The 72089-nt window shown below is 34.7% G+C and overlaps 1 long non-coding RNA gene across 1 annotated transcript; it reads right to left on the bottom strand.

The window, feature by feature from the left end:
- Nucleotides 1–29338: 29338 nt before the first annotated feature.
- On the bottom strand, nt 29339–46460 carry LOC127495385 (uncharacterized). Its single transcript, XR_007925112.1, has 2 exons — nt 45199–46460; nt 29339–29731 (listed from the first exon to the last, which is right to left on the bottom strand). It is a non-coding gene; the product is annotated as an uncharacterized LOC127495385 (long non-coding RNA).
- Nucleotides 46461–72089: the final 25629 nt, after the last annotated feature.

Below are 72089 nucleotides of genomic sequence, written 5' to 3' on the forward strand. Positions count from 1 at the left end.
CCAGAGATATGCTCAGTATGGCTTCATAACTTAGTTGTTGTGACATTACGATTAAACAGCATGCCTTATATTTTATTCTTCACTTCAGAACGGAATAATTCATATTTTGAATGCAATGTCACAGGATATGTTGTGTTATCTCTTCAATACACACATGAAATTAGTTATTTATTGTATTTACTGCAATGCAAACAGCACATATTGTATATTGCATATTGTCTTTATTGCACAACGGAATAATTTAGATCTGCAATGCAATAGCACTATGTTATCTCCTCTATGTACAGACGAAATGATTTTATTGCAATGCAACAGCGAGCAATGTTATGTGTTGTCTCTTTATTGCATAACGGAATAAGTTAGCCCTTGTATACAATGCAATGACAACGCGCAAACCTCATATGTATCCTTTTATGCATTGTAAAGAAACAGCACATATGTTTTCTCGTGTATGAAATGCTATGCACATATGTTATCTTTTCAATGCACACACTAAACCGTTTAGTTTTTGTATTCATTGCAGTGCAGCAGGACCATATGTGTTATCTTTTCTATTCGCATCGGGATAAGTTAGATATATGCACAACGGTTGAGTTAGTTCATTCATTGCAACAACAAGTATTTTGTTTTCTCTTAAAAGCATAAGGAATAAGTTAGTTCTTGTATATTAAATATATTAAATAGGAATAAGTTAGTTCTTGTTAGTATTCATTTATTGCAATGCAACAGTAATTGCGATTTGTTTTCTCGTCAGTGCACAAAGGAAAGAGTTAGTTCTTGTATGCAATGTAGTGCAACAAGCACGTGTCGTGTTATCTCTTCACTGCAAAACGGATTAAGTTGCTGCAATGGAATGCACGTTATGTGTTATCTCTTCACTGCAAAACGGAATAACTTACTGCAACACAACATGTGCATTGTAGCACGTTATGTGTTAAATCTCAAAGCATTATACGGATGAGTTGTTCATTCATTACAACACCCTATATGTAATGTGTTTTCTCTTCAATGCAGAAAGGAAAGAGTTATTTCTTGTATGCAACGCAGCGCAACAACCACCTGTTTTGTTATCTATTCACTGCAAAACGTATTGTTACTGCAGTGCATAAGGATGAGATAGTTCATTCATTGCAACATCATATATGTTATGTCTCTTCAATGCAATAAATAGGAATAAGTTAGTTTTTGTGTACAATGCAATGAAACAGTGCATAACTTACATGTTAGTTCTACTATATGCATTGCAGTGAAACAGCACGTTATATTAATTTCTTCAAAGCGCAATATAAGTTAATTATTGTATGCAGTGCAATGAAATAGATAGTTCTTGCTTTTATAGCAATGCAACAGCATATGTGATTTGTTTTCTCTTCAGTGCACAAAGGAAATAGTTAGTTCTTGTATGCAATGCAGTGCAACAAGGACCTGTCGGGTTATCTATTCACTGCAAAACGGAATAACTTGCTGCAATGCAATGCTAATATTATGTTTTTATCTCAATGCATAGTGGATGAGTTAGATCATTCATCGTAACACCACACGTTATGTTATCTCTTCAATGCATATACATTGCAAGAAACAGTGCACAACTTACATGATATTTCTTGTATGCATTGGAATGCAACAGCACATAGGTTATATTAATTTCTTCTATATACAACATAAGTTAACTATCTGTTTGCAATGCACTGAAAAAGTTCTTGTTTTAGTTCATGTTCAGATCATGCATTGCAATGCAACAGCATATGTGATTTGTTTTTATTTCAATGCACAAAGGAAAGAGTTAATTCTTGTATGCAGTGTAGTGCAACAAGCCCCTGCCATGTGTTATTTCTTCACAGCACAACGCATGAGTTAGTTTATTCATCGCAACACAACGTGTTTTGTTGTTTTATCACTTTAATAAATGAGGAGTAGGCCTATGTTTGTTCTTGTATGCAATGCAAGGAAACAGTGCACAACTTACATGTTGCAATGCAACAACACATGTTATATTAATTTCTTCTATTCACAGCGTAATAAGCTAAATATGCACTGAATGCACTGAAACAGTTCTTGTTCATGCATTGCAATGCAATAACATATGTGATTTGTTTTTATTTCAATGCACAAAGGAAAGAGTTAGTTCTTGTATGCAACGCAGTACAGATGAGTTAGTTCATTCATCGCAACACCGCTTTTGTTATGTGTTATCTCTTCAATGCATAAGGAATTAGTTTATGAAGTTAGTTAAGAAGTTAAGAAGTTATGTATACAATGCAACGAACCATAAGGAATAAGTTAGTTTTTGTATACAATTCAACGAAACAGTGCATAGCTTACATATTAGTTCCTGTATGCATTGCAATGCAACAGCAAATATATTAATTTCTTCTATTCACAGCGTAATAAGCTAACTATTGTATACAATGCAATGACACAGTGCATAACTTACATGTTAGTTCTTGTATATGCATTGCAATGCAACAGCACTTTATATTAATTACTTCAAAGCGCAACATAAGTTAATTATAGTATGCAATGCAATGAAACAGATAGTTCTAGTACGCACTGCAATGCAAAAGCACGTTATATTAATTTCTACAATGCACAACATAAGTTAATTATGTATCCAATGCAATGAAATAGATAGTTCTTGCATTTATTGCAATGCAACAGCATATGTGATTTGTTTTCTCTTCAGTGCACAAAGAAAAGTGTTCGTTCTTGTATGCAACGCAGTGCAACGAGCACCTGTCGTGTTATCTATTCAATGCAAAACGGTTCAAGTTACTGCAATGCACATGTTATGTGTTAAATCTCAATGCATTACGGATAAGTTAGTGCATTCACTGCAACACCGCATTTGATATGTGTTATCTCTTCAATGCATAAGGAATAAGTTATTTTTTGTATACAATGCCACGAAACAGTGCATAACTTACATGTTAGTTCCTGTATGCATTGCAATGCAACAGCACATATGTTATATTAATTTCTTATATTCACAGAGTAATAAGCGAACTATTGTATACAATGCACTGAAACAGTTCTTAATGTATTGCAATGTGATTTGTTTTGTCTTCAGTTCACAAAGGAAAGAGTTAGTTCTTGTATGCAAGTGCAGTGCAACAAGCCTCTGTCATGTGTTATCTCTTCATTGTTACTGCAATGCAATGCACGTTATGTGTTATCTCTTCAATGCATAACGCATGAGTTAGTTCATTCATCGCAACACAACGTGTTTTGTGTTATCTCTTCAATGCTTAAGGAATAGGCCTATGTTAGTTCATTAGTTCATATACATTGCAATGCAACAGCACATTTGTTATATTACTTTCTTCTATTCACAGCGTAATAAGCTAACTATTGTATACAATGCACTGAAACAGTTCTTGCATTGCAATGCAACAGCATATGTGATTTGTTTTCTCTTCAATGCAGAAAGGAAAGAGTTAGTTCTTGTATGCAACGGAGCGCAACAACCACCTGTTTTGTTATCTGTTCACTGCAAAACGTATTGTTACTGCAATGCACATGTTATGTGTTATATCTCAGTGCTTAAGGATGAGCGAGTTCATTCATCGCAACATCATATATGTTATATCTTATCTCTTCAATGCAATAGGAATAAGTTAGTTTTTGTATACAATGCAATAAAACAGTGCATAACTTACATGTTAGTTCTTCTATATGCATTGCAGTGAAACAGCACGTTATATTAATTTCTTCAAAGCGCAATTGAACTTAATTATTGTATGCAATGCAATGAAATAGATAGTTCTTGCTTTTATAGCAATGCAACAGCATATGTTGCATTGCTATTCCCCTGTTCTAACCCCTCTCTATTGTAGCTTATGATACTCTGAGCATTACCTAAGACTTGTATTGTGAGCACTTTTTGTGTCTATTTGCCTAGTCATGACGACTCGCTTGTTGTATTCCTCACTTGTAAGTCGCTTTGGATAAAAGCGTCTGCCAAATGAGTAAATGTAAATGTAAATGTAAATATGTGATTTCTTTTCTCTTCAGTGCCCAAAGGAAATAGTTCTTGTATGCAATGCAGTGCAAGGACCTGTCGTGTTATCTCTTCACTGCAAAACGGAATAACTTACTGCAGTGCATAATATTACATAACATAATATTATGTTTTTATCTCAATGCATAATGGATGAGTTAGATCCATTCATCGCAACACCACATATGTTATATGCTATCTCTTCTTTGTATACGGAATAAGTTAGTTCTTGCACACAATGCAATGAAACAGTGCATAACTTACATATTAATTCCTGTATGCATTGCAATGCAACAGCTCATATTTTATATTAATGTCTTCTATTCACAGCGTAATATGCTAACTATTGTATACAATACTCTGAAACAGTTCTTGATGCATTGCAATGCAACAGCAAATGTGATTTGTTTTTATTTCAATGCACAAAGGAAAGAGTTCTTTTATGCAACGAAGCTCAACAAGCATCTGTTTTGTTTATCTATTTACTGCAAGAAAGGAATAACTTACTGCAATGCAATGCACATGTTATGTGTTAATCTCAATGCATTGCGGATACGTTAGTTCATTCATCGCAACACCATGTATGTTATGTGTTATCTCTTCAATGCAATAGGAATAAGTTCATTTTAGTACACAATGCAAGGAAACAAGTGCATAACTTACATGTAAGTTCTTGTATGCAATGTACGTTATATTAATTTCTTCAAAGCGCAACATGAGTTAATTATTGTATGCAATGCAATGAAACAGATAGTTCCTGCATGCATTGCAATGCAACAGCATATGTGATTTGTTTTGTCTTCAGTGCACAAAGGAAAGAGTTAGTTCTTGTATGCAGTGCAGTGCAACAAGCTCCTGTCATGTGTTATCTCTTCACTGCACAACGCATGAGTTTGTTCATTCATCGCAGCACAATGTGTTTTGTTGTTTTATCAGTTTTAATGGATGAGGAATAGGCCTATGTTTGTTCTTGTATACAATGCAAGGAAACAGTGCACAACTTACATGTTGCAATGCAACAGCACATATGTTATATTAATTTCTTCTATTCACAGCGTAACAAGCTAACTACGGATACAATGCACTGAACAGTTCTTGATGCATTGCAATGCAACAGCATATGTGATTTGTTTTCTCTTCAATGCACAAAGGAAAGTGTTCGTTCTTGTATGCAACGCAGTGCAACAAGCACCTGTCGTGTTATCTCTTCACTTCAAAACGGTTTAAGTTACTGCAATGCAATGCACATGTTGTGTTAAATCTCAGTGCATTGCGGATGAGTTAGTTCATTCATCGCAACACCACTTTTGTTATGTTATCTCTTCAATGCATGAGGAATGAGTTAGTTTATGTATACAATGCAACGAAACAGTGCATAGCTTACATGTTAGTTCCTGTATGCATTGCAATGCAACAGCACTTTATATTAATTTCTTCAAAGCGCAACATGAGTTAATTATTGTATGCAGTGCAATGAAACAGATAGTTCTAGTACGCACTGCAATGCAAAAGCACGTTATATTAATTTCTACAATGCACAACATAAGTTAATTATGTATGCAGTGCAATGAAATAGTTCTTGCATTTATTGCAGTGCAACAGCATATGTGATTTGTTTTCTCTTCAATTCACAAAGAAAAGTGTTCGTTCTTGTATGCAACGCAGTGCAACGAGCACCTGTTGTGTTATCTATTCAATGCAAAACGGTTCAAGTTCCTGCAATGCACATGTTATGTGTTAAATCTCAATGCATTACGGATAAGTTAGTGCATTCATCGCAACACCGCATTTGATATGTGTTATCTCTTCAGTGCATATACATTGCCACGAAACGTTACGTTATTTCTTGTATGCATTGCAATGCAACAGCATATATGATTTTTCTCTTCAATGCACAAAGGAAAGTGTTTATTCTTGTATGCAACGCAGTGCAACGAGCACCTGTCGTGTTATCTCTACACTTCAAAACGGTTTAAGTTACTGCAAAGTTATGCGTTAAATCTCAATGCATTACGGATGAGTTAGTTCATTCATCGCAACACCACATTTGTTATGTGTTATCTCTTCAATGCATAAGGAAAAAGTTAGTTTTTGTATACAATGCAATGAAATAGTGCAAAAATTACGTTAGTTCTTGTTTATGCATTGCAGTGCAACAGCACGTTATATTAATATCTTCAAAGCACAATATAAGTTAATTATTGTATGCTATGCAATGAGATCGATAGTTCTTGCTTTTATAGCAATGCAACAGCATATGTGATTTGTTTTCTCTTCAGTGCACAAAGGAAAGCGTTAGTTATTGTATGCAATGCAGTGCAGCAAGGACCTGTCGTGTTATCTCTTCACTGCAAAACGGAATAACTTGCTGCAATGCAATGCTAATATTAAATTTTTATGTCATTGCATAATGGATGAGTGAGATCATTCATCGCATGTTTTATGTTATCTCTTCGTTGTATATAAGTTAGTTTTTGTATACAATGCCACGAAACAGTGCATAACTTACATGTAATTCCTGTATGCATTGCAGTGCAACAGCACATATTTTACATTAATTTCTTCTGTTCACAGCGTAATATGCTAACTATTATACAATAGTTAGCATATTACACTGAAACAGTTCTTGATGCATTGTGATGCAACAGCATATGTGATTTGTTTTCTCTTCAATGCACAAAGGAAAGAGTTAGTTCCTGTATGCAACGCAGCTCAACAAGCACCCGTTTTCTTCATCGCTTCACTGCAATACGGAATAACTTACTGCAATGCAGTGCAATGCACATTATGTTTTAATCCCAATGCATTACGGATGCGTTAGTTCATTCATCGCAACACCACACGTTATGTTATCTCTTCAATGTATATACAATGCAAGAAACAGTACACAACTTACATGATATTTCTTGTATGCACTGGAATGCAACAGCACATATGTTATATTAATTTCTTCTATATACAACATAAGTTAACTATCTATTTGCAAAGCACTGAAACAGTTCTTGTTTCAGTTCATGTTCAGTTCATGCATTGTAATGCAACATCATATGTGATTTGTTTTTATTTCAATGCACAAAGGAAAGAGTTATTTCTTGTATGCAACGCTGTGCAACAAGCGCCTGACGTGTTATCTCTTCACTGCAAAACGGTTTAAGTTTACTGTAATGCAATGCACGTTATGTGTTATATCTCAGTGCATAACGTATGAGATAGTTCATTCATCGCAACACCACTTTTGTTAATTTTTGTACACAATACAAGGAAACAGTGCATAACTTACATGTTAGTTCTTGTATGCAATGTACGTTACTTTAATTTCTTCAAAGCGCAACATGAGTTACTTATTGTATGCAATGCAATGAAACAGATAGTTCTTGCATGCATTACAATGCAAAAGCATATTTGATTTGCTTTGTCTTCAGTTCACAAAGGAAAGAGTTAGTTCTTGTATGCAGTGTAGTGCAACAAGCCCCTGTCATGTGTTATTTCTTCACTGTTTTGTTAGGTTGCGATGCCAAACTCTTTCCTTTGTGCACTGAAGACAAAACAAATCACATATGCTGTTTCATTGCATTGCATACAATAATTAACTCATGTTGCGCTTTGAAGAAATTAATATAACGTATATGTTATATTAATTCCTTCGATTCACAGAGTGATAAGCTAACTATTGTATACAATGTACTGAAACAGTTCTTATTTCAGTTCATGTTCAGTTCATGCATTGCAATGCAATAACATGTGATTTGTTTTTATTTCAATGCACAAAGGAAAGAGTTAGTTCTTGTATGCAGCGCAGTACGGATGAGTTAGTTTTTGTATACAATTCAACGAAACAGTGTCTAGCTTACATTTTAATTCCTGTATGCATTGCAATGCAACAGCAAATATGTTATATTAATTTCTTCTATTCACAGCGTAATAACCTAACTAGTATACAATGCAATGAAACAGTGCATAACTTACATGTTAGTTCTTGTATATGCATTGCAGTGCAACAGTTCTTAATGTATTGCAATGTGATTTGTTTTGTCTTCAGATCACAAAGGAAAGAGTTAGTGAAAGAGTTAGTTCTAGTATGCAGTGCAGTGCAACAATGCACGCTATGTGCTATCTCTTCAATGCATAACGCATGAGTTAGTTTATTCAACGTGTTTTGTGTTATCTATTTGTATAATTGTAATAATTGTATAATGCTTGAGGGATAGGCCTTATGTTAGTTCTTGTATACAATGCAAGGAAACAGTGCACAACTTACATGTTGCAATGCAACAGCACATATGTTATATTGATTTCTTCTATTCACAGCGTAATATGCTAACTATTGTATAAAATGCACTGAAACAGTTCTTGCATTGCAATGCATCAGCTTATGTGATGCACAACAAGCAACTGTTTTGTTATCTATTCGCTGCAAAACGTATTCTTACTGCAGTGCAATGCACATGTCATGTATTATATCAATGCATAAGGATGAGATAGTTCATTCATCGCAACACCTAAATGCACATAAATCGATAACAAATGATGTGTTATCTCTTCAATGCAACAGATAGTTAGTTTTTGTACACAATGCAAGGAAACAGTGCATCATTTACATGTTCGTTCTTGTATATGCATTGCAATGCAACAGCACGTTATATTAATTTCTTCAAAGGGCAACATAAGTTAATTATTTGTATGCAATGCAATGAAATACATAGTTCTTGCATTTTTTGCAATGCAACAGCATATGTGATTTGTTTTCTCCTCAGTGCACAAAGGAAAAAGTTAGTTCTTGTATGCAATGCAGTGCAACAAGCACCTGTCGTGTTATCTCTTCACTGCAAAACGGATTACGTGGCTGCAATGCAATGCACATGTTATGTGTTAAATCTCAGTACATAACGGATGAGTTAGTTCATTCATCACAACACCACATATGTAATGTGATAACTCTTTCAATGCATAAGGAATAATAAGTTTTTGTATACAATAAAAGAAACAGTGCATATCTTACATGTTAGTTCGTGTATGCGTTGCAATGCAACAGCACATATGTTATATTAATTTATTAATTAGTTCATTCATCGCAACGCCACATGTTATGTGTTACCACATTTTATGTGTGAAACATCGCATTCCTGATATGTGTTCTCTTATGCACTATAATGCTACAGCACATATATGTTACGTCTTTAAAGCACAAAGGAATAAGTTAGAACTTAAGCAATAGCGCTATGTTATCTCTTCATTGCACAGACGACATGAGTTTGTTATATTATAGCATGTGTGTTATGTTTTTTTCTATTCAGTGTACTACAATTTTTATGTCAGCAAATTGTATCTGTGTTATACTTGTTAACAATCACCAAATGTTTTCACAAGCAATGTTAGAGTCACAATATTGATTGAAATATAGGAAGTCAAATGTTACATTTGAACCCACATACGGGGGGCAATTGTAACAACACATGTAAAACCGTCATATAAATACCAATGACCACAATAAACTCCAAAGAATATAGATATAGTTAAAACTATTCAATATCCATTACATCCATATTATCCAGAATAATTAATTAACTCCCCTTGCTGTACCACCCCGTGACAAGCTACTTTGCTAGCTAGAAACAATAAAGCTAATGTTTGACAAAGATATAAAATGTTAGACAACAGAATGGTCATCAAAACAAGACAGATTTAATTTCATAGACATTAATGGTTAAGACAGTATGAGGGAAATACTGTACATGGAAAAAATTTAATTTTATACCTCAAAAATGAATTTTTTGTGGAAAAACTTTAGTAAGTCTGATTTAGAAGCTTGTCCTTTCGCATGCAGAGAGGGATCTCCACAGAGCACATGCAAAATGAGTTTCATGGTTCTGTCTCGTTTCTAAATGGTGTAATTTAAGATGTTACAATTGCCCCCTGTTACATTTGCCATCGGTCTCCTCCTACTCGATCTTGAACTTTTATATATAACTACTGTCTCCTTTTAATAGGAAAGCCATAAAGTTTTGCCTATTTGACCTAAATGGTATATTTCTAGCAAACTAGTCCTCAATAATGAACTTTCTCATACTCATTGACTCCATCCGATGTTAGATAATGAACACATATTTCTGGCCAAAGAGTACTCGATCTTCAAATTTCATATATAACTATTGACGACTTTTGATGATACGTCAGTCATAGAGTATTGCATGTTTGACTTAATGGGTATAATTCTGGCCCAAGATTATTCGAATCTGAACTTTTTATACATTTATACATTATACATTTTAAAAGTCAGCCAAAGAGTATTGCATACTTAAAAAGAGTATTGAATATTTGCCATCGAGTCCATCTTGAACGTTTTAAACATTGCTATTGACTCCTTCTGATGATGTCAGCCACAGAGTATTGCATATTTGACCTAATGGAAATATTTTTTGTTCAAAGAGTACTTGATCTCGACTTTTCAATACATTGTTGACTCCTTCTGATGTTACGTCACCCATACAGAAGCCCATATTAGACGTACTGAACATATTTTTGGCAAATTAGTCCTCGATCTTGAATTTTTCATACATACTCATTGACTACTTCAGATGTTACATCAGCCACACAGAAGTCCATATTTGACCAACACTCTTCTGGCCAAAGAGACCCTGAACAAGAACTTACTATACATAATCATAGACGTCTGATGTTAAATAAGCCATACAGAAGTCCATATTTGACCTACTGAACATATTTCTGGCCAAAAAATACTTGACATTTGACCGCTTGACCTTTCAAAACATACCCAATTGATTCTTTCGTTGTTACATCTGCCGTACAGAAGCCCATATTTGATCTACTGAACATATTTCTGGCAAAAGTGTCAATGTTCATGAAATTTCAAAACATAATCATTCAATCCTACTGATTTTACAACAGCCATACAGAAGTCCATATTTGACTAACTGAACATATTTCTTGCCAAAGAGTACTCATTCTTGAACTTTCTATATATACTCATTGCCTCTTTGTGATGTTACATCAGCCATTGAGAAGCCCATATTTTAATTAATGAACATTTCTGGCCAAAGAGTCCTCACTCTTGAACTTTTTATACATACTCATTGACTACTTCTGATGTTATATTTAGCCACACAGAAGTCCATATTTGACCTAATGAACATATTTCTAGCCAAAGAGTACTTGATTTTAAACTTTCTGTACACACTTATTGACTTCTTATGATGTTACATCAGACAAGACAGTAGTCCATATTGGACCTTCTGAACATATTTCTGGCAAAAGAGTCCTAAATTATGAACATTCAATACATACTGATTGTCTCCTGATTTCAGCTATACAATAGAGCATATTTCTGACCCAAGAATCACTGTTCATGAAATTTCAAAACATAATCCTTCATCCTGCTTATTTTACAACAGCCATACAGAAGTCCATATTTGACCAACCTAACATATTTCTGGCTAAATATTTCTATATTTTTCGATCTTGAACTTTCTATATATACTCATTGCCTCTTTCTGATGTGATATATTTGATAGTCCATATTTGACCTACTGATCATATTTCTGTCCCAAGAGTCCTCGATCATCATCTTTCTATCCATACTCATTGACTCGTTTTGATGTGACATCAGGCATACAGACGTCCAAGAGTCCTCGATCATGAACATTCTATGCATATTCATTGACTCCTTCTGCTGATAGGTCAGCTATAAAAAAGTGAATATGTGACATAATGAACATGCATCTGGCCAAAAAGTCCTTGATCTTGAACTTTCTATACATACTTATTGACTCCTTCTGATGTTACATCGGACAGAAAGTAGTCTAAATTTGACTTACTGAGCATATTTCTGGCTCAGGAGTCCTCGATCATGAACATTGAATACGTAGTCACTAATTCTGATGATATGTCAGCTATACAATAGCCCACATTTGAGCTACTGAACATATTTCTGGCCAAGAAGTACTCGATCTTAAACTTTCTATACATTCTCTTTACCTCTTTCTGATGTAACATCAGCCATACAGAAGTCCTTATTTGACTTACTAAACATATTTCTGGCAAAAGAGTGGCCAATCATGAACATTTAAAACAAAATAATTCACTATTTCTGATGTTAATAAAAAGTTTAATATCGAGTCCTCTTTCGCCAGAAATATGTCAGGAGGTCAAATATTGGACTTCTGTATGGTCATCAACCATACAGAAGTCCAATATTTGACCTCCTGAAATATTTCTGGCCAAAGAGGACTCGATATTGACATATTTATTTCTACTCATTTACTCCTGATGATGATACGTCAGCCATAGAGTAGTCCATAAGTGACCTAATTAACATATTTCTGGCCAAAGAGTAATTGATCTTGAACTTTCTATACATACTCATTAACTCCTTCTGGTGATAAGTCAGCCATACAGTAGTCCAAATTTGACCAAGTGAACATATTTCTGGCCCAAGAGTACTCAATCTTGTACTTTTTATACAAACTCATTGTCTCCTTCTGATGATACGTCAGCAATGCAGGTCCATATTTGACCTACTAAACATATTTTTGGCCAAAGAGTCCTGAAATAACATCAGAGAGAGGCAAAGAGTATGTTTAAAAAAATTCATGTTTAAGAACTCCTGGGATGAAAAATTTAAGTAAGTTTAATATGAAAGTATATAAAAGTTCAAGATCAAGTGCTCATGAGCAAGAACATTCTTACATATGCAGGTTCTTTAGGACCAATGTGGACTTTGGTCTGTCTGATGTAACATCTAAGCAGTCAATGAGTCTGTATTGAAAGTTCATGATCAAGGACTAAGATGCCAGAATAATGTTCAGCAGGTCTAATATGAACTTCTGTATGGGAGAAAACATTAGAAGGACTCAATAATAATGTATGAAAAGTTCAAAAGTTTAAAGTAGAAAGTTCAAGATCGAATACTCTTTGGCCAGAAATATGAACTTTAGGTCAAATATGCAATAATCTATGGCTGAAGTTTCATCAGAAGGAGTCAATGAGAATATATAAAAAGTTCATGATGGAGGACTAATTTGCCAGAAATATGTTCAGTAAGGTCTAATATGGATTTCTGGATGGCTGAAATAAAATCAGAAGGGTTCAAAGAATGTGTATAGAAAGTTCAAAATCGAATACTCTTGGGCCAGAAATATGTTCAGTAGATCAAATATAGACTTTGATATGGCTTATGTCATATCAGAAGGCGTCAATAAGTGAATTTAAAAAGTTCAAAATCGAGTACTCTTTGGCCAGCAATATGTTAAGTATGTCAAATATGCAATACTCTATGACGTATCATCAGAAAGAGACAATGAGTATGTTTAAAAAGTTCATGAGCAAGGACTAATTTGCCAGAGATATGTTTTGTATGTATGCTCATTATGGGTGAAGTAACCTCAGAGTGAGGCAAAGAGCATGTATACAAAATTCATGATCGAGGACTCTTGGGACGAAAAATCATTTTAAATTGGTCTAAAATGGACTTTTGTATGGCCGAAATAAAATCAGAAGCTGTCACTGAGTATGTATAGAAAGTTCAAGATCAAGCGCTCTAGGACCAGAAATATGTTCAGTAGGTCAAATATTGACTTCAGTCTGTCTGATGTAACAACAGGAGTCAATGAGTCTGTATAGAAATTTCATCAATGAAGACTTATTTGCCAGAAATTTGTTCAGTAGATCAAAATGGATTCATATATGGCTGACGTAACATCAGAGTGAATCAATAAATATGTATTGAAAGTTCAAGATTGAGGACTCCTCGGCCTAAAATATGTTGATTTGGTCAACTATGGACCACAGTATAATGTGATATCAGAAGGTGTCAGTAAGTAAATATAAAATGTTCAAGATCGAGTACTCTTTGGACAGAAATATGTCTCTTAGGTCAAATATGCAATTCTCTATAGCTGACGTATCATCAAAAGGAGTCAATGAGTATGTATAAAAAGTTCATTATCGAGGACTAATTTGCCAGAAATATGTTCAGTAGGTCAATAGTAATGTAAAAAAAGTTCAAGATCGAATAACATTTATATGTATCCATTAGTTCAAATATTCAATTCTCTATGGCTGACTTATCATCAGAAAGTGTCAATGAGTTAGTATAGAAAGTTCATGATCGAGGACTAATTTTGTCCTCGTGTTTGACCTACTAAAGATGTTTAGTAGGTCAAACACGAGCTCATGTATTACTAAACTAACATCAGAGTGAATCAATGAGTATGTATAGAAAGTTCAGGATCGAGTACTCTTTGGCCAGAAATATGTTCAGTTGGTCTAAAATGGACTTCTGTATGGGTGACGTAATATCAGGAGTCAATGATAATGAATAAAAAGTTCAGGGCTGAGCACTCTTTGGCCAGAAACATGTCCATGAGGTCAAATATGCAATATTCTATGGGTGAAGTATAATCAGGAGTCAATGAGTATGTAAAGAAAGTTCATGAGCAAGGACAAGTTTGCCAGAGATATGTTCTGTAGGTCAAACATAGGCTCATGTATGGGTGAAGTAACATCAGAGTGAGGCAAAAAGTATGTATGTACAAAAGACATGATCTCTTAGGACAAAAGTAGGTCTAATATGGACTTCTGTATGGCTGAAATAAGATCAGAAGGAGTCAATGAGTACAGAATGTTCAAGATTGAGGACTAATTTGCCAGAAATATATTCAGTATATCTAATATTGACATCTGTATGGCTGAAGTAACATTAGAAGGAGTCAATGACTATGTATAGAAAGTTCAAGATCAAGTGCTCTTGGGCCAGAAAAATGTTTATTAGGTCAGATATGGACTACTGTGTGGCTGATGTGATATCAGAGGGCGTCAATGAGTATAAAATTCAATATCGAATACTCTTGACCAGAAAATGTATGGTAGAAATAAAATCAGGATTCAATCAGAATTTGTATAAAGTTCAAGATCAAGTACTCTTGGTCCAGAATTCTTCATTATGTCAAATATGGACTACAGTCTGGCTGATGTAACATCAGAGAAAGTCAATGAGCATGTATAGAAAGTTCATGATCGGGTGCTAATTTGCCAGAAATAGGTCAAATATACGATAATCTATGGCTGAAGAAACATCAGAGTGAGGCATGTATAGAAAGTTCATGATTGAGGTCTCTTGGGAAAGAAAAAATTTAATCAGGTCTAATATGGACTTTTGCATGGCTGAAATAAAATCAGAAGCAGTCAATGAGTATATATGAAAGTTCAAGATCGAGTACTCACTCATTAGAACAAATATGGACTACTGTCTGTTTGATGTCAATGAGTCAGTATAGAAAGTTCATGATCGAGGACTAATTTGCCAGAAATGTTTTCAGCAGGTCAAACATGGGCTCATGTATGGCTGAAGTAACATCAGAGTGAGGCAAAGGGCAAGAGTATACAAAATTCATGATCGAGGTTTCTATATGGCTGAAATAAAATCAGGAGTCCGTGAGTTTGTATAGAAAGTTCAAGATAGAGTACTCTTAGGCCAGAAATATGTTCAGGCTGACGTAATATCAGATAAAGTCGATGAGTGTATATAGGAAGTTCATGATCGAGGACTAATTTGTCAGAAATATGACCAGTAGTTCTAATATTGACTTCTGTATGGGAGAATTAACATCAGAAGGAGTCAATAATAGTGTATGAAACATTCAATAGTTCAAAGTAGAAAGTTCAAGAGTGAATACTCTTTGGCCAGAAATATGTCCTTTAGGTCAAATATGCAATACTCTGTGGCTGACATAACATCAGAAGGAGTCAATAAGTATGTTTAAAAGGTTTATTATCAAGAACTAATTTGCAAGAAATGTGCTCTATAGGTCAGACATAGGCTCATGTATGGGTGAAGTAACATCAGAGTGAGTATGCGTACAAAATTCATGATCGAGGACTCTTGGGACAAAAAAACATTTTAAGGAGGTCTAATATGGATTTCTGTATGGCTGAAATAAAATCAGAAGGAGTCAATGAGTATGTTCAGAAAGTTCAAGATCGAGTACTCGGGCCAGAAATATGTTCAGTAGGTCAAATATAGACTTCTAGATGGCTGATGTGACATCAGAAAGCATCAATGAGTATATAAAAAACAGTGTTGAATACTCTTTTGGCCAGAAATATGTTCAGTCAGTCAAATATGGACTACTGTCTGGCTTATCTAACATCAGATGGAGTCAATAAGTATGTGTAGGAAGTTCATGATCGAGGACTAATTTGCCAGAAATAAGTTCAAGCGGTCAAACATGGACTTCTGTATAGCTTATTTAATATCAGAAGGTGTCAATGAGTATACATAAAAAGTTCAATATCCAATTGTCTTTGCCCAGAACGATGTTCAGTAGGTCTAATGTTGACTTCTGTGTCGGTGAAGCAACATCAGCAGGAGACAATAGTACTGTAAAAAAGTTCAAGATCGAATAAACATATGTGTAGAATGTTCAAGATTGAGTACTAATTTTCCAGAAATATATTCAGTATGTCTAATATGGACTTCTGTATGGGTGAAGTAACATCAGAAGCAGTAAATGGTAATGTATGAAAAGTTCAAGACTGAGTACTCTTGGGCCATATATATGACCTTTAGGTCAAATGTGCAATATACTATGGCTGACGTATCATCAGAAGCAGTCAATGAGCATGTATAGAAAGTTCACGATAGAGGACTATTTTCCTTAGACATATGTCCATTAGGTCAAATATGCAATACTCTATGGCTAAATCAATATTAGAGTGAGGCATGTATATAAAGTTCATGATCAAGTACTCTTTGGCCAGAAATTAGTTCCGTAGGTCAAATATAGACTACTGTCTGGCTGACGTAATATCAGACAAAGTCAATGAGTGTGTACAGAAACTTCATGATCGAGGACTAATTTGCCAGAAAAATGTTCAGTTGGTCTAATATGGACATATGTATGGCTGAAGTAACATTAGTAGGAGTCAAGGAGTATGTATTGAAAGTTCATGATAGAGGACTATTTTCCTTAGAAATATGTCCATTAGTTCAAATATGCAATACTCTATGGCTGAAGCAACATTAGAGTGAGGCATGTATATAAAGTTCATGATCAAGTACTCTTTGGCCAGAAATTAGTTCTATAGGTCAAATGTAGACTACTGTCTGGCTGACATAATATCAGAAAAAGTCAATGAGTGTGTATAGAAACTTCATGATCGAGGACTAATTTGCCAGAAAAATGTTCAGTTGGTCTAATATGGACATCTGTATGGCTGAAGTAACATTAGAAGGAGTCAATGAGTATGTATAGAAATTTCAAGATCAAGTGCTCTTGGGCCAGAAAAATCTTTATTAGGTCAGATATGGACTACTGTATGGCTGATGTTATATCAGTAGGGGTCAAAGAGTATACAATTCAATATCGAATACTCTTGGCCAGAAAATGTATGGCCAAAATAAAATCAGGATTCAATGAGAATGTATAGATAGTTCAAGATCAAGAACTCTTGGTCCAGAATTCTTCATTATGTCAAATATGGACTACAGTCTGGCTGATGTAACATAAGATAAAGTCAATGGGTATGTATAGAAAGTTCACGATCGGGTGCTAATTTGCTAGAAATATGTCCATTAGGGTCAAATATACAATAATCTATGGATGAAGAAACATCAGAGTGAGGCATGTATAGAAAGTTCATGTTCGAGGTCTCTTGGGACAGAAAAAATTTAATCAAGTCTAATATGGACTTTTGTATGGCTGAAATAAAATCAGAAGCAGTCAATGAGTTTATATGAAAGTTCAAGATCGAGTACTCTTGCTCATTAGGTCAAATATGGACTGCTGTCTGTTTGATGTCAGTGAGCCAGTATAGAAACTTCATGATCGAGGATTAATTTACCAGAAATGTTTTCAGCAGGTCAAACACGGGCTCATGTATGGCTGAAGTAACATCAGAGTGAGGCAAAGAGCAAGAGTATACAAAATTCATGATCGAGGACTCTGGAGACATTTTTTTTTTTTTTTTTTTTTTTTAGTAGGTCTAATATCGATTTCTGTACGGATGAAATAAAATCAGGAGTCCGTGAGTTTGTATAGAAAGTTCAAGATCGAGTACTCTTTTTTTTTTTTCCAGAAATATATTCAGTTAGGTCAAATATAGACTTCTAGATGGCTGATGTGACATCAGAAAGCATCAATGAGTATATAAAAAACAGTGTTGAATACTCTTTTGGCCAGAAATATGTTCAGTCAGTCAAATATGGACTACTGTCTGGCTTATCTAACATCAGATGGAGTCAATAAGTATGTGTAGGAAGTTCATGATCGAGGACTAATTTGCCAGAAATAAGTTCAAGAGGTCAAACATGGACTTCTGTATAGCTTATTTAATATCAGAAGGTGTCAATGAGTATACATAAAAAGTTCAATATCCAATTGTCTTTGCCCAGAACGATGTTCAGTAGGTCTAATGTTGACTTCTGTGTCGGTGAAGCAACATCAGCAGGAGACAATAGTACTGTAAAAAAGTTCAAGATCGAATAAACATATGTGTAGAATGTTCAAGATTGAGTACTAATTTTCCAGAAATATATTCAGTATGTCTAATATGGACTTCTGTATGGGTGAAGTAACATCAGAAGCAGTAAATGGTAATGTATGAAAAGTTCAAGACTGAGTACTCTTGGGCCATATATATGACCTTTAGGTCAAATGTGCAATATTCTATGGCTGACGTATCATCAGAAGCAGTCAATGAGTATGTATAGAAAGTTCACGATAGAGGACTATTTTCCTTAGACATATGTCCATTAGGTCAAATATGCAATACTCTATGGCTAAAGCAATATTAGAGTGAGGCATGTATATAAAGTTCATGATCAAGTACTCTTTGGCCAGAAATTAGTTCCGTAGGTCAAATATAGACTACTGTCTGGCTGACGTAATATCAGACAAAGTCAATGAGTGTGTATAGAAAGTTCATGATCGAAGACTAATTTCCCAGAAAAATGTTCAGTTGGTCTAATATGGACATATGTATGGCTGAAGTAACATTAGAAGGAGTCAATGAGTATGTATAGAACGTTCATGATAGAGGACTATTTTCCTTAGAAATATGTCCATTAGTTCAAATATGCAATACTCTATGGCTGAAGCAACATTAGAGTGAGGCATGTATATAAAGTTCATGATCAAGTACTCTTTGGCCAGAAATTAGTTCCATAGGTCAAATATAGACTACTGTCTGGCTGACGTAATATCAGAAAAAGTCAATGAGTGTGTATAGAAACTTCATGATCGAGGACTAATTTGCCAGAAAAATGTTCAGTTGGTCTAATATGGACATCTGTATGGCTGAAGTAACATTAGAAGGAGTCAATGAGTATGTATAGAAATTTCAAGATCAAGTGCTCTTGGGCCAGAAAAATCTTTATTAGGTCAGATATGGACTACTGTATGGCTGATGTGATATCAGTAGGGGTCAAAGAGTATACAATTCAATATCGAATACTCTTGGCCAGAAAATGTATGGCCAAAATAAAATCAGGATTCAATGAGAATGTATAGATAGTTCAAGATCAAGAACTCTTGGTCCAGAATTCTTCATTATGTCAAATATGGACTACAGTCTGGCTGATGTAACATAAGATAAAGTCAATGGGTATGTATAGAAAGTTCACGATCGGGTGCTAATTTGCTAGAAATATGTCCATTAGGGTCAAATATACAATAATCTATGGATGAAGAAACATCAGAGTGAGGCATGTATAGAAAGTTCATGTTCGAGGTCTCTTGGGACAGAAAAAATTTAATCAAGTCTAATATGGACTTTTGTATGGCTGAAATAAAATCAGAAGCAGTCAATGAGTTTATATGAAAGTTCAGGATCGAGTACTCTTGCTCATTAGGTCAAATATGGACTGCTGTCTGTTTGATGTCAGTGAGCCAGTATAGAAACTTCATGATCGAGGATTAATTTACCAGAAATGTTTTCAGCAGGTCAAACACGGGCTCATGTATGGCTGAAGTAACATCAGAGTGAGGCAAAGAGCAAGAGTATACAAAATTCATGATCGAGGACTCTGGAGACATTTTTTATTTTTTTTTATTTTTTTTAGTAGGTCTAATATCGATTTCTGTACGGATGAAATAAAATCAGGAGTCCGTGAGTTTGTATAGAAAGTTCAAGATCGAGTACTCTTTTTTTTTTTTCCAGAAATATATTCAGTTAGGTCAAAAATAGACTTCTAGATGGCTGATGTGACATCAGAAAGCATCAATGAGTATATAAAAAACAGTGTTGAATACTGTTTTGGCCAGAAATATGTTCAGTCAGTCAAATATGGACTACTGTCTGGCTTATCTAACATCAGATGGAGTCAATAAGTATGTGTAGGAAGTTCATGATCGAGGACTAATTTGCCAGAAATAAGTTCAAGAGGTCAAACATGGACTTCTGTATAGCTTATTTAATATCAGAAGGTGTCAATGAGTATACATAAAAAGTTCAATATCCAATTGTCTTTGCCCAGAACGATGTTCAGTAGGTCTAATGTTGACTTCTGTGTCGGTGAAGCAACATCAGCAGGAGACAATAGTACTGTAAAAAAGTTCAAGATCGAATAAACATATGTGTAGAATGTTCAAGATTGAGTACTAATTTTCCAGAAATATATTCAGTATGTCTAATATGGACTTCTGTATGGGTGAAGTAACATCAGAAGCAGTAAATGGTAATGTATGAAAAGTTCAAGACTGAGTACTCTTGGGCCATATATATGACCTTTAGGTCAAATGTGCAATATTCTATGGCTGACGTATCATCAGAAGCAGTCAATGAGTATGTATAGAAAGTTCACGATAGAGGACTATTTTCCTTAGACATATGTCCATTAGGTCAAATATGCAATACTCTATGGCTAAAGCAATATTAGAGTGAGGCATGTATATAAAGTTCATGATCAAGTACTCTTTGGCCAGAAATTAGTTCCGTAGGTCAAATATAGACTACTGTCTGGCTGACGTAATATCAGACAAAGTCAATGAGTGTGTATAGAAAGTTCATGATCGAAGACTAATTTGCCAGAAAAATGTTCAGTTGGTCTAATATGGACATATGTATGGCTGAAGTAACATTAGTAGGAGTCAAGGAGTATGTATTGAAAGTTCATGATAGGGGACTATTTTCCTTAGAAATATGTCCATTAGTTCAAATATGCAATACTCTATGGCTGAAGCAACATTAGAGTGAGGCATGTATATAAAGTTCATGATCAAGTACTCTTTGGCCAGAAATTAGTTCCATAGGTCAAATGTAGACTACTGTCTGGCTGACGTAATATCAGAAAAAGTCAATGAGTGTGTATAGAAACTTCATGATCGAGGACTAATTTGCCAGAAAAATGTTCAGTTGGTCTAATATGGACATCTGTATGGCTGAAGTAACATTAGAAGGAGTCAATGAGTATGTATAGAAATTTCAAGATCAAGTGCTCTTGGGCCAGAAAAATCTTTATTAGGTCAGATATGGACTACTGTATGGCTGATGTTATATCAGTAGGGGTCAAAGAGTATACAATTCAATATCGAATACTCTTGGCCAGAAAATGTATGGCCAAAATAAAATCAGGATTCAATGAGAATGTATAGATAGTTCAAGATCAAGAACTCTTGGTCCAGAATTCTTCATTATGTCAAATATGGACTACAGTCTGGCTGATGTAACATAAGATAAAGTCAATGGGTATGTATAGAAAGTTCACGATCGGGTGCTAATTTGCTAGAAATATGTCCATTAGGGTCAAATATACAATAATCTATGGATGAAGAAACATCAGAGTGAGGCATGTATAGAAAGTTCATGTTCGAGGTCTCTTGGGACAGAAAAAATTTAATCAAGTCTAATATGGACTTTTGTATGGCTGAAATAAAATCAGAAGCAGTCAATGAGTTTATATGAAAGTTCAAGATCGAGTACTCTTACTCATTAGGTCAAATATGGACTGCTGTCTGTTTGATGTCAGTGAGCCAGTATAGAAACTTCATGATCGAGGATTAATTTACCAGAAATGTTTTCAGCAGGTCAAACACGGGCTCATGTATGGCTGAAGTAACATCAGAGTGAGGCAAAGAGCAAGAGTATACAAAATTCATGATCGAGGACTCTGGAGACATTTTTTTTTTTTTTTTTTTTTTTTAGTAGGTCTAATATCGATTTCTGTACGGATGAAATAAAATCAGGAGTCCGTGAGTTTGTATAGAAAGTTCAAGATCGAGTACTCTTTTTTTTTTTTTCCAGAAATATATTCAGTTAGGTCAAATATAGACTTCTAGATGGCTGATGTGACATCAGACAGCATCAATGAGTATATAAAAAACAGTGTTGAATACTGTTTTGGCCAGAAATATGTTCAGTCAGTCAAATATGGACTACTGTCTGGCTTATCTAACATCAGATGGAGTCAATAAGTATGTGTAGGAAGTTCATGATCGAGGACTAATTTGCCAGAAATAAGTTCAAGAGGTCAAACATGGACTTCTGTATAGCTTATTTAATATCAGAAGGTGTCAATGAGTATACATAAAAAGTTCAATATCCAATTGTCTTTGCCCAGAACGATGTTCAGTAGGTCTAATGTTGACTTCTGTGTCGGTGAAGCAACATCAGCAGGAGACAATAGTACTGTAAAAAAGTTCAAGATCGAATAAACATATGTGTAGAATGTTCAAGATTGAGTACTAATTTTCCAGAAATATATTCAGTATGTCTAATATGGACTTCTGTATGGGTGAAGTAACATCAGAAGCAGTAAATGGTAATGTATGAAAAGTTCAAGACTGAGTACTCTTGGGCCATATATATGACCTTTAGGTCAAATGTGCAATATTCTATGGCTGACGTATCATCAGAAGCAGTCAATGAGCATGTATAGAAAGTTCATGATAGAGGACTATTTTCCTTAGACATATGTCCATTAGGTCAAATATGCAATACTCTATGGCTGAAGCAACATTAGAGTGAGGCATGTATATAAAGTTCATGATCAAGTACTCTTTGGCCAGAAATTAGTTCCGTAGCTCAAATATAGACTACTGTCTGGCTGACGTAATATCAGACAAAGTCAATGAGTGTGTACAGAAACTTCATGATCGAAGACTAATTTCCCAGAAAAATGTTCAGTTGGTCTAATATGGACATATGTATGGCTGAAGTAACATTAGAAGGAGTCAATGAGTATGTATAGAACGTTCATGATAGAGGACTATTTTCCTTAGAAATATGTCCATTAGTTCAAATATGCAATACTCTATGGCTGAAGCAACATTAGAGTGAGGCATGTATATAAAGTTCATGATCAAGTACTCTTTGGCCAGAAATTAGTTCCGTAGCTCAAATATAGACTACTGTCTGGCTGACGTAATATCAGAAAAAGTCAATGAGTGTGTATAGAAACTTCATGATCGAGGACTAATTTGCCAGAAAAATGTTCAGTTGGTCTAATATGGACATCTGTATGGCTGAAGTAACATTAGTAGGAGTCAATGAGTATGTATAGAAATTTCAAGATCAAGTGCTCTTGGGCCAGAAAAATCTTTATTAGGTCAGATATGGACTACTGTATGGCTGATGTGATATCAGTAGGGGTCAAAGAGTATACAATTCAATATCGAATACTCTTGGCCAGAAAATGTATGGCCAAAATAAAATCAGGATTCAATGAGAATGTATAGATAGTTCAAGATCAAGAACTCTTGGTCCAGAATTCTTCATTATGTCAAATATGGACTACAGTCTGGCTGATGTAACATAAGATAAAGTCAATGGGTATGTATAGAAAGTTCACGATCGGGTGCTAATTTGCTAGAAATATGTCCATTAGGGTCAAATATACAATAATCTATGGATGAAGAAACATCAGAGTGAGGCATGTATAGAAAGTTCATGTTCGAGGTCTCTTGGGACAGAAAAAATTTAATCAAGTCTAATATGGACTTTTGTATGGCTGAAATAAAATCAGAAGCAGTCAATGAGTTTATATGAAAGTTCAGGATCGAGTACTCTTGCTCATTAGGTCAAATATGGACTGCTGTCTGTTTGATGTCAGTGAGCCAGTATAGAAACTTCATGATCGAGGATTAATTTACCAGAAATGTTTTCAGCAGGTCAAACACGGGCTCATGTATGGCTGAAGTAACATCAGAGTGAGGCAAAGAGCAAGAGTATACAAAATTCATGATCGAGGACTCTGGAGACATTTTTTTTTTTTTTTTTTTTTTTTTAGTAGGTCTAATATCGATTTCTGTACGGATGAAATAAAATCAGGAGTCCGTGAGTTTGTATAGAAAGTTCAAGATCGAGTACTCTTTTTTTTTTTTCCAGAAATATATTCAGTTAGGTCAAATATAGACTTCTAGATGGCTGATGTGACATCAGACAGCATCAATGAGTATATAAAAAACAGTGTTGAATACTCTTTTGGCCAGAAATATGTTCAGTCAGTCAAATATGGACTACTGTCTGGCTTATCTAACATCTGATGGAGTCAATAAGTATGTGTAGGAAGTTCATGATCGAGGACTAATTTGCCAGAAATAAGTTCAAGAGGTCAAACATGGACTTCTGTATAGCTTATTTAATATCAGAAGGTGTCAATGAGTATACATAAAAAGTTCAATATCCAATTGTCTTTGCCCAGAACGATGTTCAGTAGGTCTAATGTTGACTTCTGTGTGGGTGAAGCAATATCAGTAGGAGTCAATAGTACTGTAAAAAAGTTCAAGATCGAATAAACATATGTGTAGAATGTTCAAGATTGAGTACTAATTTTCCAGAAATATATTCAGTATGTCTAATATGGACTTCTGTATGGGTGAAGTAACATCAGAAGCAGTAAATGGTAATGTATGAAAAGTTCAAGACTGAGTACTCTTGGGCCATATATATGACCTTTAGGTCAAATGTGCAATATTCTATGGCTGACGTATCATCAGAAGCAGTCAATGAGCATGTATAGAAAGTTCACGATAGAGGACTATTTTCCTTAGATATATGTCCATTAGGTCAAATATGCAATACTCTATGGCTAAAGCAATATTAGAGTGAGGCATGTATATAAAGTTCATGATCAAGTACTCTTTGGCCAGAAATTAGTTCCGTAGGTCAAATATAGACTACTGTCTGGCTGACGTAATATCAGACAAAGTCAATGAGTGTGTAAAGAAACTTCATGATCGAAGACTAATTTCCCAGAAAAATGTTCAGTTGGTCTAATATGGACATCTGTATGGCTGAAGTAACATTAGAAGGAGTCAATGAGTATGTATAGAAATTTCAAGATCAAGTGCTCTTGGGCCAGAAAAATCTTTATTAGGTCAGATATGGACTACTGTATGGCTGATGTGATATCAGTAGGGGTCAAAGAGTATACAATTCAATATCGAATACTCTTGGCCAGAAAATGTATGGCCGAAATAAAATCAGGATTCAATGAGAATGTATAGATAGTTCAAGATCAAGAACTCTTGGTCCAGAAATCTTCATTATGTCAAATATGGACTACAGTCTGGCTGATGTAACATAAGATAAAGTCAATGGGTATGTATAGAAAGTTCACGATCGGGTGCTAATTTGCCAGAAATATGTCCATTAGGTCAAATATTCAATAATCTATGAATGAAGAAACATCAGAGTGAGGCATGTATAGAAAGTTCATGTTCGAGGTCTCTTGGGACAGAAAAAATTTAATCAAGTCTAATATGGACTTTTGTATGGCTGAAATAAAATCAGAAGCAGTCAATGAGTTTATATGAAAGTTCAGGATCGAGTACTCTTGCTCATTAGGTCAAATATGGACTGCTGTCTGTTTGATGTCAGTGAGCCAGTATAGAAACTTCATGATCGAGGATTAATTTACCAGAAATGTTTTCAGCAGGTCAAACACGGGCTCATGTATGGCTGAAGTAACATCAGAGTGAGGCAAAGAGCAAGAGTATACAAAATTCATGATCGAGGACTCTGGAGACATTTTTATTTTTTATTTTTTTTTTTTAATAGGTCTAATATCGATTTCTGTACGGATGAAATAAAATCAGGAGTCCGTGAGTTTGTATAGAAAGTTCAAGATCGAGTACTCTTTTTTTTTTTCCAGAAATATATTCAGTTAGGTCAAATATAGACTTCTAGATGGCTGATGTGACATCAGACAGCATCAATGAGTATATAAAAAACAGTGTTGAATACTGTTTTGGCCAGAAATATGTTCAGTCAGTCAAATATGGACTACTGTCTGGCTTATCTAACATCAGATGGAGTCAATAAGTATGTGTAGGAAGTTCATGATCGAGTTCTAATTTGCCAGAAATAAGTTCAAGAGGTCAAACATGGACTTCTGTATAGCTTATTTAATATCAGAAGGTGTCAATGAGTATACATAAAAAGTTCAATATCCAATTGTCTTTGCCCAGAACGATGTTCAGTAGGTCTAATGTTGACTTCTGTGTCGGTGAAGCAACATCAGCAGGAGACAATAGTACTGTAAAAAAGTTCAAGATCGAATAAACATATGTGTAGAATGTTCAAGATTGAGTACTAATTTTCCAGAAATATATTCAGTATGTCTAATATGGACTTCTGTATGGGTGAAGTAACATCAGAAGCAGTAAATGGTAATGTATGAAAAGTTCAAGACTGAGTACTCTTGGGCCATATATATGACCTTTAGGTCAAATGTGCAATATTCTATGGCTGACGTATCATCAGAAGCAGTCAATGAGCATGTATAGAAAGTTCATGATAGAGGACTATTTTCCTTAGACATATGTCCATTAGGTCAAATATGCAATACTCTATGGCTAAAGCAATATTAGAGTGAGGCATGTATATAAAGTTCATGATCAAGTACTCTTTGGCCAGAAATTAGTTCCGTAGGTCAAATATAGACTACTGTCTGGCTGACGTAATATCAGACAAAGTCAATGAGTGTGTACAGAAACTTCATGATCGAAGACTAATTTCCCAGAAAAATGTTCAGTTGGTCTAATATGGACATATGTATGGCTGAAGTAACATTAGAAGGAGTCAATGAGTATGTATAGAAATTTCAAGATCAAGTGCTCTTGGGCCAGAAAAATCTTTATTAGGTCAGATATGGACTACTGTATGGCTGATGTGATATCAGTAGGGGTCAAAGAGTATACAATTCAATATCGAATACTCTTGGCCAGAAAATGTATGGCCAAAATAAAATCAGGATTCAATGAGAATGTATAGATAGTTCAAGATCAAGAACTCTTGGTCCAGAATTCTTCATTATGTCAAATATGGACTACAGTCTGGCTGATGTAACATAAGATAAAGTCAATGGGTATGTATAGAAAGTTCACGATCGGGTGCTAATTTGCTAGAAATATGTCCATTAGGGTCAAATATACAATAATCTATGAATGAAGAAACATCAGAGTGAGGCATGTATAGAAAGTTCATGTTCGAGGTCTCTTGGGACAGAAAAAATTTAATCAAGTCTAATATGGACTTTTGTATGGCTGAAATAAAATCAGAAGCAGTCAATGAGTTTATATGAAAGTTCAAGATCGAGTACTCTTACTCATTAGGTCAAATATGGACTGCTGTCTGTTTGATGTCAGTGAGTCAGTATAGCAACTTCATGATTGAGGATTACTTTACCAGAAATGTTTTCAGCAGGTCAAACACGGGCTCATGAATGGCTGAAGTAACATCAGAGTGAAGCAAAGAGCAAGAGTATACAAAATTCATGATCGAGGACTCTGGAGACAATTTTTTTTTTTTTTTTTTTTTTTTAGTAGGTCTAATATCGATTTCTGTATGGCTGAAATAAAATCAGGAGTCTGTGAGTTTGTATAGAAAGTTCAAGATCGAGTACTCTTTTTTTTTTTTCAAAAAATATGTTCAGTTAGGTCAAATATAGACTTCTAGATGGCTGATGTGACATCAGAAGGCATCAATGAGTATATAAAAAACAGTGTTGAATACTCTTTTGGCCAGAAATATGTTCAGTCAGTCAAATATGGACTACTGTCTGGCTTATCTAACATCAGATGGAGTCAATAAGTATGTGTAGGAAGTTCATGATCGAGGACTAATTTGCCAGAAATAAGTTCAAGAGGTCAAACATGGACTTCTGTATAGCTTATTTAATATCAGAAGGTGTCAATGAGTATACATAAAAAGTTCAATATCCAATTGTCTTTGCCCAGAACGATGCTCAGTAGGTCTAATGTTGACTTCTGTGTGGGTGAAGCAACATCAGTAGGAGTCAATAGTACTGTAAAAAAGTTCAAGATCGAATAAACATATGTGTAGAATGTTCAAGATTGAGTACTAATTTTCCAGAAATATATTCAGTATGTCTAATATGGACTTCTGTATTGGTGAAGTAACATCAGAAGCAGTAAATGGTAATGTATGAAAAGTTCAAGACTGAGTACTCTTGGGCCATACATATGACCTTTAGGTCAAATGTGCAATATTCTATAGCTGACGTATCATCAGAAGCAGTCAATGAGTATGTATAGAAAGTTCACGATAGAGGACTATTTTCCTTAGACATATGTCCATTAGGTCAAATATGCAATACTCTATGGCTAATCAATATTAGAGTGAGGCATGTATATAAAGTTCATGATCAAGTACTCTTTGGCCAGAAATTAGTTCCGTAGGTCAAATATAGACTACTGTCTGGCTGACGTAATATCAGACAAAGTCAATGAGTGTGTATTGTAAGTTCGTGATCGAAGACTAATTTCCCAGAAAAATGTTCAGTTGGTCTAATATGGACATCTGTATGGCTGAAGTAACATTAGAAGGAGTCAATGAGTATGTATAGAAACTTCATGATCGAGGACTAATTTGCCAGAAAAATGTTCAGTTGGTCTAATATGGACATCTGTATGGCTGAAGTAACATTAGAAGGAGTCAATGAGTATGTATAGAAATTTCAAGATCAAGTGCTCTTGGGCCAGAAAAATCTTTATTAGGTCAGATATGGACTACTGTATGGCTGATGTGATATCAGTAGGGGTCAAAGAGTATACAATTCAATATCGAATACTCTTGGCCAGAAAATGTATGGCCGAAATAAAATCAGGATTCAATGAGAATGTATAGATAGTTCAAGATCAAGAACTCTTGGTCCAGAATTCTTCATTATGTCAAATATGGACTACAGTCTGGCTGATGTAACATAAGATAAAGTCAATGGGTATGTATAGAAAGTTCACGATCGGGTGCTAATTTGCTAGAAATATGTCCATTAGGGTCAAATATACAATAATCTATGGATGAAGAAACATCAGAGTGAGGCATGTATAGAAAGTTCATGTTCGAGGTCTCTTGGGACAGAAAAAATTTAATCAAGTCTAATATGGACTTTTGTATGGCTGAAATAAAATCAGAAGCAGTCAATGAGTTTATATGAAAGTTCAAGATCGAGTACTCTTACTCATTAGGTCAAATATGGACTGCTGTCTGTTTGATGTCAGTGAGTCAGTATAGCAACTTCATGATTGAGGATTACTTTACCAGAAATGTTTTCAGCAGGTCAAACACGGGCTCATGTATGGCTGAAGTAACATCAGAGTGAAGCAAAGAGCAAGAGTATACAAAATTCATGATCGAGGACTCTGGAGACAATTTTTTTTTTTTTTTTTTTTTTTTTAGTAGGTCTAATATCGATTTCTTTATGGCTGAAATAAAATCAGGAGTCCGTGAGTTTGTATAGAAAGTTCAAGATCGAGTACTCTTTTTTTTTTTTCCAAAAATATGTTCAGTTAGGTCAAATATAGACTTCTAGATGGCTGATGTGACATCAGAAGGCATCAATGAGTATATAAAAAACAGTGTTGAATACTCTTTTGGCCAGAAATATGTTCAGTCAGTCAAATATGGACTACTGTCTGGCTTATCTAACATCAGATGGAGTCAATAAGTATGTGTAGGAAGTTCATGATCGAGGACTAATTTGCCAGAAATAAGTTCAAGAGGTCAAACATGGACTTCTGTATAGCTTATTTAATATCAGAAGGTGTCAATGAGTATACATAAAAAGTTCAATATCCAATTGTCTTTGCCCAGAACAATGCTCAGTAGGTCTAATGTTGACTTCTGTGTGGGTGAAGCAACATCAGTAGGAGTCAATAGTACTGTAAAAAAGTTCAAGATCGAATAAACATATGTGTAGAATGTTCAAGATTGAGTACTAATTTTCCAGAAATATATTCAGTATGTCTAATATGGACTTCTGTATGGGTGAAGTAACATCAGAAGCAGTAAATGGTAATGTATGAAAAGTTCAAGACTGAGTACTCTTGGGCCATATATATGACCTTTAGGTCAAATGTGCAATATTCTATGGCTGACGTATCATCAGAAGCAGTCAATGAGCATGTATAGAAAGTTCACGATAGAGGACTATTTTCCTTAGACATATGTCCATTAGGTCAAATATGCAATACTCTATGGCTGAAGCAACATTAGAGTGAGGCATGTATATAAAGTTCATGATCAAGTACTCTTTGGCCAGAAATTAGTTCCGTAGGTCAAATATAGACTACTGTCTGGCTGACGTAATATCAGACAAAGTCAATGAGTGTGTATTGTAAGTTCGTGATCGAAGACTAATTTCCCAGAAAAATGTTCAGTTGGTCTAATATGGACATCTGTATGGCTGAAGTAACATTAGAAGGAGTCAATGAGTATGTATAGAAATTTCAAGATCAAGTGCTCTTGGGCCAGAAAAATCTTTATTAGGTCAGATATGGACTACTGTATGGCTGATGTGATATCAGTAGGGGTCAAAGAGTATACAATTCAATATCGAATACTCTTGGCCAGAAAATGTATGGCCGAAATAAAATCAGGATTCAATGAGAATGTATAGATAGTTCAAGATCAAGAACTCTTGGTCCAGAAATCTTCATTATGTCAAATATGGACTACAGTCTGGCTGATGTAACATAAGATAAAGTCAATGGGTATGTATAGAAAGTTCACGATCGGGTGCTAATTTGCCAGAAATATGTCCATTAGGTCAAATATACAATAATCTATGAATGAAGAAACATCAGAGTGAGGCATGTATAGAAAGTTCATGTTCGAGGTCTCTTGGGACAGAACAAATTTAATCAAGTCTAATATGGACTTTTGTATGGCTGAAATAAAATCAGAAGCAGTCAATGAGTTTATATGAAAGTTCAAGATCGAGTACTCTTACTCATTAGGTCAAATATGGACTGCTGTCTGTTTGATGTCAGTGAGTCAGTATAGCAACTTCATGATTGAGGATTACTTTACCAGAAATGTTTTCAGCAGGTCAAACACGGGCTCATGTATGGCTGAAGTAACATCAGAGTAAAGCAAAGAGCAAGAGTATACAAAATTCATGATCGAGGACTCTGGAGACAATTTTTTTTTTTTTTTTTTTTTTTTTAGTAGGTCTAATATCGATTTCTGTATGGCTGAAATAAAATCAGGAGTCTGTGAGTTTGTATAGAAAGTTCAAGATCGAGTACTCTTTTTTTTTTTTCCAAAAATATGTTCAGTTAGGTCAAATATAGACTTCTAGATGGCTGATGTGACATCAGAAGGCATCAATGAGTATATAAAGAACAGTGTTGAATACTCTTTTGGCCAGAAATATGTTCAGTCAGTCAAATATGGACTACTGTCTGGCTTATCTAACATCAGATGGAGTCAATTAGTATGTGTAGGAAGTTCATGATCGAGGACTAATTTGCCAGAAATAAGTTCAAGAGGTCAAACATGGACTTCTGTATAGCTTATTTAATATCAGAAGGTGTCAATGAGTATACATAAAAAGTTCAATATCCAATTGTCTTTGCCCAGAACGATGCTCAGTAGGTCTAATGGTGAATTCTGTATGGGTGAAGCAACATCAGTAGGAGTCAATAGTACTGTAAAAAAGTTCAAGATTGAATAAACATATATCCATTAGTTCAAATATCCAATTCTCTATGGCTGACTTATCATCAGTCAGTGTCAATGAGTTTGTATAAACAGTTCATGATCGAGGACTAATTTGCCAGAAATATGTTCAGTAGGTCAAACATGGGCTCAAGTATGGCTGAAGTAACATCAGAGTGAAGCAATGAGTATGTAGTCAAGTCAAGTCACCTTTATTTATATAGCGCTTTTTACAATGTAGATTGTGTCAAAGCAGCTTTACATTGATAACTGGTACATTGTTTGGCTGCACAGCAGCTCTTAAAGAATAGTGTCAACGCAGGCAGATCAAAGCACTGTTGAATATCAAATGTCAAGTCAAGTGTCCCCAACTAAGCAAGCCAGAGGCGACAGCGGCAAGGGACCCAAACTCCATCAGGTGACATCAGGTGGCAGACAAGTGACAAATTGGTGTTAAAATGGAGAAAAAAACCTTGGGAGAAACCAGGCTTAGTCGGGGTGCCAGTTCTCCTCTGGCCAACAGTGCTTTGTTACAATGCTATCATAAGTCCAATAGGATCGCAACATTAAAAGTATTTATTTCAGTTCCATCCAATTGAGGATCGTATTCATCACGCCGGTATGGACGGTTGTTGAGGAACTGTGTCGTGGTTGTCGTGTCGATGAGGCCTTCACAGGGGATGATCTAGTTGACTCAATCTCTGCTGATACTTCAGGGCTGCGTTGTGGTCGTGTCAAGATGCAGGTCCTTGGTCTCACCTGGATACGGCCCGGATCCGGTTGACTACGGTGAACCTCGGGATAAACAGAAAGACTAATATTAGCGTAGATGCCATTCTTCTTCTGATGTAACGAGTACATCAGGTGTTATAGGAAGTGTTCCCGGTTCCGGCTGACCTAATTTATGCAGCCTAATAATCCTTTAACGGATTTGGAAATATAAATTGGTAATGTGTTATGTGTATGCCAGGTTAAAGAGATGCGTTTTTAGTCTAGATTTAAACTGACAGAGTGTGTCTGCTTCCCGAACAATGTATGTATATAGACAGTTCATGATTGAGGACTCTTGGGACAATTTTTTTTTAAGTAGGTTTAATATGGACTTCTGTATGGCTGAAATAAAATCAGAAGGAGTCAATGAGCATGTGTAGAATGTTCAAGATTGAGTACTAATTTGCCAGAAATATATTCAGTATGTCTAATATGGACTTCAGTATGGGTGAAGTAACATCAGAAGCAGTAAATGGTAATGTATGAAAAGTTCAAGATTAAGTACTCTTGGGCCATATATATGACCTTTAGGTCAAATGTGCAATATTCTATGGCTGACGTATCATCAGAAGCAGTCAATGAGTATGTATAGAAAGTTCATGATAGAGGACTATTTTCCTTAGACATATGTCCATTAGGTCAAATATGCAATACTCTATGGCTGAAGCAACATTAGAGTGAGGCATGTATATAAAGTTCAAGATCAAGTACTTTTTGGCCAGAAACTTGTTCCGTAGGTCAAATATGGACTACTGTCTGGGTGACGTAATATCAGACAAAGTCAATGAGTGTGTATAGAAAGTTCATGATCGAGGACAAATTTGCCCGAAATATGTTCAGTCGGTCAAATTTAGACTTCTAGATGGCTGATGTGACATCAGAAGGCATCAATGAGTATATAAAAATCAGTGTTGAATACTCTTTTTTGCCAGAAATATGTTCAGTCAGTCAAATATGGACTACTGTCTGGCTGAAATAAAATCAGAAGGAGTCAATGAGCATGTGTAGATTGTTCAAGATTGAGGACTAACTTGCCAGAAATATACTCAGTATGTCTAATATGGACTTCTGTATGGGTGAAGCAACATCAGAAGCAGTAAATGGTAATTTATGAAAAGTTCAAGATTGAGTTCTCTTGGGCCATATATATGACCTTTAGGTCAAATGTACAATATTCTATAGCTGAAGTAACATTAGAAGGAGTCAATGAGTATATATGAAATTTTAAGATCAAGTACTCTTACTCATTAGGTCAAATATGGACTGTCTGTTTGATGTCAGTGAGTCAGTATAGAAAGTTCATGAACGAGGATTCATTTGCCCGAAATATGTTCAGTAGGTCAAATTTAGAATTCTAGATGGCTGATGTGACATCAGAAGGCGTCAATGAGTATATATAACAAGTTCAATTTCCAGGTCTAATATGGATTTCTGTGTGGGTGAATTAACATCAAAAGGAGTCAAAAATAATGTATGAAACGTTCGAAAGTTCAAAGTAGAAAGATCAAGATCTAATACTCTTTGGCCAGAAATATGTCTTTTAAGTCAAATATGCAATACACTATACAATACAATGTGGCTTGTACGCAATACACAATACAATATGGCTTGCGTATCATCAGTAGCAGTCAATGAGTATGTTTAAAAAGTTTATAATGAATTACTAATTTGCAAGAAATGTGTTCTGTAGGTCAAACATAGGCTCATGTATGGGTGAAGTAACATCAGAGTGAGTATGTCTACAAAATTCATGATCGAGGATTCTTGGTACTGTAAACATTTTAAGTAGGTCTAATATGGACTTCTGTATGGCTGAAATCAAATCGGAAGGAGTCAATGAGTATGTATAGAAAGTTCAAGATCGAGTACTCTTGGGCCAGAAATATGTTCTTTAAGTCTAATATGGACTACTGCGTTGCTGATGTGACATAGGAAGGATTCAAAGAGTATATGTACAAGTTTCAATATTGAATACTGTTTGGCCAGAAATATGTTTAGTGTCAAATGATTACTGTCTGGCTTGATGTAAATGAGTCAATGAGTCTGGCCAGAGATATGCTCAGTATCGCTTCATTGCGCCACGAAATAACTTAGTTGTTGTGACATTACGATTAAACAGCATGCCTTATATTTTATTCTTCACTTCAGGACGGAATAATTCATAGTTTGAATGCAATGTCACAGGATATGTTGTGTTTTCTATTCAAAAAAACACATGAAATTTTATTGTATTTACTGCAATGCAAACAGCACATATTGTATGTGTTACGTCTTTATTGCACAGCGGAATCATTTTGATCTGCAAAGCAATAGCACTATGTTATCTCCTCTATGTAAAGACGAAATGAATTTATTGCAATGCAACAGCGAGCAATGTTATGTGTTGTCTCTTTATTGCACAACGGAATAATTTAGATCTTGTATACAATGCAATGACAACGCGCAAACCTCATATGTATCCTTTTATGCATTGCAAAGTAACAGCACATATGTTTTCTCGTGTATGAAATGCTATGCACATATGTTATCTTTTCAATGCACACACTAAACCGTTTAGTTTTTGTATTTATTGCAGTGCAACAGTACCACATGTGTTATCTTTTCTATTCGCATCGGGATAAGATAGATATATGCACAACGGATGAGTTAGTTCATTCATTGCAACATCACGTATTTTATGTTTTCTCTTAAAAGCATAAGGAAGAAGTTAGTTCTTGTTAGTATTCATTTATTGCAATGCAACAGTAATTGCGGTTTGTTTTCTCGTCAGTGCACAAAGGAAAGAGTTAGTTCTTGTATGCAATGTAGTGCAACAAGCACCTGTCGTGTTATCTCTTCACTGCAAAACGGATTAAGTTGCTGCAATGGAATGCACGTTATGTGTTATCTCTTCACTGCAAAACGGAATAACTTACTGCAACATAACATGTGCACTGTAGCACATGTTATGTGTTAAATCTCAAAGCATTATACGGATGAGTTTGTTCATTTATCACAACACCCTATATGTAATGTGTTATCTCTTCAATGCATAAGGAATAAGTTAGTTTTTGTATACAATGCAACGAAAATGTTATTGATGCATTGCAATGCAACAGCATTTGTGATTTGTTTTCTTTTCAGTGCACCAACGAAAGAGTTAGTTCTTGTATGCAACGCAGCGCAACAACCACCTGTTTTGTTATCTATTCACTGCAAAACGTATTGTTACTGCAATGCACGTTATGTGTTATATCTCAGTGCATAAGGATGAGCTAGTTCGTTCATCGCAACATCATATATGTTATGTCTTATCTCTTCAATACAATAGGAATAAGTTAGTTTTTGTATACAATGCAATGAAACAGTGCATAACTTACATGTTAGTTCTCCTATATGCATTGCAGTAAAACAGCACGTTATATTAATTTCTTCAAAGCGCAGTTTAAGTTAATTATTGTATGCAATGCAATGAAATAGATAGTTCTTGCTTTTATAGCAATGCAACAGCATATGTGATTTGTTTTCTCGTCAGTGCACAAAGGAAATAGTTCTTGTATGCAATGCAGTGCAACAAGGACCTGTCGTGTTATCTCTTCGCTGCAAAACGGAATAACTTACTGCAATGCAATGCTAATATTATGTTTTTATCTCAATGCATAATGGATGAGTTAGATCATTCATCGCAACACCACATATGTTACATGTTATCTCTTCTTTGTATACGGAATAAGTTAGTTCTTGTACACAATGCAATGAAACGGTGCATAACTTACATGTTAATTCCTGTATGCATTGCAATGCAACAGCACATATTTTATATTAATGTCTTCTATTCACAGCGTAATATGCTAACTATTGTATACAATACTCTGAAACAGTTCTTGATGCGTTGCAATGGATCAGCAAATGTGATTTGTTTTTATTTCAATGCACAAAGGAAAGAGTTAGTTCTTGTATGCAACGCAGTGAAACAAGAGTGTTATCTCTTCACTGCAGAACGGTTTAAGTTACTGCAATGCACGTTATGTGTTATATCTCAGTGCATAATGTATGACATAGTTCATTCATCGCAACACCATGTATGTTGCGTTATCTCTTCAATGCACAATGCAAGGAAACAGTGCATAACTTACATGTTAGTTCGTGTATGCAATGTACGTTATAATAATTACTTCAAAGCGCAACATGAGTTAATTATTGTATGCAATGCAATGAAACAGGTTGTTCTTGCATGCATTGCAATGCAACAGCATATGTGATTTGTTTTGTCTTCAGTTCACAAAGGAAAGAGTTAGCTCTTGTATGCAGTGCAGTGCAACAGGCCCCTGTCATGTGTTATCTCTTCACTGCACTGTTGAATTGCACGCTGTTCAGTATGTGATTTGTTTTCTCTTCAATGCACAAAGGAAAGTGTTCGTTGTTGTATGCAACGCAGTGCAACAAGCACCTGTCGTGTTATCTCCACTTCAAAACGGTTTAAGTCACTGCAATGCAATGCACATGTTATGTGTTAAATCTCAACGCATTACGGATGAGTTAGTTCATTCATCGCAACACCACTTTTGTTATGTGTTATCTCTTCAATGCATAAGGAATAAGTTAGTTGATGTATACAATTCAACGAAACAGTGCATAGCTTACGTGTTAGTTCCTGTATGCATTTCAATGCAACAGCACTTTATATTAATTTCTTCAAAGCGCAACATCAGTTAATTATAGTATGCAATGCAATGAAACAGATTGCTTTAGTATGCACTGCAATGCAAAAGCACGTTATATTAATTTCTACACTGCACAAGATAAGTTAATTATGTATGCAATGCAATGAAATAGATAGTTCTTGCATTTATTGCAGTGCAACAGCATATGTGATTTGTTTTCTCTTCAACTCACAAAGAAAAGTGTTCGTTCTTGTATGTAACGCAGTGCAAGGAGCACCTGTCGTGTTATCTATTCACTGCAAAACGGTTCAACGGTTCATCGCAACACCACTTTTGTTATGTGTTATCTCTTCAATGCATAAGGAATAAGTTAGTTGATGTATACAATTCAACGAAACAGTGCATAGCTTACGTGTTAGTTCCTGTATGCATTTCAATGCAACAGCACTTTATATTAATTTCTTCAAAGCGCAACATCAGTTAATTATAGTATGCAATGCAATGAAACAGATTGCTTTAGTATGCACTGCAATGCAAAAGCACGTTATATTAATTTCTACACTGCACAAGATAAGTTAATTATGTATGCAATGCAATGAAATAGATAGTTCTTGCATTTATTGCAGTGCAACAGCATATGTGATTTGTTTTCTCTTCAACTCACAAAGGAAAAGTGTTCGTTCTTGTATGTAACGCAGTGCAAGGAGCACCTGTCGTGTTATCTATTCACTGCAAAACGGTTCAAGTTACTGCAATGCACATGTTATGTGTTACTCTCAATGCATTACGGATGCGTTAGTTCATTCACCGCAACACCACACGTTATGTTATCTCTTCAATGCATATACAATGCAAGAAACAGTGCACAACTTACATGATATTTCTTGTATGCATTGGAATGCAACAGCAAATAGGTTATATTAATTTTTTCTATTCACAGCGTAATAAGCTAACTATTGTATACAATGCAATGAAACAGTGCATACCTTACATGTTAGTTCTTGTATATGCATGGCAATGCAACAGTTCTTAATGCATTGCGATGTGATTTGTTTTGTCTTCAGATCACAAAGGAAAGAGTTAGTTCTTGTATGCAGTGCAGTGCAACAAGCCTCTGTCATGTGTTATCTCTTCAATGCATAACGCATGATTTAGTTCATTCATCGCAACACAACTTTTTTGTGTTATCTCCTTAATGCTTGAGGGATAGGCCTATGTTAGTTCTTGTATACAATGCAAGGAAACAGTGCACAACTTACATGTTGCAATGCAACAGCACATATGTTATATTAATTTCTTCTATTCACAGCGTAATAAGCTAACTATTGTATAAAATGCACTGAAACAGTTCTTGTATTGCAATGCATTGTTGATGATTTGTTGTCTCTTCAATGCACAAAAGGAAAGAGGTACTTTTTATATGCATCGCAGCGCAACAAGCAACTGTTCTGTTATCTATTCGCTGCAAAACGTATTCTTAGTGCAATGCAATGCACGTGTCATGTATCAGTGCATAAGGATGAGATCGTTCATTCATCGCAACAACTAAATGCACATGTACGGAATAACGATAACAAATGCAATGTGATGTGTTATCTCTTCAAAGCAACAGATAGTTAGTTTTTGTACACAATGCAAGGAAACAATGCGTGACTTACATGTTCGTTCTTGTATATGCATTGCAATGCAACAGCACTTTAATTTCTTCAAAGGGCAACATAAGTTAATTATTGTATGCAATGCAATGAAACAGATAGTTCTTGCATTTTTTGCAATGCAACAGCATATGAGATTTGTTTTCTCCTCAGTGCACAAAGGAAAAAGTTAGTTCTTGTATGCAATGCAGGACAACAAGCACCTGTCGTGTTATCTCTTCACTGCAAAACGGATTAAGTTGCTGCAATGGAATGCACATGTTATGTGTTTTCTCTTCATTGCAAAACTGAATAACTTACTGCAATGCAATGCACATGTTATGTGTTAAATCTCAGTACATAACGGATGAGTTAGTTCATTCATCACAACACCACATATGTAATGTGATAACGCTTCAATGCATAAGGAATAATAAGTTTTTGTATACAATAAAAGAAACAGTGCATAACTTACCTGTTAGTTCGTGTATGCATTGCAATGCAACAGCACATATGTTATATTAATTTATTAATTAGTTCATTCATCGCAACACCACATGTTATGTGTTATCTCTTCAGTGCATGAGGAATAAGTTAGTTCTTGTATACGATGCAATGAAACAACGCATACCTTATATGTGTTCTCTTATGCACTATAATGCTACAGCACATAGATGTTACGCACATATATGTTACATACAGAAGTCTATATTAGACCTACTTAAGTTTTTTTCTTACCTAGCATCCTCGATCATGAACTTTCTGCGATCAAGAACTTTTTAAACATACTTATTGACTCATGATAATACGTCAGCCAAAGAGTATTGCATATTTGAATTAACAGACATATTTCTAGCCAAAGAGTAGGAGGGAGACCGGAAGAAATTGTAACAAATTTTGTTCATGTCGTCATTACTCAAAAACCTTTTGAAATATTTGGATACAATTTTTATGTCAGTAAATTGTATCTGTGTTATACTTGTTAACAGTCACCAAATGTTTTTACAAGCAATGTTAGAGTCACAATATTGATTGAAACATTGGAAATCAAATGTTACATTTGCCCCCACATACGGGGGGCAATTGTAACAACACATGTAAAACCGTCATATAAATACCAATGACCACAATAAACTCCAAAGAATATAGATATAGTTAAAACTATTCAATATCCAATTACATCCATATTATCCAGAACAATTTAACTCCCCTTGCTGTACCACCCCGTGACAAGCTACTTTGCTAGCTAGAAACAACAAAGCTAATGTTTGACAAAGATATAAAATGTTAGACAACAGAATGGTCATCAAAACAAGACAGATTTAATTTCATAGACATTAATGGTTAAGACAGTATGAGGGAAATATTGTAGATGGAAAAAATTTACTTTTACACCTCAAAAATGATTTTTTTTGTGGAAAAACTTTAGTAAGTATGATTTAGAAACTTGTCCTTTCGCATGCAGAGAGGGATCTCCACAGAGCACATGCAAAATGAGTTTCATGGTTCTGTCTCGTTTCTAAATGGTGTAACTTAAGATGTTACAATTGCCCCCTGTTACATTTGCCATCGGTCTCCTCCACTCGATCTTGAACTTTTATATATAACTACTGTCTCCTTTTGATGATACGAAAGCCATAGAGTTTTGCCTATTTGACCTAATGGGTATATATCTAGCAAACTAGTCCTCAATAATGAATTTTCTCATACTCATTGACTCCATCCGATGTTAGATAATGAACACATATTTCTGGCAAAAGAGCACTCGATCTTCAAATTTCATATATAACTATTGACGCCTTTTGATGATACGTCAGTCATAGAGTATTGCATGTTTGACTTAATGGGTATAATTCTGGCCCGAGATTATTTGAATCTGAACTTTTTATACATTTATACATTATACATTTTAAAAGTCAGCCAAAGAGTATTGCATACTTAAAAAGAGTATTGAATATTTGCCAACGAGTCCATCTTGAAACGTTTTATACATTGCTATTGACTCCTTCTGATGATGTCAGCCACAGAGTATTGCATATTTGACCTAATAGAAATATTTTTTGTTCAAGGAGTACTTGATCTCGACTTTTCTATGCATTGTTGACACCTTCTGATGTTACTTCACCATACAGAAGCCCATATTAGACGTACTGAACATATTTTTGGCAAATTAGTCCTCGATCTTGAACTTTTTATACATACTCATTGACTACTTCTGATGTTACATCAGCCACACAGAAGTCAATATTTGACCAACAGAACACTTTTCTGGCCAAAGAGAACTTACTATACATAATCATAGACTTCTGATGTTAAATAAGCCATACAGAAGTCCATATTTGACCTACTGAACATATTTCTGGCCAAAGAATTCTTGACCTTTGACATCTTGACCTTTCAAAACATACCCAACTGATTCTTTTGTTGTTACATCTGCCGTACAGAAGCCCATATTTGATCTACTGAACATATTTCTGGCAAAAGTGTCATTGATCATGAAATTTCAAAACATTCAATCATTCTGATTTTAAAAGAGCTATTCAGAAGTCCATATTTGACAAACTAAACATGTTTACAGCCAAAGAGTACTCGACTTTGAACTTTCTATACACACTTATTGACTCCTTCTGATGTTACATCCCACATATTTCTGGCTAAAGAGAATTCAATATTGAACTTTTTATATATACTCATCGACGCCTTCTGATGTTAGATCAGCCAGACAGTAGTCCATAATGGACCTACTGAACATAATTCTGGCCCAAGAGTCATTGTGCATGAAATTTCAAAACATAATCATTCAATCCTACTGATTTTACAACAGCTATACAGAAGTCCATATTTGACTAACAGAACATATTTCTGGCCAAAGAGTACTCGATCTTTAACTTTCTATATATACTCATTGCCTCTTTGTGATGTTACATCAGCTATATAGAAATCCATATTTGACCTACTGAACATATAGTATATACTCATAATTATACTCATATTCTGGCCAAGGAGTACTCGATCTTGAACTTTCTATATATACTCATTGCCTCTTTGTGATGTTACATCTGCCATTGAGAAGCCCATATTTTAATTAATGAATATTTCTGGCCAAAGAATCCTCACTCTTGAACTTTTTATACATACTCATTGACTACTTCTGAATGTTATATTTAACCATACAGAAGTCCATTTTTGACCTAATGAACATATTTCTAGCCAAAGAGTACTTGATTTTAAACTTTCTATACACACTTACTGACTTCCTATGATGTTACATCAGACAGACAGTAGTCCATATTGGACCTTCTGAACATATTTCTGGCAAAAGAGTCCTAAATTATGAACATTCAATACATACTGATTGTCTCCTGATTTCAGCTATACAATTAGTGCACATGTGACGTAATGAACATATTTCTGACCCAAGTATCATTGTTCATGAAATTTCAAAACAAAATCCTTCATCCTGCTTATTTTACAACAGCCATACAGAAGTCCATATTTGACCAACCAAACACATTTCTGGCTAAATATTTCTATATTTCTCGATCTTGAACTTTCTATATATACTCATTGCCTCTTTCTGATGTGATATCAGCTATATAGAAAGACCATATTTGACCTACAGATCATATTTCTGTCCCAAGAGTCCTCGATCATCGTCTTTCTATCCATACTCATTGACTCGTTTTGATGTGATGTCAGGCATACAGAAGTCCAAGAGTCCTCGATCATCAACATTCTATGCATATTCATTGACTCCTTCTGCTGATAGGTCAGCTATAAAAAGGTGCATATGTGACATAATGAACATGCATCTGGCCAAAAAGTACTTGATCTTGAACTTTCTATACAAACTTATTGACTCCTTCTGATGTTACATCGGACAGAAAGTAGTCTATATTTGACTTACTGAACATATTTCTGGCTCAAGAGTCCTCGATCATGAACATTCTATACGTAGTCACTGATTCTGATGACATGTCAGCTATACAATAGCCCATATTTAAGCTACTGAACATATTTCTGAAAAAGAAGTACTTGATCTTCAACTTTCTATACATTCTCTTTACCTCTTTCTGATGTCACATCAGCCATACAAGAAGTCTTTATTTGACTTATTGAACATATTTCTGGCAAAAGAGTGGCCAATCATGAACATTTAAAACATAATAATTCACTATTTCTCTTTTTACATCAACCATACAAAAGTCCAAAATTTGACCTCCTGACATATTTCTGGCCAAAGAGAACTCGATATTGAACTTTCTATTTCTACTCATTTACTCCTGACGATACGTCAGCCATAGAGTAGTCCATACGTGACCTAATTAACATATTTCTGGCCGAAGAGTAATTGATCTTGAACTTTCTATACATACTCTTTGCCTCTTTCTGATGTTACATCAGCCATACAGAAGTCGATATTTGACCTACTGAACATATTTCTGGCCCAAATGTCGTCGATCATGAACTTTCTATACATACTCATTAACTCCTTTTGGTGATAAGTCAGCCATACAGTAGTCCAAATTTGACCAAATGAACATATTTCTGGCTCAAGAGTACTCAGTCTTGTATTTTTTATACATACTCATTGACTCCTTCTGATGATACGTCAGCAATGCAGGTCCATATTTGACCTACTAAACATATTTTTGGCCAAAGAGTGCTGAAGTAACATCAGAGAGAGGCAAAGAATATGTTTAGAAAATTCATTTCTCTTGGGATATGGGATTTTTCTGATTTTTGGGATTTTTCTCTTGGGATGAAAAATTTAAGTGTTTAATATGAAAGTATATAATGTTCAAGATCAAGTGCTCATGAGCAAGAACATTCTTACATATTCAGGTTCTTTAGGACCAATGTGGACTATGGTCTGTCTGATGTAACATCTAAGGAGACAATGAGTCTGTATTGAAAGTTCATGATCAAGGACTAAGTTGCCAGAATTATGTTCCGCAAGTCTAATATGAACTTCTGTATGGGAGAAAACATCAGAAGGACTCAATAATAATGTATGAAAAGTTCAAAAGTTTAAAGTAGAAAGTTCAAGATCGAATGCTCTTTGGCCAGAAATTTAGGTCGAATATGCATTAATCTATGGCTAAAGTTTCATCAGAAGGAGTCAATGAGTTTATATAAAAAGTTCATGATGGAGGGCTAATTTGCCAGAAATATGTTCAGTAAGATCTAATATAGATTTCTGAATGGCTGAAATAAAATCAGAAGGGTTCAAAGAATGTGTATAGAAAGTTCAAGACCGAGTACTCTTGGGCCAGAAATATGTTCAGTAGATCAAATATAGACTTTGATATGGCTTATGTCACATCAGAAGGCGTCAATAAGTCTATTTAAAAAGTTCAAAATCGAGTACTCTTTGGCCAGCAATATGTTCAGTGTGTCAAATATGCAATACTCTATGACGTATCATCAGAAAGAGACAAATGAGTATGTTTAAAAAGTTCATGAGCAAGGACTAATTTGCAAGAGATATATTTTGTATGCCAAACATAGGCTCATTATGGGTGAAGTAACATCAGAGTGAGGCAAAGAGTATGTATACAAAATTCATGATCGAGGACTCTAGGGACAAAAAATCATTTTAAATTGGTTTAATATGGACTTTTGTATGGCCGAAATAAAATCAGAAGCTGTCAATGAGTATGTATAGAAAGTTCAAGATCAAGTGCTCTTGGGACAGAAAAATCTTTTTTACGTCAGATATGGACTACTGTATGGCTGATGTGATATCAGTGGGGGTCAAAGAATATACAATTCAATATCGAATATTCTTGGCCAGAAAATGTATGGCCGAAATAAAATCAGGATTCAATGAGAATGTGTAGATAGTTCAAGATCAAGAACTCTTGGTAAAGAAATCTTCATTATGTCAAATATGGAATACAGTCTGGATGATGTGATATCAGTAGGGGTCAAAGAGTATACAATTCAATATCAAATAATCTTGGCCAGAAAATCTATGGCCGAAATAAAATCAGGATTCAGTGAGAATGTATAGATAGTTCAAGATCAAGAACTCTTGGTCCAGAAATCTTCATTATGTCAAATATGGACTACAGTCTGGCTGATATAACATCAGAAGCAGTAAATGGTAATGACATATGTCCATTAGGTCATGTCTTTTTTTTTTTATTTTTTTTTTTTAGTAGGTCTAATATCGATTTCTGTATGGCTGAAATAAAAGTCCGTGAGTTTGTATAGAAAGTTCAAGATCGAGTACTCTTTTTTTTTTTTCCAAAAATATGTTCAGTTAGGTCAAATATAGACTTCTAGATGGCTGATGTGACATCAGAAGGCATCAATGAGTATATAAAAAACAGTGTTGAATACTCTTTTGGCCAGAAATATGTTCAGTCAGTCAAATATGGACTACTGTCTGGCTTATCTAACATCAGATGGAGTCAATAAGTATGTGTAGGAAGTTCATGATCGAGGACTAATTTGCCAGAAATAAGTTCAAGAGGTCAAACATGGACTTCTGTATAGCTTATTTAATATCAGAAGGTGTCAATGAGTATACATAAAAAGTTCAATATCCAATTGTCTTTGCCCAGAACGATGCTCAGTAGGTCTAATGTTGACTTCTGTGTGGGTGAAGCAACATCAGTAGGAGTCAATAGTACTGTAAAACAGTTCAAGATCGAATAAACATATGTGTAGAATGTTCAAGATTGAGTACTAATTTTCCAGAAATATATTCAGTATGTCTAATATGGACTTCTGTATGGGTGAAGTAACATCAGAAGCAGTAAATGGTAATGTATGAAAAGTTCAAGACGGAGTACTCTTGGGCCATATATATGACCTTTAGGTCAAATGTGCAATATTCTATGGCTGACGTATCATCAGAAGCAGTCAATGAGCATGTATAGAAAGTTCATGATAGAGGACTATTTTCCTTAGACATATGTCCATTAGGTCAAATATGCAATACTCTATGGCTGAAGCAACATTAGAGTGAGGCATGTATATAAAGTTCATGATCAAGTACTTTTTGGCCAGAAATTTGTTCCATAGGTCAAATATTGATTACTGTCTGGCTGACGTAATATCAGACAAAGTCAATGAGTGTGTATAGAAAGTTCATGATCGAAGACTAATTTCCCAGAAAAATGTTCAGTTGGTCTAATATGGACATCTGTATGGCTGAAGTAACATTAGAAGGAGTCAATGAGTATGTATAGAAATTTCAAGATCAAGTGCTCTTGGGCCAGAAAAATCTTTATTAGGTCAGATATGGACTACTGTATGGCTGATGTGATATCAGTAGGGGTCAAAGAGTATACAATTCAATATCGAATACTCTTGGCCAGAAAATGTATGGCCGAAATAAAATCAGGATTCAATGAGAATGTATAGATAGTTCAAGATCAAGAACTCTTGGTCCAGAAATCTTCATTATGTCAAATATGGACTACAGTCTGGCTGATGTAACATAAGATAAAGTCAATGGGTATGTATAGAAAGTTCACGATCGGGTGCTAATTTGCCAGAAATATGTCCATTAGGTCATTATATAAAGTTCATGATCAAGTACTCTTTGGCCAGAAATTAGTTCCGTAGGTCAAATATAGACTACTGTCTAGCTGACGTAATATCAGAAAAAGTCAATGAGTGTGTATAGAAACTTCATGATCGAGGACTAATTTGCCAGAAAAATGTTCAGTTGGTCTAATATGGACATCTGTATGGCTGAAGTAACATTAGAAGGAGACAATGAGTATGAAACATCAGAGTGAGGCATGTATAGAATGTTCATGTTTGAGGTCTCTTGGGACAGAAAAAATTTAATCGTCTAATATGGACTTTTGTATGGCTGTAATAACATCAGAAGCAATCAATGAGTTTATATGAAAGTTCAAGATCGAGTACTCTTACTCATTAGGTCAAATATGGACTGCTGTCTGTTTGATGTCAGTGAGTCAGTATAGAAACTTGATGATTGAGGATTACTTTACCAGAAATGTTTTCAGCAGGTCAAACACGGGCTCATGTATGGCTGAAGTAACATCAGAGTGAGGCAAAGAGCAAGAGTATACAAAATTCATGATTGAGGACTCTGGAGACAATTTTTTTTTTTTTTTTAGTAGGTCTAATATCGATTTCTGTATGGCTGAAATAAAATCAGGAATCTGTGAGTTTGTATGGAAAGTTCAAGATCGAGTACTTTTTGGCTAGAAATTTGTTCCGGAGGTCAGATATTGATTACTGTCTGGCTGACGTAATATCAGACAAAGTCAATGAGTGTGTATAGAAAGTTAATGATCGAAGACTAATTTCCCAGAAAATTTTCAGTTGGTCTAACATGGACATATGTATGGCTGAAGTAACATTAGAAGGAGTCAATGAGTATGTATAGAAAGTTCATGATAGAGGCCTATTTTCCTTAGAAATATGTCCATTAGTTCAAATATGCAATAATCAAGCCACATGAGAGTGAGGTATGTATATAAAGTTCATGATCAAGTACTATTTGGCCAGAAATTTGTTCCGTAGGTCAAATATGGACTACTCTCTGGCTGAAGTCACATCAGATAAAGTCATTGAGTGTGTATAGAAAGTTCATGATCGAGGACAAATTTGCCCGAAATATGTTCAGTAGATCAAATTTAGACTTCTAGATGGCTGATGTGCCATCAGAAGGCTTCAATGAGTATATAAAAATCAGTGTTGAATACTCTTTTGGCCAGAAATATGTTCAGTCAGTCAAATATGGACTACTGTCTGGCTTATCTAACATCAGATGGAGTCAAATAAGTATGTATAGGAAGTTCATGATCGATGACTAATTTGCCAGAAATATATTAGGTAGGTCTTTTATGGACTTCTGTGTGGCTGAAATAAAATCGGAAGGAGTCAATGAGTATGTATAGAGAGTACTTTTGGGCCAGAAATATATACTTTAAGTCTAATATGGACTACTTTGTTGCTGATGTGACATAGGAAGGTTTCAAAGAGTATATGTACAAGATTCAATATTGAATACTGTTTGGCCAGAAATATGTTTAGTGTCAAATGATTACTGTCTGGCTTGATGTAAATGAGTCAATAAGTCTGGCCAGAGATATGCTCAGTATGGCTTCATTGCGCTACGAAATAACTTGTTGTTGTGACATTACGATTAAACAGCAAGCCTCATATTTTATTCTTCACTTCAGAACGGAATAATTCATAATTTGAATGCAATGTCACAGTATATGTTGTGTTTTCTCTTCAATACACTCATGAAATTAGTTATTTATTGTATTTACTGCAATTCAAACAGCACATATTGTATGTGTTACGTCTTTATTGCACAACGGAATAATTTAGATCTTGTATACAATGCAATTACAACGCGCAAACTTCATATGTATCCTTTTATGCATTGCAAAGTAACAGCACATATGTTTTCTCGTGTATGAAATGCTATTCACATATGTTATCTTTTCAATGCACACACTAAACCGTTTAGTTTTTGTATTTATTGCAGTGCAACAGAACCATATTTGTTATCTTTTCTATTCGCATCGGGATAAGTTAGATATATGCACAACGGATGAGTTTCTTCAAAGCGCAACATGAGTTAATTATTGTATGCAACGCAATGAAACAGATAGTTCTTGCATGCATAGTTCTTGTATGCAACGGAGCGCAACAACCACCTGTTTTGTTATCTATTCACTGCAAAACGCATTGTTACTGCAATGCCCATTTTATGTGTTATATGTCAGTGCATAAGGATGAGCTAGATCATTCATCGCAACATCATATATGTTATGTCTTATCTCTTCAATGCATTAGGAATAAGTTAGTTTTTGTATACAATGCAATGAAACAGTGCATAACTTAGTTAGCTCTTCTATATGCATTGCAGTGAAACAGCACGTTATATTAATTTCTTCAAAGCGCAATTTAAATCAATTATTGTATGCAATGCAATGAAATAGATAGTTCTTGCTTTTATAGCAATGCAACAGCATATGTGATTTGTTTTCTCTTCAGTGCAGAAAGGAAATAGTTCTTGTATGCAATGCAGTGCAACAAGGTCCTGTTGTGTTATCTCTTCACTGCAAAACGGAAGAACTTACTGAAATGCAATGCTAATATTATGTTTTTATCTCAGTGCATAATGGATGAGTTAGATCATTCATCGCAACACCACATATGTTATATGTTATCTCTTCTTTGTTTACGGAATAAGTTAGTTCTTGTACACAATGCAATGAAACAGTGCTTAACTTACATGTTAATTCCTGTATGCATTGCAATGCAACAGCACATATTTTATATTAATGTCTTCTATTCACAGCGTAATATGCTAACTATTGTATACAATACACTGAAACAGTTCTTGATGCATTGCAATGCATCAGCATACGTGATTTGTTTTTATTTCCATGCACAAAGAGTTCTTGTATGCAACGCAGTGAAACAAGCGCCTGAGTGCTATCTCTTCACCGCAGAACGGTTTAAGTTACTGCAATGCAATGCACGTTATGTGTTATATCTCAGTGCAAAACGTATGAGATAGTTCATTCATCGCAACACCATGTATGTTGTGTTATCTCTTCAATGCAATAAGAATAAGTTCATTTTTTACACAATGCAAGGAAACAGTGCATAACTTACATGATAGTTTTTGTGTGCAATGTACGTTATATTATTTACTTCAAAGCGCAACATGAGTTAATTATTATTGTATGCAATGCAATGAAACAAATAGTTCTTGCATGCGTTGCAATGCAACAGCATATGTGATTTGTTTTGTCTTCAGTGCACAAAGGAAAGAGTTAGTTCTTGTATGCAGTGCAGTGCAACAAGCCCCTGTCATGTGTTATCTCTTCACTGCACAACGCATGAGTTAATTCATTCATCGCAACACAATGTGTTTTGTTGTTTTATCACTTTTAATGAATGAGGAATAGGCCTATGTTTGTTCTTGTATACAATGCAAGGAAACAGTGCACAACTTACACGTTGCAATGCAACAGCACATATGTTATATTAATTTCTTCTATTCACAGCGTAACAAGCTAACTACGGATTCAATGCACTGAATAGTTCTTGATGCATTGCAATTCAACAGCATATGTGATTTGTTTTCTCTTCAATGCACAAAGGAAAGTGTTCGTTCTTGTATGCAACGCAGCTCAACAAGCACCTGTTTTGTTTATCTCTTCACTGCAAAACGGAATAACTTCCTGCAATGCAATGCACATGTTATGTGTTAATCTCAATGCATTACGGATACGTTAGTTCATTCATCGCACCACACGTTATGTTATCTCTTCAATGCATATACAATGCAAGAAACAGTGCACAACTTACATGATATTTCTTGTATGCATTGGAATGCAACAGCAAATATGTTATATTAATTTCTTCTATTCACAGCGTAATAAGCTAACTATTGTATACAATGCAATGAAACAGTGCATACCTTACATGTTAGTTCTTGTATACGCATTGCAATGCAACAGTTCTTAATGTATTGCAATGTGATTTGTTTTGTCTTCAGATCACAAAGGAAATAGTTAGTTCTTGTATGCAGTGCAGTGCAAAAAGCCTCTGTCACGTGTTATCTCTTCAATGCATAACGCATGAGTTAGTTCATTCATCGCAACACAACTTTTTTGTGTTATCTCTTTAATGTTTGAGGGATATGCCTATGTTATTTCTTGTATATAATGCAAGGAAACAGTGCACAACTTACATGTTGCAGTGCAACAGGACATATGTTATATTAATTTCTTTTATTCACAGCGTAATATGCTAACTATTGTATAAAATGCACTGAAACAGTTCTTGCATTGCAATGCAACAGCTTATGTGATTTGTTGTCTTTTCAATGTACAAAGGAAAGAGGTACTTCTTATATGCATCGCAGCGCAACAAGCAACTGTTTTGTTATCTATTCGCTGCAAAACGTATTCTTACTGCAATGCAATGTACATGTCATGTATTATATCCGTGCATAAGGATGAGATAGTTCATTCTTCGCAACACCTAAATGCACATAAATCAATAACAAATGCAATGTGATGTGTTATCTCTTCAATGCAACAGATGGTTAGTTTTTGTACACAATGCAAGGAAACAGTGCATAATTTACATGTTCGTTCTTGTATATGCATTGCAATGCAACAGCAAATTAATATTAATTTCTTCAAAGGGCAACATAAGTTAATTATTGTATGCAATGCAATCAAAGGAAAGAGTTAGTTCTTGTATGCAACGCAGTACGGATGTGTTAGTTCATTCATCGCAACACCACTTTTGTTATGTGTTATCTCTTCAATGCATAAGGAATAAGGTAGTTTTTGTATACAATTCAACGAAATAGCTTACTTGTTAGTTCCTGTATGCATTGCAATGCAACAGCATATATGTTATAATAATTTCTTCTATTCACAGCGTAATAAGCTAATTATTGTATACATTGCAATGAAACAGTGCATAACTTACATGTTAGTTCTTGTATATGCATTGCAGTGCAACAGTTCTTAATGTATTGCAATGTGATTAGTTTTGTCTTCAGATCACAAAGGAAAAAGTTAGTTCTTGCATGCATTGCAATGCAACAGCACGTTATTAATTTCTACAATGCACAACATAAGTTAATTTTTGTATGCAATGCAATGAAATACATAGTTCTTGCATTTTTTGCAATGCAAAAGCATATGTGAGTTGTTTTCTCCTCAGTGCACAAAGGAAAAAGTTAGTTCTTGTATGCAATGCAGTCCAACAAGCACCTGTCGTGTTATCTCTTCACTGCAAAACGGATTAAGTTGCTGCAATGCAATACACATGTTATGTGTTAAATCTCAGTACATAACGGATGAGTTAGTTCATTCATCACAACACCACATATGTAATGTGATACCTCTTCAATGCATAAGGAATAATAAGTTTTTGTATACAAAAAAAGAAACAGTGCATAACTTATATGTTAGTTCGTGTATGCATTGCAATGAAACAGCACATTTGTTATATTAATTTATTAATTAGTTCATTCATCGCAATACCACACGTTATGTGTTTATCTTCAGTGCATAAGAAATGTTAGTTCTTGTATACAATGCAATGAAAAAACGCATTCCTTATATGTGTTTTCTTATGCACTATAATGCTAAAGCACATATATGTTACGTCTTTAAAAAACAAAGGAATAAGTTAGAACTTATGCAATACCGCTATGTTATTTCTTCATTGCACAAACGACATGAGTTTGTTATTATATTATAGCATGTGTGTTATGTTTTCTTTCTATTCAGTGAAATTAGAAAATATGTTGTGTTTCTCTTCGATGCAAAAACTAAATTCTTGTAAGCATTGCAATGCAACGGCATATATACCTCTTTAATCAGAAAAAGTATAATAAATACATTTCAGATGATGTTACATCTGCCATTGAGAAGCCCATTAAAATTAATGAACTTTTCTGGCCAAGGAGTCCTCACTCTTGAACTTTTTATACAGAAGTCTATATTAGACCTACTTACATTTTTTTCTGACCTAGCATCCTCGATCATAAACTTTCTGAGATCAGGAACTTTTTAAACATACTTATTGACTCATGATAATACGTCAGCCAAAGAGTATTGCATATTTAACTTATGGAAATATTTTTTTGTTCAAAGAGTACTTGATCTCGACTTTTCAATACATTGTTGACTCCTTCTGATGTTACTTCACCCATACAGAACCCCATATTAGACGTACTGAACATATTTTTGGCAAATTAGTCCTTGATCTTGAACTTTTTATACATACTCATTGACTCCTTCTGATGTTACTTCACCCATACAGAAGCCCATATTAGACGTACTGAACATATTTTTGGCAAATTAGTCCTCGATCTTGAACATTTTATACATACTCATTGACTCCTTCTGATGTTACATCAGCCACACAGAAGTCCATATTTGACCTACTGAACATATTTCTGGCCAAAGAGACCCTGAACAAGAACTTACTATACATAGTCATAGACTTCTGATGTTAAATAAGCCATACAGAAGTCCATATTTGACCTACTGAACATATTTCTGGCCAAAGAATACTTGACCTTTGATCTCTTGACCTTTCAAAACATACCCAATTGATTCTTTTGTTGTTACATCTGCCGTACAGAAGCCCATATTTGATCTACTGAACATATTTCTGGCAAAAGTGTCATTGATCATGAAATTTCAAAACATTCAATCATTCAATCCTACTGATTTTACAACAGCCACACAGAAGTCCATATTTGACTAACTGAACATATTTCTGGCCAAGGAGTCCTCACTCTTGAACTTTTTATATATACTCAGTGACTACTTCTGATGTTATATTTAGCCATACAGAAGTCCATGAACATATTTCTAGCCAAAGAGTACTTGATTTTAAACTTTCTATACACACTTATTGACTTCTTATGATGTTACATCAGACAGACAGTAGTCCATATTGGACCTTCTGAACATATTTCTTGCAAAAGAGTCGTAAATTATGAACATTCAATACATAATGATTCCTGATTTCAGCTATACAATAGTGCACATGTGACGTAATGAACATATTTTTGACCCAAGAATCATTGTTCGTGAAATTTCAAAACATAATCCTTCATCCTGCTTATTTTACAACAGCCATACAGAAGTCCATATTTGACCAACCGAACATATTTCTGGCTAAATATTTCTATTATTGCTCGATATTGAACTTTCTATATATACTCATTGCCTCTTTCTGATGTGATATCAGCTATATAGAAGTCCATATTTGACCTACTGATCATATTTCTGTCCCAAGAGTCCTCGATCATCGTCTTTCTGTCCATACTAATTGACTCCTCTGGTGATAAGTCAGCCATACAGTAGTCCAAATTTGACCAAGTGAACATATTTCTGGCCCAAGAATACTCAATCTTGTTCTTTTTATATAAACTCATTGACTCCTTCTGATGATACGTCAGCAATGCAGGTCCATATTTGACCTACTAAACATATTTTGGCCAAAGAGTCCAGAAGTAACATCAGAGAGGGTCAAAGAGTATGTTTAAAAAATTCATGTTTGAGAACTCTTGGGATGAAAAATTTAAGTAAGATTAATATGAAAGTATATAAAGTTCAAGATCAAGTGCTCATGAGCAAGAACATTCTTACATAGTCCAATGAGGTAACATCACTTTTCTGATGTAACATTAATGAGTCTGTATAGAAAGTTCATAATCAATGACTTGTTGCCAAGTTGCCAGAATTATGATCAGCAGGTCTAATATGAACATCTGTATGGGAGAAAACATTAGAAGGACTCAATAATAATGTACGAAAAGTTCAAAAGTTTAAAGTAGAAAGTCCTAGATCGAATACTCTTTGGCCAGAAATATGACTTTTAGGTCAAATATGCATTAATCTATGGCTGAAGTTTCATCAGAAGGAGTCAATGAGTTTATATAAAAATTTCATGATGGAAGACTAATTTGCCAGAAATATGTTCAGTAAGGTCTAATATGGATTTCTGAATGGCTGAAATAAAATCAGAAGGGTTCAAAGAATGTGTATAGAAAGTTCAAGATCGAGTACTCTTGGACCAGAAATATGTTCAGTAGATCAAATATAGACTTTGATATGGCTTATGTCACATCAGAGTCAATAAGTGTATTTAAAAAGTTCAAAATCGAGTACTCTTTGGCCAGAAATTTGTTCAGTAGGTCAAATATGGACTACTGTCTGGCTGAAGTAATATCAGATAAAGTCGATGAGTGTGTATAGAAAGTTCATGATCGAGGACTAATTTGCCAGAAGTACGTTCAGTTGGTCTAATATGGAAATCTGTATGGCTGAAGTAACATTAGAAGGAGTCAATGAGTATGTATAGAAAGTTCAAGATCAAGTGCTCTTGGGCCAGAAAAATGTTTTTTAGGTCAGATATGGACCACTGAATGGCTGATATCAAAGGGCGTCAATGAGTATAAAATTCAATTATCGAATGCTCTTGGCCAGAAAATGTATGGCAGAATAAAATCAGGATTCAATGAGAATTTGTAGAAAGTTCAAAATCAAGTACTCTTGGTCCAGAAATCTTCATTATGTCAAATATGGACTACAGTCTGGCTGATGTAACATCGGAGAAAGTCAATGAGTATGTATAGAAAGTTCATGATCGGTTGCTAATTTGCCAGAAATATGTCCATTAGGTCAAATATACAATATTAGAAAGTTGTATATGTATAGAAAGTTCATGATTGAGGTCTCTTGGGAAAGAAAAAATTTAATCAGGTCTAATATGGACTTTTGTATGGCTGAAATAAAATCAGAAGCAGTCAGTGAGTATATATGAAAGTTCAAGATCAAGTACTCTTACTCAGAACAAATATGGTCTACTGTCTGTTTGAGGTCAATAAGTCAGTATAGAAAGTTCATGATCGAGGACTAATTTGCCAGAAATATGGTCAAACATGGGCTCATGTATGGCTGATAAAATACTACAGTGTTGCAAACTCTTTTGGCCAGAAATATGTTCAGTCTGTCAAATATGGACTACTGTCTGGCTTATCTAACATCAGATGGAGTCAAATAAGTATGTATAGGAATGATCGATGACTAATTTGCCAGAAATATGTTAGGTAGGTCTAACATGGACTTCTGTGTGGGTGAATTAACATCAGAAGGAGTCAATAGTAATTATGAAACGTACAAAAGTTGAAAGTAGAAAGTTGAAGATTGAGTACTCTTTGGCCAGAATTATGTCCTTTAGGTCAAATATGCAATACTCTGTGGCTGACATATCATCAGGAGTCAATGAGTATGTTTAAAAAGTTCATGAGCAAGGACAAATTTACCAGAGATATGTTCTGGAGGTCAAACATAGGCTCATGTATGGGTGAAGTAACATCAGAGTGAGGCAAAAAGTAATCTATACAAAATACATGATCTCTTGGGACAAAAACAAATTTTAAGTACATCTAATATGGACTTCTGGGTGGCTGAAATAAATTCAGAAGGAGTCAATGAGTCAGTTTAGAAAGTTCAAGATTGAGGTCTAATTTGCCAGAAATATTTTCAGTAGGTCAAATATTGACTTCTGTCTGTCTGATTTAACAACAGAAGGAGTCAATAAGTCTGTAGAGAAATTTCATGGTTGAGGACTTATTTGCCAGAAATTTGTTCAGGAGGTTAAAATCTGTTCATATATAGCTGATGTAACATCAGAGTGGATTAATGAATATGTATTGAAAGTTCAAGATTGAGTACTCCTGAGACAGAAATATGTTAATTTTGTCAAATATGGACCACAGTATGGCTAATGTGATATCAGAAGGCACCAGTAAGTAAATCTAAAAAATTCAAGATCGAGTACTCTTTGGCCAGAAATATGTCCCTTAGGTCAAATATGCAGTATTCTTTAGCTGACTTATCATCAGATGGAGTCAATGAGTATGTATAAAAAGTTCATGATCGATGACTAATTTGCCAGAAATATGTTCAATAGGTCAAACATGGACTTCTGTATAGCTTATTTAATATCAGAAGGTGTCAATGAGAATACATAAAAAGTTCAAATATCCAATTGTCTTTGCCCAGAACTATGTTCAGTAGGTCTAATGTTGACTTACGTATGGGTGAAGCAACATCAGTAGGAGTCAATAGTACTCTAAAAAAGTTCAAGATCGAATAAACATATATCCATTAGTTCAAATATCCAATTCTCTATGGCTGACTTATCATCAGAAAGTGTCAATGAGTTTGTTTAAACAGTTCATGATCGAGGACTAATTTGCCAGAAATATGTTCAGGAGGTCAAACATGGGCTCAAGTATGACTGAAGTAACATCAGAGTGAGGCAATGAGTATGTATATAGAAAGTTCATGATTGAGGACTCTTGGGACAAATTTTTTTTAAGTAGGTTTGATATGGACTTCTGTATTGCTGAAATAAAATCAGGAGTCAATGAGCATGTGTAGAATGTTCAAGATTGAGGACTAATTTGCCAGAAATATATTCAGTATGTCTAATATTGACTTCTGTATGGGTGAAGTATCATCAGAAGCAGTAAATGGTAATGTATGAAATGTTCAAGATTGAGTACTCTTGGGCCATATATATGACCTCAAATGTGCAATATTCTATGGCTGACATATCATCAGAAGTTGTCATTATGTATAGAAAGTTCATGATGGAGGACTATTTTCCTTAGACATATGTCCATTAGGTCAAATATGCAATACTCTATGGCTGAAGCAACATTAGAATGAGGCATGTATAGAAAGTTCAAGATCAAGTACTTTTTGGCCAGAAATTTGTTCAGTAGGTCAAATATGGTCTACTGTCTGGCTGACGTAATATCAGACAAAGTCAATGAGTGTGTATAGAAAGTTCATGATTGAGGACTAATTTGCCAGAAAAATGTTCAGTTGGTCTAATATGGACATCTTGTATGGCTGAAGTACCATTAGAAGGAGTCAATGAGTATGTATAGAAATTTCATGATAGAGAACTATTTTCCTTAGAAATATGTTAATTAGTTCAAATATGCAATACTCTATGGCTGAAGCAACATTAGAATGAGGCATGTATAGAAAGTTCAAGATCAAGTACTTTTTGGCCAGAAATTTGTTCAGTAGGTCAAATATGGTCTACTGTCTGGCTGACGTAATATCAGACAAAGTCAATGAGTGTGTATAGAAAGTTCATGATTGAGGACTAAATTGCCAGAAAAATGTTCAGTTGGTCTAATATGGACATCTTGTATGGCTGAAGTACCATTAGAAGGAGTCAAGGAGTTTGTATAGAAATTTCAAGATCAGGAGGTCTTGGGCCAGAAAAATGTTTATTAGGTCAGATATGGACTACTGTATGGCTGATGTGATATCAGAAGGGGTCAATAAGTATAAAATTCAATATCGAATACTCTTTGCCAGAAAACGTATGGCCGAAATAAAACCAGGATTCAATGAAAACGTATAGAAAGTTCAAGATCAAGTATTCTTGGTCCAGAAATCTTCATTATGTCAAATATGGACTACAGTCTGGCTGATGTAACATAAGATAAAGTCAATGGGTATGTATAGAAAGTTTATGATCGGGTGCTAATTTGCCAGAAATATGTCCATTAGGTCAAATATACAATAATCTATGGCTGAAGAAACATCGGAGTGAGGCATGTATAGAAAGTTCATGATCGAGGTCTCTTTGGACAGAAAAAATTTAATCAAGTCTAATATGGACTTTTGTCTGGCTGAAATAAAATCAGAAGCAGTCAGTGAGTATATATCAAAGTTTAAGATCGAGTACTCTTACTCATTAGGTCAAATATGGACTGCTTTCTGTTTGATGTCAGTGAGTCAGTATAGAAAGATCATGATAGAGGATTTATTTGCCAGAAATATTTTCGGTAGGTGTTTGACCTGCCGAAAATATTTCTGGCAAATAAATCCTCGATCATGATCTTTCTATACTGACTTGGGCTTATGTATGGCTGACGTAACATCAGAGTGAGGCAAAGAGCAAGAGTATACAAAACTTATGATCGAGGACTCTGGGGACAATTTTTCTAATATCGATTCCTGAATGGCTGAAATAAAATCTGGAGTCCGTGAGTTTGTATAGAAAGTTCAAGAACGAGTACTCTTGGGCCAGAAATATGTTCAGAAGGTCAGACGTGGACTTTTGTATAGCTTATTTAAAATCAGAAGGTTTCAATGAGTATATATAGAAAGTTCAATATCCAATTCTCTATGCCCAGAAATATGTTCAATAGATCTAATGTTGACTTCTGTATGGGTGAAGTAACATCAGAGGCAGTAAATTGTAATGTATGAAACGTTCAAGATTGAGTACTCTTGGGCCATATATATGATCTTTAGGTCAAATGTACAATATTCTATGGCTGAAGTATCATCAGAAGCAGTCCATGAGGATGTATAGAAAGTTCATGATCGAGGATTATTTTCCTTTAGAAATAAGGAAATTAGAAATTAGGTCATATATGCAATACTTTATGGCTGAAGCAACATTAGAGTGAGGCATGTATATAAAGTTCATGATCAAGTACTCTTTGGCCAGAAATTTGTTCAGTAGGTCAAATATGAACTACTCTCTGGCTGATGTAATATCAGATAAAGTCAATGTGTGTGTATAGAAAGTTCATGATCGATGACTATTTTAAACATTTTAAGTAGGTCTAATATGGACTTCTGTATGGCTGAAGCCATGTATCGGAAGGAGTCAATGAGTATGTAGAGAAAGTTCAAGATCGGGTACTCTTGGGCCAGAAATATGTTCTTTAAGTCTAATATGGACTACTTACTGTGTTGCTGATGTGACATAGGAAGGCTTCAAAGAGTATATGTACAAGGTTCAATATTGAATACTGTTTGGCCAGAAATATATTTAGTGTCAAATGATTACTGTCTGGCTTGATGTAAATGAGTCAATGAGTCTGGCCAGAGATATGCTCAGTATGGCTTCATTGCGCCACGAAATAACTTAATTGTTGTGACATTACGATTCAACAGCATGCCTTATATTTTATTCTTCACTTCAGAACTGAATTATTCATAGTTTGAATGCAATGTCACAGGATATGTTGTGTTTTCTCTTCGTTACACACATGAAATTAGTTATTTATTGTATTTACTGCAATGCAAACAGCACATATTGTGTGTTACGTCTTTATTGCACAACGGAATAATTTAGATCTGCAATCCAATAGCACTATGTTATCTCCTCTATGTACAGACGAAATGAATTTATTGCAATGCAACAGCGAGCAATGTTATGTGTTGTCTCTTTATTGCATAACGGAATAAGTTAGCCCTTGTATACAATGCAATGACAACGCGCAAACCTCATATGTATCCTTTTATGCATTGTAAAGAAACAGCACATATGTTTTCTCGTGTATGAAATGCTATGCACATATGTTATCTTTTCAATGCACACACTAAACCGTTTAGTTTTTGTATTCATTGCAGTGCAGCAGGACCATATGTGTTATCTTTTCTATTCGCATCGGGATAAGTTAGATATATGCACAACGGTTGAGTTAGTTCATTCATTGCAACAACAAGTATTTTGTTTTCTCTTAAAAGCATAAGGAATAAGTTAGTTCTTGTATATTAAATATATTAAATAGGAATAAGTTAGTTCTTGTTAGTATTCATTTATTGCAATGCAACAGTAATTGCGATTTGTTTTCTCGTCAGTGCACAAAGGAAAGAGTTAGTTCTTGTATGCAATGTAGTGCAACAAGCACGTGTCGTGTTATCTCTTCACTGCAAAACGGATTAAGTTGCTGCAATGGAATGCACGTTATGTGTTATCTCTTCACTGCAAAACGGAATAACTTACTGCAACACAACATGTGCATTGTAGCACGTTATGTGTTAAATCTCAAAGCATTATACGGATGAGTTGTTCATTCATTACAACACCCTATATGTAATGTGTTTTCTCTTCAATGCAGAAAGGAAAGAGTTATTTCTTGTATGCAACGCAGCGCAACAACCACCTGTTTTGTTATCTATTCACTGCAAAACGTATTGTTATTGCAGTGCATAAGGATGAGATAGTTCATTCATTGCAACATCATATATGTTATGTCTCTTCAATGCAATAAATAGGAATAAGTTAGTTTTTGTGTACAATGCAATGAAACAGTGCATAACTTACATGTTAGTTCTACTATATGCATTGCAGTGAAACAGCACGTTATATTAATTTCTTCAAAGCGCAATATAAGTTAATTATTGTATGCAGTGCAATGAAATAGATAGTTCTTGCTTTTATAGCAATGCAACAGCATATGTGATTTGTTTTCTCTTCAGTGCACAAAGGAAATAGTTAGTTCTTGTATGCAATGCAGTGCAACAAGGACCTGTCGGGTTATCTATTCACTGCAAAACGGAATAACTTGCTGCAATGCAATGCTAATATTATGTTTTTATCTCAATGCATAGTGGATGAGTTAGATCATTCATCGTAACACCACACGTTATGTTATCTCTTCAATGCATATACATTGCAAGAAACAGTGCACAACTTACATGATATTTCTTGTATGCATTGGAATGCAACAGCACATAGGTTATATTAATTTCTTCTATATACAACATAAGTTAACTATCTGTTTGCAATGCACTGAAAAAGTTCTTGTTTTAGTTCATGTTCAGATCATGCATTGCAATGCAACAGCATATGTGATTTGTTTTTATTTCAATGCACAAAGGAAAGAGTTAATTCTTGTATGCAGTGTAGTGCAACAAGCCCCTGCCATGTGTTATTTCTTCACAGCACAACGCATGAGTTAGTTTATTCATCGCAACACAACGTGTTTTGTTGTTTTATCACTTTAATAAATGAGGAGTAGGCCTATGTTTGTTCTTGTATGCAATGCAAGGAAACAGTGCACAACTTACATGTTGCAATGCAACAACACATGTTATATTAATTTCTTCTATTCACAGCGTAATAAGCTAAATATTGTATACAATGCACTGAAACAGTTCTTGTTCATGCATTGCAATGCAATAACATATGTGATTTGTTTTTATTTCAATGCACAAAGGAAAGAGTTAGTTCTTGTATGCAACGCAGTACAGATGAGTTAGTTCATTCATCGCAACACCGCTTTTGTTATGTGTTATCTCTTCAATGCATAAGGAATTAGTTTATGAAGTTAGTTAAGAAGTTAAGAAGTTATGTATACAATGCAACGAACCATAAGGAATAAGTTAGTTTTTGTATACAATTCAACGAAACAGTGCATAGCTTACATATTAGTTCCTGTATGCATTGCAATGCAACAGCAAATATATTAATTTCTTCTATTCACAGCGTAATAAGCTAACTATTGTATACAATGCAATGACACAGTGCATAACTTACATGTTAGTTCTTGTATATGCATTGCAATGCAACAGCACTTTATATTAATTACTTCAAAGCGCAACATAAGTTAATTATAGTATGCAATGCAATGAAACAGATAGTTCTAGTACGCACTGCAATGCAAAAGCACGTTATATTAATTTCTACAATGCACAACATAAGTTAATTATGTATCCAATGCAATGAAATAGATAGTTCTTGCATTTATTGCAATGCAACAGCATATGTGATTTGTTTTCTCTTCAGTGCACAAAGAAAAGTGTTCGTTCTTGTATGCAACGCAGTGCAACGAGCACCTGTCGTGTTATCTATTCAATGCAAAACGGTTCAAGTTACTGCAATGCACATGTTATGTGTTAAATCTCAATGCATTACGGATAAGTTAGTGCATTCACTGCAACACCGCATTTGATATGTGTTATCTCTTCAATGCATAAGGAATAAGTTATTTTTTGTATACAATGCCACGAAACAGTGCATAACTTACATGTTAGTTCCTGTATGCATTGCAATGCAACAGCACATATGTTATATTAATTTCTTATATTCACAGAGTAATAAGCGAACTATTGTATACAATGCACTGAAACAGTTCTTAATGTATTGCAATGTGATTTGTTTTGTCTTCAGTTCACAAAGGAAAGAGTTAGTTCTTGTATGCAAGTGCAGTGCAACAAGCCTCTGTCATGTGTTATCTCTTCATTGTTACTGCAATGCAATGCACGTTATGTGTTATCTCTTCAATGCATAACGCATGAGTTAGTTCATTCATCGCAACACAACGTGTTTTGTGTTATCTCTTCAATGCTTAAGGAATAGGCCTATGTTAGTTCATTAGTTCATATACATTGCAATGCAACAGCACATTTGTTATATTACTTTCTTCTATTCACAGCGTAATAAGCTAACTATTGTATACAATGCACTGAAACAGTTCTTGCATTGCAATGCAACAGCATATGTGATTTGTTTTCTCTTCAATGCAGAAAGGAAAGAGTTAGTTCTTGTATGCAACGGAGCGCAACAACCACCTGTTTTGTTATCTGTTCACTGCAAAACGTATTGTTACTGCAATGCACATGTTATGTGTTATATCTCAGTGCTTAAGGATGAGCGAGTTCATTCATCGCAACATCATATATGTTATATCTTATCTCTTCAATGCAATAGGAATAAGTTAGTTTTTGTATACAATGCAATAAAACAGTGCATAACTTACATGTTAGTTCTTCTATATGCATTGCAGTGAGCACGTTATATTAATTTCTTCAAAGTGCAGTTTAAGTTAATTATTGTATGCAATGCATTGAAATAGATAGTTCTTGCTTTTATAGCAATGCAACAGCATATGTGATTTGTTTTCTCTTCAATGCATTGAAGCATATGAAAGCATTGTATGCAAGTGAGTTTTCGTATACAATGCCACGAAACAGTGCATAACTTACATATGTTTTCTCTTAAACGCACAAAGGAAAGAGTTAGTTCTTGTATGCAACGCAGCGCACCTGTTTTGTTATCTAGTCACTGCAAAAGGTGTTGTTACTGCAATGCAATGCACATGTTATGTGTTAAATCTTAATGCACTACTGATGAGTTAGTCCATTCATCGCAACACCACATTTGTTGTGTGTTATTTCTTTAATGCATATAAGGGAATAAGTTAGTTTTTGTATACAATGCCACGAAACAGTGCATAACTTACATGTTAGTTCCTGTTTGCATTGCAATGCAAAGCACATATAGTTCTTGCTTTTATCGCAATGCAACACCATATGTGATTTGTTTGCACAAGTTCTTGTATGCAACGCAGTGCAACAAGCACCTGTCGTGTTATCTCTTCACTTCAAAACGGTTAAATTACTGCAATGCAATGCACATGTTGTTTAAAATGCACTACGGATGAGTTAGTCCATTTATCGCAACACCATATATGTTATGTGTTATCTCTTCAATGCAATAGGAATAAGTTAATTTTTGTACACAATGCAAGGAAACAGTGCATAACTTACATGTTAGTTCTTGTATGCAATGTACATTATATTAATTTCTTCAAAGCACAACATAAGTTAATTATTGTATGCAATGCAATGAAATAGATAATTCTTGCATTTATTGCAATATGTGATTTGTTTTGTCTTCAGTGCACAAAGGAAAGAGTTAGTTCTTGTATGCAGCGCAGTGCAGCAAGCCCCCTGTCATGTGTTATCTCTTCACTGCTCAACGCATGAGTTTGTTTATTCATCGCAACACTAGTTTTGTGATGTGTTATCTCTTCAATGTATAAGGAATAAGTGAGTTTTTGTATACAATGCAACGAAACAGTGCATAACATGTTAGTTCCTGTATGCATTGCTATGCAACAGCAAATATGTTATATTTATTTCTTCTATGCACAGCGTAATAAGCTAACTATGTATACAATGCATTGAAACAGTTATTGATGCATTGCAATGCAACAGCATATGTGATTTGATTTGTTTTCTCTTCAATGCACCAAGGAAAGAGTTAGTTCTTGTATGCAACGCAGGGCAACAAGCACCTGTTTTGTTATCTATTTACTGCATGACGGAATAATTTACTGCAATGCAAAGCATATGTTGTTAATCTCAATGCAAAACGGATGCGTTAGTTTATTTATGCAACACCACACGTTATGTGTTATTTCTTCAATGCATATACAATGCAAGAAACAGTGCACAACTGTTACATGTTAGTTCCTGTATGCATTGCAATGCAACAGCACATATGTCATATTAATTTCTTCTATTCACAGAGTAACTATAATAATTAAGTTAACTATTGTATATAATGCACTGAAACAGTTCTTGTTGCATTGCAATGCAATATATGATTTGTTTTCTCTTCAATGCACAAAGGAAAGAGTTAGTTCTTGTATGCAACGCAGCGCAACAGGCACCTTTTTTGTTATCTATTCACTGCAAAACGTATTGTTACTGCAATGCACATGTTATGTGTTATATCTCAGTGCATAAGGATAAGATAGTTCATTCATCGCAACATCATTTATGTTATGTGTTATCTCCAATGCAATTGGAATAAGTAAATTTTTGTACACAATGCAACGAAACAGTGCATAACTTACATGTTAATTCTTCTATATGCATTGCAATGCAACAGCACGTTATATTAATTTCTTCAAAGCGCAATATAAGTTAATTATTATACGCAATGCACTGAAATAGATAGTTCTTGCATTCATTAGTTATTGTATGCAATGTACATTATATTAATTTCTTCAAAATACAACATAAGTTAATTATTATATGCAATGCACTGAAATAGAGAGTTATTGTGTGCACTGCACTGCAAAAGCACGTCATATTAATTTCTACGATCCACAACATAAGTTAATTATTGTATGCAATGCAATGAAATAGTTAGTTCTTGCATTTATTGCAAAGCAAAAACATATGTGATTTGTTTTCTCTTCAATGAACAAATGAAAGAGTTAGTTGTTGTATGCAATGCAGTGCAACAAAGCACCTGTCGTGTTATCTCTTCACTGCAAAACGATTTAAGTCACTGCAATGGAATGCACGTTATGTGTTATCTGCACTGCACAACTGTTTAAGTTACTGCAATTCAATGTATATGTTATGTGTTATCTCTTCAATGCATAGCGGATGAGTTAATTCATTTATCGCAAAACGATGTGTTTTTTTGCTATCTCTTCAATGCAGGAGGAATACGATAGTTCTTGTATACAATGCAAGGTAACAGTGCATATCTTACACGTTGCGATGCAGCAGCACATATGTTGTATTAATGTCTTCTATTCACAGTGTAATAAGTAAACTATTCTATGTTCTGCACTGAAACAGTTCTTGAGTGCATTGCAGTGCAACAGCATATATGATTTGTTTTCTCTTCAGTGCACAAAGGAAAGAGTTAGTTCTTGTATGCAACGCAGCGCATCAAGCACCTGTTTTGTTTTTTTCTATGCACAACATAAGTTAACTATTGTTTGCAATGCACTGAACAGTTCTTGCATTGCAAAGCAACAGCATATATGTTTTGTTTTCTCTTCAATGCACAAAGGAAAGTGTTCGTTCTTGTATGCAACGCAGCGCACCTGTTTTGTTATCTAGTCACTGCAAAAGGTATTGTTACTGCAATGCAATGCACATGTTATGTGTTAAATCTCAATGCACTACGGATGAGTTAGTCCATTCATCGCAACACCACATTTGGCATGTATCTCTTCAATGCATATAAGGAATAAGTTAGTTTTTGTATACAATGCCACAAAACAGTGCATAACTTACATGTCAGTTCCTGTATGCATTGCAATGCAACAGCACGTTATATTAATTTCTTCAAAGCGCAATATAAGTTAATTATTGTATGCAATGCAATGAAATAGATAGTTCTTGCATTTATTGCAGTGTAACAGCACGTGATTTGTTTTGTCTTCAGTGTACAAAGGAAAGCGTTAGTTCTTGTATGCAGTGCAGTGCAAAATGCCCCTGTCATATGTTATCTCTTCACTGCACAAAGGTTTAAGTTACTGCAATGAAATGCACATGTTATGTGTTGTTCAATGCATAATACATGCGTTATTTCATTCTTTGCAACACCACACGTTGTTATCTCTTCAATGCATATACAATGCAAGAAACAGTGCACAACTTACATGATATTTCTTGTATGCATTGAAATGCAACAGCACATATGTTATATTAATTTCTTCTATTCACAGCGAATAAGATAACTATTGTAAACAATGCACTGAAACAGTTCTTGTAATGCAACAGCATATGTGATTTGTTTTCTCTCTTCAATGCACAAAGGAAAGTGTTCGTTCTTGTATGCAACGCAGTGCAATATGCGCCTGTCGTGTTATCTCTTCACTTCAAAACGGTTTAAGTTACTGCAATGCACATGTTATGTGGTAAATCTCAATATACTACGGATGAGTTAGTCCATTCATCGCAACACCACATTTGTCATGTGTTATCTCTTCAATGCATGTAAGGAATAAGTTAGTTTTTGTACACAATGCCACAAAACAGTGCATAACTTACATGTTAGTTCTTCACGTTATATTAATTTCTTCAAAGCGCAATATAAGTTAATTATTGTATGCAATGCAATGAAATAGATAGTTCTTGCATTTATTGCAATGCAACAGCATATGTGATTTGTTTTCTCCTCAGTGCACAAAGGAAAGAGTTAGTTTTTGTATGCAACGCAGCGCAACAAGCACCTGTTTTGTTATCTATTCACTGAAAAACGTATTGTTAAGGATGAGATAGTTCATTAATCGCAACATGATATGTGTTATCTCTTCAATGCAAAAGGAATAAGTTAGTTTTTGTATATAATGCAATGAAACAGTGCATAAGTTACATATTAGTTTTTGTATATGCATTGCAATGCAACAGCACATTATACTATTTTCTTCAAAGCGCAACATAAGTTAATTATTGTATGCAATGCAATGAAATAGATAGTTCTTGCATTTATTGCAATGCATAGCATATGTGATTTGTTTTGTCTTCAGTGCACAAAGGAAAGAGTTAGTTCTTGTATGCAGTGCAGTGCAACAAGCCCCTGTCATATGTGTTATCTCTTCACTGCGCAACGGTTTAAGTTACTGCAATGCAATGCACATGTTATGTGTTATTTCTTCAATGCATAACACATGCGTTAGTTCATTCATCGCAATACAACGTGTTTTGTTGTTTTATCTCTTTAATGGATGAGGAATAGGCCTATGTTAGTTCTTGTATACAATGCAAGGAAACAGTGCACAACTTATATGTTGCAATGCAACAGCACCATATGTTATATTAATTTCTTCTATTCACAGCGAATAAGCTAAATATTGTAAACAATGCACTGAAACAGTTCTTGTAATGCAACAGCATATGTGATTTGTTTTCTCTCTTCAATGCACAAAGGAAAGTGTTCGTTCTTGTATGTAACACAGTGCAATAAGCACCTGTCGTGTTATCTCTTCACTTCAAAACGGTTTAAGTTACTGCAATGCACATGTTATGTGTTAAATCTCAATGTACTACGGATGAGTTAGTCCATTCATCGCAACACCACATTTGTCATGTGTTATCTCTTCAATGCATGTTTTTGTACACAATGCCACAAAACAGTGCATTACTTACATGTTAGTTCTTCTACATGCATTGCAATGCAACAGCACGTTATATAAATATCTTCAAAGCGCAATATAAGTTAATTATTGTATGCAATGCAATGAAATAGATAGTTCTTGCATTCATTGCAATGCAACAGCACGTTATTTTAATTTCTACAATGCACAACACAAGTTAATTATTGTATGCAGTGCAATGAAAAGGATAGTTCTTGCATTTATTGCAATGCAACAGCATATGTGATTTGTTTTCTCCTCAGTGCACAGAGTTAGTTTTTGTATGCAACGCAGCGCAACAAGCACCTGTTTTGTTATTTATTCACTGAAAAACGTATTGTTAAGGATGAGATAGTTCATTAATCGCAACATGATATGTGTTATTTCTTCAATGCAAAAGGAATAAGTTAGTTTTTGTATACAATGCAATGAAACAGTGCATAAGTTACATATTAGTTCTTGTATATGCATTGCAATGCAACAGCACATTATACTATTTTCTTCAAAGCGCAACATAAGTTAATTATTTTATGCAATGCAATGAAATAGATAGTTCTTGCATTTATTGCAATGCAACAGCATATGGGATTTGTTTTGTCTTCAGTGCACAAAGGAAAGAGTTAGTTCTTGTATGCAGTGCAGTGCAACAAGCCCCTGTCATGTGTTATCTCTTCACTGCACAACGGTTTAAGTTACTGCAATGCAATGCACATGTTTATGTGTTATTTCTTCAATGCATAACGCATGAGTTAGTTCATTCATCGCAATACAACGTGTTTTGTTGTTTTATCTCTTTAATGGATGAGGAATAGGCCTATGTTAGTTCTTGTATACAATGCAAAGAAACGGTGCACAACTTGTTGTTGCAATGCAACAGCACATATGTTATATTAATTTCTTCTATTCACAGCGAATAAGCTAACTATTGTATACAATGCACTGGATCTGTTATTGATGCATTGCAATGCAACAGCATATGTGATTTGTTTTCTCTTCAGTGCACAATGGAAAGAGTTAGTTCTTGTATGCAATGCAGTGCAACAAGGACCTGTCGCGTTATCTCTGCCCTGCAAAACGGAATAACCTACTGCAGTGCAATGCACATGTTATGTTTTAATCTCAATGCCTTACGAATGCGTTAGTTCATTCTTTGCATTTTTGGTTATCTCTTCAATGCATTATACAATGCAAGAAACAGTGCACAACTTACATGATATTTCTAGTATGCATTGAAATGCAACAGCATATATGTTATATTAATTTCTTCTATTCACAGCTTTATAAGCTAACTATTGTATACAATGCACTGGATCTGTTATTGATGCATTGCAATGCAACAGCATATGTGATTTGTTTTCTCTTCAATGCACAATGGAAAGTGCTCGTTCTTGTATGCAACGCAGTGCAACGAGCACCTGTCGTGTTATCCCTTCACTGCAAAACGGTTCAAGTTACTGCAATGCACATGTTATGTGTTAAATGTCAATGCATTACGGATAAGTTAATTCATTCATCGCAACACCGCATTTGATATGTGTTATCTCTTCAATGCATATACAATGCCACGAAACAGTGCATGTTATAACAACTTACATGTTATTTCTTGTATGCATTGCAATGCAACAGCACATATGTTATATTAATTTCTTCTCTGCATAACATAATAAGTTAACTATTGCTTGCAATGCACTGAAACAGTTCTTGATGCATTGCAATACAACAGCGTTGTGTGATTTGTTTTCTCTTCGATGCACAACGGAAAGAGTTCTTGTATGCAACGCATCGCAACAAGCACCTGTTTTGTTTTTCTTCTATGCACAACATAAGTTAACTATTGTTTTGCAATGCACTGAAACAATTCTTGCATTGCAAAGCAACAGCATATATGATTTGTTTTCAATGCCACAAAGCAAAATGTTCGTTCTTGTATGCAACGCAGGGCTACAAGCACCTGTCGTGTTATCTCTTCACTGCAAAACGGTTTAATGCAATGCACATGTTATGCGTTAAATCTCAATGCATTACGGATGAGTTAGTTCATTCATCGCAACACCACATTTATTATGCTATCTCTTCAATGCATAAGGAGTAAGTTAGTTTTTGTATACAATGCCACTAAACAGTGCATAACTTACATGTTAGTTCCTGTATGCATTGCAATGCAACAGCACATATGTAATATTAATTTCTTCTATTCACAGAGTAATAAGCTAACTATTGTATAGAACGCACTGAAACAGTTCTTGCATTGCAAAGGAACAGCATATGTGATTTGTTTTCAATGCACAAAGGAAAGAGTTAGTTCTTGTATGCAACGCAGCGCAACAAGCACCTGTTATGCACGTTATTTGTTATATCTCAGTATGATGTGTTATCTCTTCAATGCAATAGGAATTAGTTTTTGTATATACAGTGCAATGAAACAGTGCATAACTTACATGTTAGTTCTTGTATATGCATTGCAATGCAACAGCACGTTATATTAATTTTTTCAAAACGCAACATAAGTTAATTATTGTATGCAGTGCAATGTAATAGATAGTTCTTGCATTTATTACAATGCAACAGCATATGTGATTTGTTTTCTCCTCAGTGCACAAAGGAAAGTGTTAGTTCTTGTATGCAATGCAGTACAACAAGCACCTATCGTGTTATCTCTTCACTGCAAAACGGATTAAGTTGCTGCAATAGAATTCACATGTTATGTGTTATCTCTTCACTGCAAAACGGAATAACTTACTGCAATGCAATACACATGTTATGTGTTAAATCTCAGTGCATAACGGATGACTTAGTTCATTCATCACAACACCACATATGTAATGTGTTATTTCTTCAATGCATAAGGAATAATACATTTTTGTATATAATAAAAGGAAACCGTGCATAACTTGCATGTTAGTTCGTGTATGCATTGCAATGCAACAGCACATATGTTATATTAATTTATTAATTAGTTCATTCACCGCAACACCACATGTTATGTGTTATCTCATAAGGAATAAGTTAGTTCTTGTATACAATGCAATGAAACAACGCATACCTTATATGTGTTCTCTGATGCACTATAATGCTACAGCACATATATTTTACGTCTTTAAAGCACAAAGGAATAAGTTAGAACTTATGCAATACCGCTATGTTATCTCTTCATTGCACAGACGACATGAGTTTGTTATTATCTTATAGCATGTGTGTTATGTTTTTTTTTCTATTCAGTGTACTGCAATGACATTAGAAAATATGTTATGTGTTTCTCTTCAATGCAAAAAACTAAATTCTTGTAAGCATTGCAATGCAACGGCACATATACCTCTCTAATAAGAAAAAATATAATAAATACATTTCAGCCATACAGAAGTCTATATTAGACCTACTTCAATTTTTTTCTGACCTAGCATCCTCGATCATGAACTTTCTGTGATCAAGAACTTTTTAAACATACTTATTGACTCATGATAATACGTCAGCCAAAGAGTATTGCATATTTGACTTAACAGACATATTTCTAGCCAAAGAGTAGGAGAGAGACCGGAAGCAATTTTAACAAATTTTGGTCATCATTACTCAAAAACCTTTTGAAATATTTGGATACAATTTTTATGTCAGTAAATTGTATCTGTGTTATACTTGTTAACAGTCTCCAAATGTTTTTAGCAATGTTAGAGTCACAATATTGATTGAAACATTGGAAGTCAAATGTTATATTTGCCCCCACATGCGGGGGCAATTGTAACAACACATGTAAAACCTTCATATAAATACCAATGACCACAATAAACTCCAAAGAATATAGATATAGTTAAAACTATTCAATATCCAGAAATATGTAAATAATATCCATATTATCCAGAACAATTAATTAACTCCCCTTGCTGTTTTTCTCGGTCTGAACCTTGGCATGCTGTGAACAGAGACTGTACAGGGCCTACTCAGTAAAATGGATCCCCAGATTTAGAGGCAAAAACACTTTTCTTAAATTATTGGAATCTATCAGTCCATTTTGATATACTTACTAAGCTGGACATTTTTTTGATGGTGTCTGGGGCAACTGTAATGCAGTGTTACAATTGCCCCCGACTGTACCACCCCGTGACAAGATACCCTACTAGCTAGAAACA

Source organism: Ctenopharyngodon idella, chromosome 15 (genome assembly GCF_019924925.1).
Source record: "Ctenopharyngodon idella isolate HZGC_01 chromosome 15, HZGC01, whole genome shotgun sequence".
Taxonomy (NCBI): domain Eukaryota; kingdom Metazoa; phylum Chordata; class Actinopteri; order Cypriniformes; family Xenocyprididae; genus Ctenopharyngodon; species Ctenopharyngodon idella.